At 35.8% G+C, this 60948-nt stretch overlaps 2 protein-coding genes across 3 annotated transcripts; one reads left to right on the forward strand and one right to left on the reverse strand.

The window, feature by feature from the left end:
- The first annotated feature begins 36938 nt into the window (after nucleotides 1-36938).
- On the forward strand, nucleotides 36939-43132 carry LOC129263187 (low-density lipoprotein receptor-related protein 4-like). The gene is made up of 7 exons (XM_054901106.2): nucleotides 36939-37155; nucleotides 38540-38827; nucleotides 39019-39276; nucleotides 40289-40399; nucleotides 40871-41062; nucleotides 41588-41681; nucleotides 42841-43132. Exons 1-7 carry the CDS (start codon nucleotides 36939-36941, stop codon nucleotides 43082-43084), a joined length of 1404 nt encoding a protein of 467 aa, XP_054757081.2. The 3' UTR covers nucleotides 43085-43132.
- Nucleotides 43133-47419: 4287 nt separating this feature from the next.
- LOC135154423 (tyrosine-protein phosphatase non-receptor type 5-like) lies at nucleotides 47420-60742 on the reverse strand. 2 transcript variants are annotated; one of them, XM_064100571.1, is made up of 7 exons: nucleotides 59344-60742; nucleotides 57918-57991; nucleotides 56266-56394; nucleotides 55280-55408; nucleotides 53873-54027; nucleotides 53352-53487; nucleotides 47420-49492 (listed from the first exon to the last, which is right to left on the reverse strand). In XM_064100571.1, exons 3-7 carry the CDS (start codon nucleotides 56362-56364, stop codon nucleotides 49280-49282), a joined length of 732 nt encoding a protein of 243 aa, XP_063956641.1. In that variant the 5' UTR covers nucleotides 56365-56394; nucleotides 57918-57991; nucleotides 59344-60742; the 3' UTR covers nucleotides 47420-49279. The 2 variants fall into 2 exon arrangements, with proteins under 2 accessions (XP_063956641.1, XP_063956640.1); XM_064100570.1 differs by lacking the exons at nucleotides 57918-57991; nucleotides 59344-60742 and having other exon boundaries at nucleotides 56266-56441.
- Nucleotides 60743-60948: the final 206 nt, after the last annotated feature.

Here is a 60948-nt window from a genome sequence, read left to right on the forward strand (position 1 = left end):
TTTTTTTAAACAACAAAAAATGTGCCAAATGCTTTGTATGTATGTGAAGAAAAAATCAAAACCAATCTACCATTTATTCAAACTCTGGGTCACATTCGTGATTCTTGGCAGCACTGCAGAGTAAATTATTTTGAAATTGTAGAGATAATTTTTAAAAATGGTCCATGAAATAATTCCAGTTTCTTGGCTTCATAAAATAACGCATCGGATCTGCAGTTAGATTGCAGATGATGAGAAAAATCAGCTCATACTCACAGCTAATTCATCACATGTTCATCCATTGTGACGTCAGCGTGCAGAGTGTAAAATAATTATATAACTGCGGAACGTCCTTAAATGTTTTTTTTTTCAGTTTTGGAGGCGGGCCGCTCGTCCACTCGTCAAGGGTATCAAAAACACTGATTTAAAAAAGGGAAGTTTTGAAAGACTGGTCAGTGGTCAATCGCGGGGTCAAACGTATTTAGGGTATGGTTTATTCCAACGCTTTTTTTAAGAGTAGCCAAAAGTGTTAAAGGTATGTTTTTCCCCAAGCTTTTTCCCCGGGGTCATAGTCTGGCGACAACGTGTTTAAGGGCAAAAATGTGTAAATAAAGCCCGCGAAACACTTGTTTAGGGGGTTATTTTGCATACAGAGAAAAACTCGTTTAGGGGGAGTACAGCAGTACATTTGACTGCCCCCCCCCCCGGTAGAGGGGAGGGAGCTTACCATTCCACAGTCTTGGAGCAGTAGAGGAGAAACCTGCATCGCCAGCTAATTTGTAGATACGTGGGTACTAGGGCCAGTGTACTTCGAACAGGGGGCCGTTTCATAAAGCTGTTCGCAAGTTAAGAGCGACTTTAAGAACGCCTCGTGATTCCTTTCTTACGCGCTAAACCATCGCCAATGAATATACCCTTTACCACAAGAAAGGATCACCAGTCGTTCTTAAAGTCGCTCTTAACTTACGAACATCTTTATGAAACGGCCCCAGGTTGGACGTTAATAGAAGGGATATACCTTCCCCCGGCTTCCCCCTATGTAGAGGGACAAATTCTCTAATAAACCCACATGGGCGGAAATCCCAGGGGGACAGGGGGACGTGTCCCCCCTACTCAAAATAGTAGGGGGGACACAATATCAAATGTCCCCCTACTATTTTTGGTCTTTTATGATGGTAAGAAATACATCATTCTAAATCGAAATAAAACATGCATTTTGGGACGAGATGACCTTACTTTTGCGATGATAACCTTTTTTTGCTAGTCGAATTTTCCCGTCCCTTCCCTTGTCCCCATAGGCGGATCCGAGGGGCCCGCCCCCCCCCCCCCCTCTTGGCGGAGCAAAAAAAGGGAAAGAAAGAAGGAAAAAGAAGGGAAAAGAGAGGAGAAAAAAAGAAGAGAAGGACGACGAGTGCATAAAATAAGATGAGGGGAAGACTTGGAAAATAAACAGAATCTTTCGTGCCACTATATAAAATTTTCGCTCACGCTTCGCGCTCGCATTACCTGTTAGGTGATTTGCATATCTTGTTCAATATGGAGTTCGAATATAATGTTTGGAAGTCAATAAACAAAACATATTTCACCTCGGAAATCGAACTTTCATTATTTTGTGTAATTTACAAATTGGTTTTTAAACAGTGCTCTGTAAAAATGTCAGTTATATGGTCTGAATGTTAACATTTGCTGCTTGCGCTGCGCGCTCGCAAATTTTGATTTATCAGGTACCTATTTTCGTGTATTCCATAAAGTTGTCAAAATATCCCTTTTCAGGTGTGATTGTCAAGACGTATCAGCTAGCGCGCTGCACGCTCGCATTTTGATTGGCGAGTTATATAAATGTTTCAATATTGATTATACAACAAACAACTTAAAATCCCCTTTTCATGACAGTTTATCAAAAAAATTTAGCTCGCGATTTGCGCTTGCATTAATGGTAAAAAAATATATTAACTGATGCATCCTATTCATAATCACAAAAGTGAAATGTCCAGTTTTTATGCCGTGATATCATCAGATATCGCGCCCTCATTAGGCATTGATAAATATGATATTAATCTAATAATTAAACTGTCCCTTTTGTTTCATCTCGCGCTTAGCAAGAGGAATAGGAAGATAGTCATCATTTTCTTATGATGACATGTCGTAAGGATGTCCTGGTCCGATGTCAAAACTCAAAGTAATAATAAAAATATTAGCTCTTTTTTAAGTGCGATCCATATCCACCTTACAATTTTTCTACAAAGTGCTTGAAATATAAAGCTGAAATTGACTCTTTTTTTCAGATCGGAATTTCAAAGTTTCATGATTTTCAAGATTAAAGTTGTGTTTAGAATGCCTAGATTCTAGGTCTAAATATGAAACACGCTCGCGCATGTTTATTCAGATACTCAACTTGTTCTCTAATTTAAATCACAATCCAATTATCACAATATCAAAAAATTTCTGCCCGCGCTTTGTGCTCGCATTATTAATGTAGGAAGACCCCATATTACTCATCCTTTTGATGATTTACAAAGCATGAACAGAGTGGCCCATTTTTAGGTCTAAATCTCGAATTTTTGTTCTGCTCGCGCTTCGCGCTCGCATCAATCGTTAAATTATATAGCTATCCTGTTTACGATTACAAAAACTGATAAAAATTTTCCATTCTTTCTTTAGAAAGTTAAAATATTTTCAGCTCGCGCTTCGCGCTCGCATTTTTTGATTGTTGAAATATGTAACGCCTTCATGGCTAAGTGCAAGCAGTCCTTAACAGGTACCTTTTCAAAAGGTACCAGTTCAAAACGTATATAAAAATTTCCTGCTCGAGCTTTGCGCTCGCATTATTAATACTCATCCTTTTCAGGATTTACAAAACATGAATAGTGTCTCGTTCAGTAAATATTATAAGACTAAATCTCGAAATTTTCTGCTCGCGCTTCGCGCTCACATTAATTGTTTACTCATATACCTATTATACATATATCTGCTTGAGTTACAAAAAGTGTTTAGAATTTCCATTCTTTAGGTGAAAATGTCAAAAAAATTCAGCTCGCGCTTTGCGCTCGCATTGTTTGATTGTTAAATGCTTCTTTAACAGGTATCTTTTCCATCAGTTCATTTCTGCTCGCGCTTTGCGTTCGTAGTCATTATTAAGTTGCATGCACATCTTTTTCAGGATAAAAAACATTGCCCAGAATCAGTTCAAATTTTAGGAAAAAATACATAAAATTTCCAAAAAAATTGCTCGCGCTTCGCGCTCGCATCATATAAATAAGGATTCTGATATTATATATTAATTCATGAGAATAAAGCTAAGAAATGTCTTATGAGGACTACCCCTTCAAAGAAACAAACACAAATCATCTTCGAGCTTCCGATCGGGGAAAATATGGCTGAAACAAATTCTCGCCCCCCCCCCCTATTGGTGAAGGCTGGATCCGCCCCTGTGTCCCCCTACCTTTTGGGAGAGATTTCCGCCCCTGCTAACCCAGTGCAAATCCTCAAAGCATATATACTTTAGCTTAGAGAAAGGTAGGTTCCATTCCCCAACGTCCAATATCGTCTAGGACCAACAGTGGCCATTATCTGATTTTATTTTTCAAGGAGTGAAAATATAAATAAATAAGGGAATAAAATTTATAATGGTAGTCTTTATTAACCCCGTCGTCAACTGAGAATAAATACGCCACCTTTAAGTCTGTTTGACCCCGTCCCCTGCACCACCCCTCAATTGCATATCTGCCAATAGCCATCTACTCGGGGGAGGGGGGCGTTTCATAAAGATATTCGTAAGTTAAGAGCGACCTTAAGAACGACTGGTGATCCTTTCTTACGCGCTTAACCATCGCCAATGAATATATCATTTACCACAAGAAAGGATCAGCAGTCGTTCTTAAAGTCGCTCACTTACGAACAGCTTTATGAAACACCCACCAGGTAATATTTGTCTCTTCCTTTTCATATCTTTTGTCTCAATCATTCTATGTATTCTAAGTTTTTATGATAATGTTTTTGCTTGCTCAATTGCTTTACCATTTTACACCACTTTGACAAACATTATCTATCTCAGACTGATACACTTTGTTGCTTGCAAGGGATATGCATGTATTAATATTCAATTCAATTCAATTTATTAATAATTCATAAAATGCAAAGCAGATATATACAATAAAATGTGTATGGGAATCACAACAAAAGCCTATGGCTTGCTAAACAGTGATCCCCTTTCATACAAAATATACATTATGACATTATGACATATGAGAAACAAGTACGCATGAGAAGGAATTTATAATGTAACATATTACTTCCGTATGCATTTCATTTGTCTCATTTTGTTTTGCAATAATTCTGCTATGCTTTGAATCACCACATCTCAAACTACGGTGATTTCATTTCCTCAGATTGGGGTGTGAACGAACCAAGATACGGTAGGCAACCTTCCAGATGTCTCAGTTATTCTTTCAAGGAGGGCAAGCCATCAGAATGGAAGGATCAAAATTGTGACCGCGAGTACCCAGCAGTTTGCCAAACCTTAGCTTTGGGAAGTCATTGAGAAATATCATAGAGGCAAATACTGTATGTAGTCCAGGATAGGCCCCATAGACAAGGGGTCGAACCTTGTTTTTTTAGATATACAATGTTTTTTGATGGTTTCTTGTCAATTCGAGGGTGCTGATTCCGAATCTGAATGATGCCACTCTTGTAACCTTGAGCATTTCCCGCAAATTGGCAAAATCCAATATGGCCGCCAAAATATGCAAATTACCCATGAAAATCATAAAATTGCCAACACATTAGCTATAAAATGCATGTAGTTGTTGTGCAGAAGTGAAGTACCAATTGGAAAAGCGATAATTGACAAAATATTTATTTTATTGATATTCAAAATGGCCGCCATAACCCCTGTATACTTTATTATGTAGAATATGAATGGGGAAAATATTTTTTCAAACAAGAGCACTATTATTGCATGTGATTGTGACCTGCGAGTGGACTACTGTCTGAAAACATGACTATTAACAAAACTATGTCATTTGTATATCTAATGTGATAAATGCTGTATTATGATATTCAAAATGGCTGTCATAGACCCCTTATACTGTGTACAATATATAAAAGGGGACAAATAATTTTCACAACCTTTGAATTTGTTTGACTTTAAAATGCCAATAACTGCGAAATATTGGTGTAACACTGTCTGACAACAAGGATTTCTAACGAAACATATCATTTCCCTTGCAATTTCGGTAATTATGCTGCATGTTGACATTCAAAATGGCTGCCATAGGCCCTATCTGTATTATGAACAAAGCGAATGAAGAAACTAATTTTCACAAGAGTAAAAACAATAAAATGAATGTAATTGTAATCTATACGAGTGAAATATTGTCTAAACACCTGATTTCTGGCGAAACATATCATTTCATTTTTCATGCATGAGATAAATGCTGTATTGTAAAATTCAAAATGGCCTCTATGGGCCCTTACAGTATTATCTACAATGTAAATGGGGACAAATACTTTTGAAAGAATTAGGATTTGCCTGACTATGAAATCCATATAATTCTGTTGTATAAGGAAAATATTGTTTGAAAACGTGATTTTTTTAATGAAATATAACATTTCCTCTCCCATAGGTGATAAATACTGTATTTTGACTTCCAAAACGGCCGCACAAGCCCCTACAAATTCTGTAACATGCGTATAGGGAAACTAATCATCACCAGAATGAGAACCAAAAACGCACGTAACTATGTGATGTATAGGTAAAATTTGGTCTTGAACATGATTTCTGACTAAATACATCACAAAATGGTTGAGAAGGTAATAAAGGCCTTACTTTGAAATTCAAAATTGCTGCCATAGCCCAAAGTAGTATGTACATTGTAACTGGGGACAGATAATTTTGACAAAATTTTTACTATGAAAATGGCTTAATTTTGATGTAAGTGTTAAGTATTGTCTAAACCCAATGATTTCTAACGAAATATATCATAGCTTGTGTCATAAAGGTGATGAATGCAGCCTTTTAAAAATGAAAAATGGCCGCCATAGTCCCTTATCTTAATATGTAAAATTTGAATGGGGAAAGATAATTTCCACAAAGAAACATATTGCAGCCATTTTGAAATTTAAATATAGCATTTATCACCTAAATAACATAAGAAATTATCTATTTGGTTACAAAATCATATTTTCAGACGATATTTCACTGATACATGCAACACCATTTAGTCAAGCAAAGGCAAATTCTGTTAAAATTATATGTTCCCATTCACAAAGTACATAATAGGCCTACCGTTAGGGCCTGTAGCGGCCATTTTGACTTTCAAAATACATTAATTATCACCTACCTGGCAGAATGAATGATATATCTTGTTAGGAATTATGTTTTCAGACAATATTTTACTCTTAAATCACAATTATATGCATGTTATGGTGCTGTTTCATGTGAAAATTTGTTTCCCAGATCGATTGTACATAATACAGTCAATGTCTTTTGGCGGCCATTTTGAAAGTCAAAATACAATATTTAACACAAATATGAAACCCGAATAATATATTTCGTTGCAAATTATATTTGTAGACAGTATTCCACTAATTTACCACAAAAGAATACGTTTTAGTGCTCACCTTGTGATTGTTTTTGTCCTCTCTCACATCGTAGATCATAATTTTAGGGCCTTTGGCGGTCATATTAAATATCAAAATACAGGGTTTATCACATACATGGCATGTTAAATAATAAATTTCGTTAACAATATTGTTTTTAGTCAGTATTCCACTCGTTTATCTCAACAAAATGCATTTTAGTGCTCACTCTTGTGATTTTTTTGTGTCACCATTCACATTGTACATAATAGTGTTAGGGCTTTTGAAGGCCATTTTGAATATCAAAATACAGGATTTATCACATAACTGACATAACAAATGATATATATCGTTAGCAATCATGTTTACAGACATTGCTTCACTCATAGATCATAATTACTTGCATTTCAGTGCTCAATTTTGTAAAAATTAATTTTTCCCATTCATATTGTACAGGGGTCTATGATGGCGGCCATTTTGATATCAAGAAAATAAATATTTTGACAAAAATCATTTTTTCAGATATTATTTCACTCCGGCAGCACAATTGCATGTACTTTAAAGCCAATGTGTGGACAATTTTATGATTTTCATGGGTAATTTGAATATTTTGGCGGCCATATTGGATTTTGCCAATTTGCAGAAAATGCTCAAGGTTACACGAGTGGCATCATTCAGATTCGGAATCAGCACCCTCGAATTGACAAGAAACCATCAAAAAACATTGTATATATAAAAAAACAAGGTTCGACCCCTTCTATCCTGGACTAATGCTTATGAAGGTAATAGTAAATATCATAGTCAAAGGTGATCTTGAGGCTACATGCCTACTATTTTCCTCGAGACCAAAGGTCGCGGGAAAAATAATAGGCCTATAATGATATCAAGATTAACGAGATGTAATAGTTTTACCTTAAACTGGATAAAGGAGTTTTACAATATTTGTTTCACATACCGATTTTAAGGGCATCAAATCACATCAGCAATGTTTTCCCGGGCTTTTCGCCGGTTCCCCCCGCTTTGCGGGGAACCCTCCTTCACCAGAGGGGTATCAAGCCTTGCTAAATAAGCCCTGATAATCAGAGGCCGATACTCCCGTTAGCGACATCACAATTCCTACCACGCTACTGCTCCTACTGCTCCAGGGCCGTAGCTAGAGTGGGGGGGGGGGGGGGGGACGCTCCCAACATTCATAGCAGTCGGCAAATTCATGTACCAGTTGGGAAAATGGAGGATAGAGGAGAAAAAAAAGAGAAATAAAGAGAGAGGAAAAAAAGAAAAAGAGAGAAAGAAATAAGGAAGGAAAAGAAAAAAAGGAGAAAAAAGAACATAATAGAAAGAAAGAAAGAAAGAAAGAAAGAAAGGGAGGTAGATAGAAAGAGCCTGATATTTAGTACTTATACCTTCGAAGAAGGCTAAAGAATGGAGACTTATAGAGTAAAGACTACCAGTTGGCAAATCCAAGTCCATGTAGGCAGGCTTAGGGCCCTACCCGTCAGGGATAAGAAAGATGGAGCTATAAAATACAAAGTAAGCAACAAAAAAAAACCACAATTATTGACGAATTGACTTTCACACTAGTTTTTCAAAATAAGGAGAGGCAGGATTAGATAACGAATATGGGGTTGGGTGAATCTCCAAAGTTGAAGTTAAATAATTAGAGCCATAGTATATTTGGAAAATTATATATGGAGTGGGCTAATTAAAGTGGCAAAACACTATATGCTCCACCAGTCTGTAAAGTGCTGTACAATTACTACCCAGTTGGCAAAATTCAGATCTGAAAAGAACAGAACGCAAGGCTTAAAGACTGGTAGCTCATGTTTAGCCATCTGCAGTTGGCGAATTCATGATGCCGAGTCAACAAGTTTGCAGTTGGCAAAAAAAAAAATGTCCTGAGTGAGTAGGCCTACATAAAATTATTATATTATATCACATACGAATTTCCATTCATAACTTTATGAAATATATTTTGCTTAGGGCCTATGGGCGCATCACTCCTGGTGCTCGCATATTTGTCTGTTTAATGAGATAAATAATCATTTTCAAAGGGATTAAATGGCACTAAAACATCCAGTTTTCAAGTCAATATACACCAAACATATTTCCTCGCACTTCGAGCTTTAATTACTTCATGTAGTAACATTATGCTTTTTTTTTCATGACTACTTAAAGTGATTGCCCCCTTTTAAGGTCTGAATATAAAACATTTCCAGTTCTTGGCATTTTATTTTATATATTCGCACTTTAAGAGAACATTGATGTATTATGTATGTAGATGATATTTTGATGGAGCGTACAGCGACCGAGCGAGATGTGGTGCAAATTGCATCAATACGACATTTTTCTCTTTTAATGTAAGCTTATGAAATGAAACTAATTTTAGGGGCTAGTTGCTCTCATACTAGCTTATATTCGCACTTTAAGATAACATTTGACATGTTTGGTGTATTCTGTATGTAGATGGCATTTTGAGGGAGCGTGTAGCGACCGAGCGAGATGTGGTGCAAATTGCATCAGTACGGCCTTTCTCTCTTTTAATGTAATTGTATGTAATGTAACTAATTTTAGGGGCTTATAGTTGCTCTCATACTAGCTTATATTCGCACTTTGTTAAGAGAACATTTGACATGTTTGGTGTATTCTGTATAGAGATGCCATTTTGAGGGAGCGTGTAGCGACCAAGCGAGATGTTGTGCAAATTGCATCAATACGGCCTTTCCCTCTTTTAATGTAATTGTATGTAATGTAACTAATTTTAAGGGCTAGTTGCCCTCATACTAGCTTATATTCACACTTTAAGGGAGCATTGGTGTATTCTGTATATAGATGCCATTTTGAGGGAGCGTGTAGCGACCGAGCGAGATGTGGTGCAAATTGCATTAATACGACCTTTTTCTCTTTTAATGTAATTGTATGTAATGTAACTAATTTTAGGGGCTAGTTGCCCTCATACTAGCTTATATTCACACTTTAAGGGATCATTGGTGTATTGTGTATATAGATGCCATTTTGAGGGAGCGTATAGCGACCGAGCGAGATGTGGTGCAAATCGCATCAATACGCCCTTTTTCTTATTTAATGTAAGCTTATGAAATGAAACTAATTTTAGGGGCTAGTCGCCCCTCATACTAGCTTATATTCGCACTTTGTTAAGAGAACATTTGACATGTTTGGTGTATTCTGTATGTAGATGGCATTTTGAGGGAGCGTGTAGCGACCGAGCGAGATGTTGTGCAAATTGCATCAATATGACCTTTTTCTCTTTTAATGTAATTTTATGTAATGTAACTAATTTTAGGGGCTAGTTGCCCTCATACTAGCTTATATTCACACTTTAAGGGAGCATTGATTTATTCTGTATATAGATGCCATTTTGAGGGAGCGTGTAGCCACCGAGCGAGATGTGGTGCAAATTGCACCAATACGACCTTTCTCTATAATGAAAATAATTTCATGCTAGCTTTGCTTTTTTTTAGCAAGCCCCTAAGCCCCACCAATAAAATACATGCAAAGATAAACTGAGTAATTCCATTTTCGATTTGTGTTCCTTAAATCTATATGATACTATTGTCTTGTAAATAATATTTTACCTGTTACGCTCTGTAATCATGTGAGGTAAAAGGGTAAAACGGAAATCATTAAATCAATTATGTGTTAGGTCCTATCATTAATCAATCATATATTTGTTTTAACATGCTAGATTAGTTGGAAACATCACGTTTCCTTGATATTTTACATTTTCATGTTCACGTAATATTCATTTTACTTTTTTGCACTGTTTTGTAATAATAATAATAATAATAACAATAACGTCATATTTTACCCAGGAAAGCCACTTCAGTTCTAAAAACTGTTCTACCAGCGGGCCCTGCTTAACATGAAAATGTTACTATCACCCCGGCTTTAGACCGTTAATTGTCGAAGTTTGGTTTTAAATAGCCACAAGCAAAAGACAACATATCTTGATTGTTTTTGTCCTCTTTATATATCTTTAGTTTTATATGCAATGCAATATTTCCCTCTGTTCCGTAATCTTTCACTAACTGTTCTGTTAAAATTTGACCTTGTGATATGTGATAGATACATAATCATTCTTCTTCTTCTTCTTTTCCTCATCCTCTTCCCTCTTCTCCTCCTACGCTCCCTCTTACTCCTCCTCCTCCTCTTCTTCTTCTTCTTTTCTCCTGCTTTTCCTCCCCCGCTTCTACTTCTTCTTTTCCGCCTTCTCCTCCTCCGCCTCCTCCTCATCTTCCTATGATCACTTTGTAATATTTTATTGATGATTCTTTTCATGTTAACATAATTATTAATTTTATATTTTTTTGCTGAGCACTGTCTTTAATCAGTCTTGGGATTGTATGGGCATTGTAACCTTGTCTAAATCAAATCAATCTTTTCTTATCTTAATCATATGTTAATCAAATAAAAAAATCAATTGTGAATTCAGTGACACTTGTTCTTCTTCCTAGTATTCTTATTAGCCCATATTTGCTTTAAAGCTCAAGGGGATCTACAACGATTGTCATTACAAGAAACGGATTATTCTGAATGCAATGTCTAATTAAATAATTTGAAGAAAAAAAATGAGTATATATGAGGATGTGTGTATGGCAGTAGTTTTGGTAGTGGCGGTCGATTAGTGACGGTTAATTTGCCCGGGTGTGGGTGATTATGTTTATGTGAGTGTGTGTGTCTGAAAGAGAGAGAGAGAAGGAGAGAGAGAGAGAGAGAGAGAGAGAGAGGGGGGGGGGCAAATTACACATGAAACATTCGGTAGTGCCTGGCAAGATAAATCAAATGCAACTTGGTTTTGAGCCAATTATACACGAGTATGCCTTTAAATTAAATAGTGAGTGTGTAGTATGTGTGCGACTGTATGTCTGTTTCTTTTCGAGTGTGAGAAATCCCTTGTGGCATCGAGTTCTGACGTAAAAAAATTGACATTATTAGAGCAAACGTGACACAAGCATTGCCCAGGGCCCCCAAGAGTTCAAATATTTAATTTCCAAAAAGGGGTTAGAATCCAAAATCATGAAAATAGAATATAAAAAGTGAAGACCCTCTGTTTTTTTTCTCCAAATGTGAGGGTGTGTGTGAGGGTGAGGAAAAGGCCAGAGGAGAGAGAGAGAGAGAAAAAAAAAAGGGAAAGAGAATGAGAATACAGTGCGTATTAAAAAAAACGGGACAGATTTGAAAAGGCTATACATTTTTCGTTTCAATTTATGATGTCAATATTTTGGTGTTAATAGGACTGGTGCTCTGAAGTCTTATCTTTCAAATGCCATTGAAAAATAGTTTCGTTCATGCTTGAGCGAACGTGGAATGTTTTTGTGTGGGGGTTTAAAAGGAGGCTTGCGCAAAAATGGCATAAAATGATAAATATGATGATCGGACTTCTTGCTAATCAGCAGACTTCCTCTTAACCTTGTCATTATCTTTGCCATAATTTTCGAATTATGCGGGCAAAATTCATTTTCAAATCTGTTTATTTACTTGAAATGTTCTATTTTTTATAAATATGTTCTCTTTTATTAAACCTTGAATATTCCTTCTTTAAGCAAAAACAATTTTTTTTCAACCGAAGTATGGGAGAGCGTGTATTTTTTTTCCAAATCCTTATTGTGTGCCACAGGGGCTATGGTGCCTTTAAACAGTGGCATACAGATGGGCGGAGGCTCGGGGGTGTCCCCCCCCCAATAAAAAAATCATGACCAAGAAAAAAAGTGGAGAGGAAGTAAAAAGAAATATAGAAAGTGAAATGTGATTTATATTCTGAATATTATGTCAAAATCTATCACAAATTTGATATTTTAATAAAAAAAGTGAAAATTTCGCTCGCTCACAACCTTTTAATACATTTTATCCGATCTGCCATATCTTGCTCCTTCAAAATTGACTCAATACACCATACATTGCCATTGAAAGACATGAATCCCTTCCTGTTTGTCCTGTCAAGCATATAATTAAACTTGGTCAAGGAATCAATAAACCCTTGAAAATGGGATTAATGTTTTTTAAAGGTACCATAACATAATTTGTTTCACATAATAAAAGGTTTTGAATAATTACAAGTTCTCCCAATTGACAATGCAAATCTTTTTGCTTTGGTTGACAAAAAAGTCTTTTCTTCTTACTTATGAAGGAAAATTCAAAGGTTAAAGAAGCTTTAATGAAAAAAAAACAAAATAATTCAAGTAAATAAATAAATTTGTACATGAAATTTGACAGCATAATTCGAAAATCATGGCAAAGATAATGAAAAGGTTAATAGGAAGTCTGCTGATTAGCAAGAAGTCTGTTCATCAAATTTCTCATTTCTGCCATTTTGGCGCAAGCCTCTTTTTGAACCCCAACAAAAACTTCCGTTTTCGCTCAAGCATGAACAAAATTAAATTTTTTAAATGGCATTTCAAAGATAAGATTCCAGAGCATCTATTAACATCAAAATATACATATCATAATTAAAAAAAAAATTATAGACTTTTCAAATCTGTCTCGTTTTTTTTTATACGCACTGTATTGTATGGGTGCGAGCACGGGTGCGTGAAATATTTTTCATTTGCCATTGACACGCCAGACTTGTTTTTCATTTACCTACTGAACACTGATGTGTCTAGACAACATCGAAGCCTGTATCGGTAAGTTAATTAGGACGTGTAATATTTTTCACACCGCGTTGATTTTAATACAATGTATGTAGAAAAAATAGGTATCTAGTACATGAAATTACCTTTTCGCCATTTATGCTGGGTGTGATTAAAAAGGCTGATTTGAATGAGTGGATAAATAATGACAATAATGTTGATGATGATAATAATCGTACAAAAGGAGGGGAGGAGGAATAAAAATAAGAAGATTATGAAGAAGAAAAAGAAGATGGAGAAGAAGAAGGAGAAGAAGAAGAAGATGGAGAAGAAGAATAAGATGAAGAAAACGAAGAAAACGAAGAAAACGAAGAAGAGAATAGCAATGAGCAAGAAATAAAGACGGGAAAGGGAATGATGGGAATGATAAATCAATTCTTGTATCACACAGCATAACTGTCCATGTTAGAGAGAGAGAGAGAGAGAGAGAGATGGAGATTTCTGTTTTAAGTGAGCATCATTTCCATGTCAAGTAAGCGACACCCCTTTTCAAGTGAGAGGCAGAGGGTGCTGATTGAGCGACCAAAGTGCTAAATGAGCATCAAAATTCCCAAGTGAGCAACATGACTGCAGAGTGAGATGGAGAGAAAGATAAAGAAAAGCATTCACTATGATTATCAGTCTTGAGTGAAAAATAAATAGTGTATGCACGACAACATTGGCCTACTATATTACAAAAAGTAGGTTTCTAAAATACTTCAAAATAAAGGGGTACATAGGGGTGAAAATAATTATCTAAATAAAATGAAATTCACCGAGCAAAATGCTGACATTTCATCAACATCTGATAACAAATTTCAAAGTTATTGAATTTAAAGTTTAGCAATAGTTTGTGAGATTGATTAATATGCACACCGTCATGAACCAGAAGCGGAACGGGCCAAATATTTTGAGGGGGTCAAGCATGGCGTCAAGATTTCTTAGAAGATTGGAGCGAACGAAGCGACCGCGCGAAAAGTTTAACATGTTGGGGGAATCAACATCAAAATCTTAACCTAAGGTTAAGTTATTTAAATGTCTTCATAACTTAAAAAATATATGGACCTAGTTCACGAAACTAGGTCATAAGGGTAATCAAATATTACTGAACATCTTGCCTGAGTTTCAAGTCACATTGACCAAGATTAAAGGTAAATTAACTTTGGCCATTTTGGAGGTAATTATTAGATTGATTTCATAACTTTAAAAGTTTATAAATCTGATTCATGGAACTTGGACATAAGAGTAATGAAGTATCACTAAACATCCTGTGCGAGTTTCAGGTCACATGACTAAGGTCAAAGGCCATTCAATGTCAATGAACTTTGGCCAAGTTGGGGGTATTTGTTGAATTACCATCATAACTTTGAAAGTCTATTGGTTTAGTTCATAAAACCTGGACATGAGAGTAATCAAGTATTACTGAACATCCTGTGCGAGTTTCAGGTCACATGACCAAGGTCTAAGGTCAATGAACTTTGGCCATGTTAGGGATATTTGTTGAATTACCATCATAACTTTGAAAGTTTATTGGTTTAGTTAATAAAACTTGGACATAAGAGTAATCAAGTATCACTGAACATCTTGTGCGAATTTTAGGTCACATGACTGAGGTCAAAGGTCATTTAAGGTCAATGAACTTTGGCCATCTTGGGGGTATTTGTTGAATTACCATCATAACTTTGAAAGTTTATGGATCTGATTCATACAACTTGGACATAAGAGTTATCAGGTATCACTGAACATCCTGTGATAGTTTCGGGTCTTATGATCAAGGTCAAAGATCAATGAACTTTGTCCATGTTTGGGGTATTTGTTTAATAACCATCATAACTCTGAAAGTGTATAGATCTAGTTCATAAAACTTGGACATAAGAGTCATCAAGTACCACTGAAGATCTCATGCGAGTTTCAGGTCACATGATCAAAGTCAAATGTCATTTAAGGCGAATAAACTTTGGCGATTTTGTAGGTAATTATTCAACTTTCAATGTTTATAGATATAGTTTATAAAATGTGGATATAGGGGTAATCAAGTCAAATGCCATTTATTGCTAATGAACATAGTATTGTATCATTATACGAATGGTGGTTTTTGTGAATAATTATTTTATAATAGTTTTCAAAGTCTGCACTGCTGCTATATTGAACCGCGTGATGAAGGTGAGACTGCCAAAGGCGCTCCACTTGTTATTGATTTAAAACGAAAGAGGGACCCCACTTTCAGAAAACGATTGCATGAGATATGTTGATTGAAAAGTCAAAACAGCCATTAAATTGAAGAACCCAAATTTAAATGTTTGATAGTCTGTAGACATAATAAATACATTATCTGCAAGAATAGAACAAAGAAAAAAGTATGATATGAAATATCATTAATGAGATAGTTCTTATTGTATATCTGCTTTTGATTATAAAATATAGAGTTCGATGTTTTAACTAGTCTTAAATTTAATATCATGAGCATTAAAAAGAATGTGTATTTGCTTAATTCTTAAATGTATAATGAGTGGGATTTGAAAATTTGTTTAGGTTAAACCCCAAATAACTTCTATTCTATTTCCTGCTTTATTCAAACATAGAATTGAGTAAAACTATACTGAAAGGGAATTTTTGAGGTAAATTCCTTGAGGTAAAATTAATTTGTGGTTACAATACCTAAGTCACAGTCATATAGATAAAAATGTGACGCTAAAATATCTTAGCACCCTCTCTAAGAGCCTATAGGAATACACGTAAACGGAGTATAGATGTATCAGCTGCAAATCACCAACGCATGCAAGGCAATGACTATTACCTCTAAGATGGCGGCACCCTGACGTCAATATAAATATCTATAGTCGAAGAAACGCTTCTACTCGAATTGTAATATGAGGTGCAAACTAATTCCTTCAAAAAAAATGAAAAAATAAAGAATAAAGATAAAACACCAGGAAAATAACAATTTGAACTGTCCTGCCCTAGCTTGCTTTTCCAGCGAATTAGCACAGACGGGCAGTGAAAAAAGTTACAAAGTTACATTATGTTTATAGTCAGCAGACGCATTCGTCATGTTTGTATGTGTTTGTCTTTGTGTGTACCTTTACTCACTGTGCATGTCTATTGTCTCATTTACAAAATGAATTACAAACATTACATAATCTATGACATGTAAAAGAGTGAGTATTTATAGACATTGTACTACATGATTTGAGATCTTTTCATTTTTATCAACATGTCAAGAATTTTTTTTTTTCATATACCGAAATTACGGTAATCTTGTATTGCAATTACCAAAGAACAATTGCTGTGAGTAGACATTCTCTTATCGTGGATCGAAAATTTATAATGATCTCCCGCTTAATCTTCGTAGACCCAGCACACTCACTTAATTAATACTGACATTGATGAATAGTTGATATTGAAGGTTTGGTCGACGGAAAATGAGGATCGACTGGGGGTATCCTTCAGGATTATAGCGAAATGTGGCCTGATATTGTATGCTCCCTTCTTTGTGAGATAATCATGCTTCTTTTATCACTCATTAATGGTATTATTTTGTCTCAAATTCATAAATCATTCCAATACTTGTTATAAATGGATTCATATGTCAGGTGCGTGCTTTATTATTTCTTATGTTACTTTGATCGGACCTCTAGGAAGAAGAATATTATGCCAAAATTTCCATGTCAAACATTTGCATGTGCATTGATATCTTTCCGTTTTATCATTAACATCAACAACTTATGCAAAATATTAGCATTTGACACAAAAGAGGATATATTGAGAATATGGATGTGCTTCATGACAGTATTCCTGTCTTAATTTGCGTGCCATCTGTCACATGTGCTGTCTTGAATCAAATTGGGCATGTATAGGAGGATCTGAGGTTTTGAAAATAAGGATCATTTGTTAAAGGGGAAGTTCACCCTGACAAAAAAGTTTATTGTAAAAATATGAGCAGAAAAAATCATAAAAAATATTGCCGAAGTTTTAAGAAAAATCCACCAAAGAATTTAAAAGTTATAAGAATTGTGATTACTCGATTTGTGACGTCATAATGCGAGCAGCATTCCTACAAAGCGAATAATAAAAAATCAATGAAATGTCATTTTCTCAGAAAATTGAAAATGGATTTTACTGTACCTTTTGTATACTAATAGACAAATCATTTTACACCCTATCATGAGGAGAAAATAAAAATAAGTCATCAAGAACCATAACAAAATGAAATTTATGCATTTTATATTACATAACATATAGGGCAGCTGCTCGTTTATGACGTCACAAATCCAAAACTTAAAATTCTAATAACCTTTTTAATATTTGACGGACTTTTCTCAAGCCTTCAATATATTTTTATTATTTTGTCTGCTATTTCTACAACAAACTTTTCTTTAGCATGTTTAGTGTGAACTTCACCTTTAACAATAACTGTGATTAATTTAACTGAGGCATCGATCATTCTCATTCTGACATGCACCGTATAGTAAAGAATTAGGAGGAATCTTTTCAATATTTGATATATATATATATATATGAATTATTGAATAAATAAATAATTAAATTAAATGATTGATTAAAAATCGAATAATATTTCAATATCTTCCGCATAATTGTCAGATTTATCATTATTTCTTTTAATTTGATGATGCCACCCGGCTATCTCCCTATGATCATGATGTACCACGTAAACTGCAATCAAAAGTGAAGTAATGTGAAAACACCCCCAGAATTTGGTGGTTGTACGGTTTCTTAATGTACAGAACATCATGCTGTCGTATACATGTAGATATTGTCAATAGGCATATACGTTACCTATTTCTTGGGGGGGACATTACATTTCCTGCTTGATGTACACACTCAAAAGGTTATTTCAGGCTGAATCATACAGAATTTATGAAAGGTCTGATTTAATGCTTTTCAAGTGTATTTTCCTGCAACTCATATCTACTTAGAGTCAAGTGGTATAAGTATGGTCTATAGAATTTAGGGCATTTTAAAGGTTGATTAAACCGCAATTAGGATTTGTCAATAGGCATATTCAACATTATCTAATTAATTGAAATTACATTTCCTCGTTAAAGTACACACTCAAAAGGTCATGACTCATTTACAATTTTTAATACTTTTCAAGTGTATTTTCCGCAACTCCTATTTCAAAGCAAGTGGTATAACTATGGGCTATAGTATAGTGCATTTTAAAGGTTGAATAAACACGTTAACACATGGATCCTGTACAATATTTATAGAGAGTAAATAAATAGGATCATCGTCAGTTTGGTTATCAATAACCAAATACCATTATTTTTAGGTGTTTTTAGCAAACAATCAATTAAATCGGTGAAGGTTACTAGAAAATTATCTCTTCCGATATTGATTGGTGGTGATTTTTTTACCTGATTGCTAAGAAAGCATGAATGCTTGTAAGCAAGCAACCAGAGGACCGACGGCTTAAGGTCCCCTCCGAAGGACCTGGTACTGAGGATTAATTCCTTACCAAAGGGCACTAGCGCACCAAGTGGGAATCGAACCCGGGTCACCGGAATACGAGTCCCCCGCTCTACCGACTGAGCTATCATGTCGCTTCATGAGGTAAAGCCGGATTGGCTAGGTCTTATATCATGTATAGGGAAGGGAAATATTTTGTAGCACATTAGACATATGGCTACGCACGTCCCTACGCACTTACACGTAATAAAGAAATGATATTGGAGATTAGATAAAGAGCGTTTGGTCAACGAGTTCATTACACGCACTCTGAAAAGAATGAGTAAAAATTTTACGCAATATTTGATTTGATTTATTTATTTTTTCTTCTGCATTCATAACAATGGTATACAATACAATTTTCATTACGTAACAAACATAATATATCAGTAATTGATATTGGTATTAATCATAAAGAACAAAAATACAAAATAAAAAAGTCATTTTAAGCAAATATGATCTACTACCAACAAAGAAAATTTAACATTTACAGTTTGCAGGAGAAGGATTGTCATTAAAAGCAGATTGCTTGAAAAAAATGACAATCCCGGAATAAAACTCGTTAAATTAATACATACATTCATAAGCAGAATGGAAATGTTATCTTGTTCATAATTTCATAATGATAAAGATGGAGATGAATGGGGATGATGGTGATGATGATAGTTATGGAAGAGTGTTTGGTGATGATTAAATCACAGGAAAAGTGATTCAATGATTAACTGAAATACTGACACAGAAAACTTACCTTATATATTCTGATAATAACATGGATTTAACATTTGCCTTGAATGAGTAAAGAGATGAACATTCTTTGATAAACTCTGGTAGAGAGTTCCATAAATAGGGACCGTGGTGTCTTATGGATCTCTGTGCAATGAGCAAGTTTGGGTCAATTAAGTGAAAATGTGAAGAGTTCCGTGTAGGGTATGAATGAATAGATGTGTTCATTGTATACAAATTGTGAAATTAAGATGGAATCATGTTATTTATGTACTTGAACATCAGCAGTAAACTTTGAAGTGAATTTATATCAAATAATGTTAGAGTCTTTAGTTTAAATGGAATAATGGGTTTGTGTGTGCTAAATAGTGTGAATCAGTACAAATTCGAATATTCTGTAATAAATATATTGTATTAATTTTAGTTTTTGCACAGGTTGCCCAAACTATATTGCAATACGATATATAGGGTAAAATCAATGAATTATATAGTGTAACGAGGGTAGTTTGTGGAATAATGATTTTCATTTTGTAAAGTACACCGAAGTTTCTCGAGATACTAGTGGATATGCAACGTATGTGTTCGTTCCAATTTAAATTTTCATCTACTGTAACACCTAAAAATTTTGTATCCTTTTTTCTTTTCAGAAAAGTATTGTCTATGATTGTATTGTAAGGAAATTCAGCAATATGTGAATTTGTATGTTTGAAATATATAAAGTTTGTTTTATCTATATTAAGTGAAAGCTTATTACACTTAAACCATATAGATAGTTTTGGCAATTCACGATTAATTGTATCTACTTAAGTTTCTAAACTATTATGTGAGCAAAAAATGTTTGTATCATCTGAAAATAATACAAATGATAACAAAGGTGTTACATAAGTCAAATCATATATACTAAGAAAAGCAAGGGGCCCAATATTGACCCTTGTGGACCTCCACACTTTATTGATTGAAGGTTAGAAGAAATATTATTGTGAATTACAAATTGTTTTCTATCTGATAAATAACTCTCAAACTATGATAATGCAATTCCTCTAACTCCGTAATTTTCAAGTTTTTAAAGTAAAATTTGGTGGTCGAGAGTATCAAAGGCTTTGCTTAGGTCCATAAATACTCCTGTTATATGTTCTTTTTTTTTGCCATTGCATTTGTAATTTTATCGTATATATGTACTAAAGCCTGGTCTATTGAATGTCCTTTCCTGAATCCATATTGGTTTGAATTTAGAAAATGAAATGCTTCTAGGAACGTGTAAAGTCTGCTGTAAATGTTTTTTTATAACATTTTGGATATGCTGGGAAGAATAGATATTGGCCTGTAATTACTTATTTCATGTGGATTGTCTTTTTTGTGCAAAAAGTGAACATTCATGTTTGTTGGGTAAGATTTCGTCCCATATTATACAAGACTCCTGTTTTATGGGTAAATTTCAACGAAACATTGGGAAAACCTTTCACAATATTTGGTTTAAATTTGCCCCATAACATGCATGTTCCGTGTTCACCCGTCTCATATTATACAAAATTCTAAAAACTGTTCTGATATTTATTTATATATATTTAAATTATGTTTACCGAATGGGCATTAGCTCAGAGAGTGGGAATCGAAGCCGGGTCTCTGGAATCCGGAACCCCCGATCTATCGACTGCGCAACTCCATGACCCCGATATAAAATCGTCAATACTTCAATTGCTAAAATATTCTATCATCAAGTGGTTTTGCGATCGTAACTTTCATTCTTTGCAGGTGTATCTAGATGATGGCGCACTACTTGAAAACGTATCGAATTGTTATCTTCATCCTGTACTTCAAGTACACCCAGAGTCGTAAGTTATTATTTTTTTCTTTATTATTTATTTCTTCTTTTAAATTATCGCTTTCCCACTTTCATTCTCATTTTTTGAAAATCACGATAAAAGTAGTAAAAATGTTTTGGATGCATTAGGCATACAGGTACAATTTTGTTACTGTTTGAGATAATGGAGCATAACTACTTTAGCCTTTGCAAGGGAGATGACATCATCGTCAACAGCATCATTATTCCCATCACAATCACCACTACCACCACCATCATCCTCCTCCTCATCATCATCTTCATCATCATTATCATCATCATCACCATCATTATCATCATCACCATCATCACCATCATCATCGCCATCATCATCATCATCACCACCATCATCATTGTCATCATCAACGTCACTATCATCATCATCATCATCATCATCATCATCATCCTGCTCCTCATCCTCCTCCTCCTCATCATCATCGCCATCATCATCATCATCACCACCATCATTATCATCATCACCATCATCACCATCATCATCGCCATCATCATCATCATCACCACCATCATCATTGTCATCATCAACGTCACTATCATCATCATCATCATCATCATCATCATCATCCTGCTCCTCATCCTCCTCCTCCTCATCATCATCGCCATCATCATCATCATCACCACCATCATCATTGTCATCATTAACGTTACTACCATCACCATCATCATTATCAGCAGCATGGAACATCACCACCATCAGAAATTCAGAATCATCAACATCATGATCATGACCTCCCCTTCATCATCGCAACCATTACTGTCACCATCGGAGTTATTACCATCATCCCCATTATCATAATCGAAACCATCACTCTCGCATATATTCATTAAACGACAGCATCATGATAAATAAGAGACATTTCACTTACAATGTTAGGCTTATAATGGATGGTTTGTCTCGCCTGCGTTTCCCGACGGCGGCGGCGGCGTCAAAATTGAAATCTTAATACGAAGGTTAAGTTTTTGAAATCACATAAAAACTTGGAAAGTAGCTCATGGAACTTGTATATAAAAGTAATCAGTTATTACTAAATATCCTGCCTGGGTTTCAGGTCACATGACCAAGGTCAAAGGTCATTTAGGGTCAATGAACTTTTGCCATTTTGGGGTATTTGGTGAATTTCCATTGTACATTTGAAAAGTCTATGGAGCCAGTCAATAAAACGTAGACACAAAGGGAAACAAGTATCACTGAAGATCCTGTTCGAGTTTCAGGTCACATGACTGAGGTCAAAGGTCATTAAGGATCAATGAACTTTCGTCATGTTGGGGGTATTCGTTAATTTACCATCGTAACTTTCAAAGTTTATGGGTATAAAATGCGTCCCAGAAAAAACGAAACCGAGTTTAAGCGATAATTTATCATAACTTAATCACAAATACAATAGACAAATGACCTACCAATGTAAAGCTTAGAATCTCCTCTTTCGTCAGATGTTACCTAGATTATTCCCTATTCACGCATGAGTGAGCAAAAACAATTTGAAGAAAGGATACCAAAAACTCATTTGGCGGGGGTATCTGAATTTCAAAAAGAAAATCACATGCCTAAAAAGTTCAATATCTGCTCTTTTTTTTATACCTTAATCACAAAAAATTGTCAAGAAGTAAAAAAGTCATGTTCCCTCGAAACAATACTTGTATTTCTATAATTTCATGAAATAAACGTGTTTTCACCGGTTACCAACATAAGCTATCGCATGGTTAACAAAAGATTTAATGCATGGCTGATCGTCAACAAAACGGAGTGTCAAGTGAGTTTGAACGCTAGCCTGTAGAACCTCTTAATTTTATGAAATTATTGAAATTTAAGCCTTATTTAAAATAACAAGAACTAGTGTTATTTCTTGACCATTTTCTGTAATTGAGGTATCAAATTAAAGAGCAGATATTGAACTTAAAAAAAATGTGATTTCCTTTTTGAAACCCAGATACAGCCCGTCAAATGACTTTTTGGTATCCCCTCTTCAATAGCTTTTGCTCACTCATGCGTGAATGACAAATAATCTGAGTATTTTCAGATGAAAGAGGAGATTCTAAGCTTTACAATGGTAGGTCATTTGTCTATCGTATTTGTGTTTAAGTTATAATAAATCATCGATAAATCTCGGTTTCGTTTTTTGTGGGACGCACTGTATAATTAATAAAACGTGGACATAGGCGTAATTAAGTATCATAAGCTCACCTTCCACAATTCTTAAGTCCGACTTGATCAAAGATTCAAATGTCATTTAGGGTCAATTAACGTAGTAAAATATTATCATATGAATGGTGTTATTTGTGAATAATTATTATTTTCTAGTCATTTTCAAAGTCACCACTGCTGCTTTATTGAATCGCGTAATGCAGGCGAGACTGCCACTTGAACATGTTGAATGCAGTATTGACAATTCATCGAAGCGAAAAGACACGTCATTTAAAAATAATGTCACGCATATTTGAATTTTATCGGATAGAGAGAGATAGAGAAAAAAAAACCAAGTCCAAAGCATAATATTATCATGAAGGGGAATTCATTTTTCAATCGTTAGTTACAACTCGAAGAGTTGGCATTTATTTTTTTATGAATGGGGGGGGGGGGGGAGGGCGTGCCATGAATAGTTTTCATTTCAAAATGACACGCGTGAAATGAACTGTGAAAAAGATAAGTAGCCTACCACCCTCATCCGATGATCATACTTTTTTTCTTTCCTTTTAACAATACTCAACTTCTTCCTCTTTCTCATTTGTTCTTTTTCTAGTTTCCTTTTATTTCTGTCATAACTTATGTTTCACGGAAACAAGTGATTCCGATTCGAATTCTTTCAGATTTAGCTCAATATTTGCCTATTGGTATATAAATGAAGCTTGTTTCGTTGGCATTACTTATAAAGTTAAGTACACAAAGCATGAAAAACATGGTCTCCATATACCAGAATGGGGAGCTGCTCCACCCCTGCGCCTACCCACGGAGTAGAACTAAGGTTTTTGTTTTTCATCAAATTGGCTGACTTTAAGTACCTTCGATAACAAACTATGTTCCCGTATTTTTCTTTTAACCTTTCAATAATTATTGCATATGAATCAAGATGAACAGTTGCAGAATGATTACAGATAAAACTAACAAGAACTAAGGTTTTTGTTTTTCATCAAATTGGCTGACTTTAAGTACCTTCGATAACAAACTATGTTCCCGTATTTTTCTTTTAACCTTTCAATAATTATTGCATATGAATCAAGATGAACAGTTGCAGAATGATTACAGATAAAACTAACAAATCATGAAAAAGGGAAAAAAAGAGACAAATGTATGTAATACACAAAAAACAGGAAGTGAAACCTTATTAGAAAAATGGGGTACTCAAATCGAATCTCCACGAATTGGAGAGCAAGTTTTTATTTTTCTTTGCAGGATATTATTCTAAGTCCTTGTTACATTTTAACAGAGCCTTAAAGGGATGGTCCGGGCTGAAAATATTTATAACTTAATAAATAGAGTAGAATTCACTGAGCAAAATGCCGAAAATTTCATCAAAATCGGATAACAAATAACAAAGTTATTGAAGTTTAAAGTTTAGCAATACTTTGTGGAAACAGTCGTCATGAATATTCATTAGTTGGGCTGATGATGTCACATCCCCATTTGTTCTTTTGTATTTCATTATATGAAATTAGGTTTATTCAAATTTTTTCCGCCAAGAACTAGAAAAATTGGATTGACAACTGATTTAGTGCATTATATATTTATTCCTGTAACTTATTTCGTTATAAGGGAGACATATTATTCACACAAGTATGAAATAATTAAAAAAATATGATTTTATGTAATAACATAAGAAAACGGAAAGTGGGGATGTGACATCATCAGCCCACCTAATGAATATTCATGACGACTGTTTTCACAAACTATTGCTAAATTTTAAACTTCAATAACTTTATTATTTGTTATCCGATTTTGATGACATTTTCGGCATTTTGCTCAGTGAATTTTACTCTATGTATTAAGATATAAATATTTTCAGCCCGGACCATCCCTTTAAAACAATTCATTTTTTTTTTATTTACAGACATATGTCCCTGTAAATCTTAGTGACTACCTTTTTTGTTGTTGCTAATTATACGGTCTTGGTACTGTTCATTGATATAGGAATTGGCAAGATATTTAGGCACATGAATATACAATAATTTGCAAATATTAAATATTGTGTTTCATTTTTCTTATTTAGTTGAGTGTATAGATCGTTGTGATAATGGAGGAATTTGCAGTTCATTTAACAATGTCAATGGATCAGTCTGCACATGCGCAGACGAGTACAGTGGTGCAAGTTGTGAATTTCGTAAGTTTATTAAGATTTATAAATAATTTTAGTTTTGACGTAAGAATTTATCAAGATCCATTTAAGAACTTCCTTATAAACATGATGAATAAAAACTATTACAAACAGTTATATAATTAGATATTTATTTTAATACAGGCAAATTTGCCTTATGATTTAAGATTGAACAAAAGTGTATGTGTGGGGGAGGGGGAGGGGTGCTGAGCCGAAAATGTCTGTGTGTGTGTGTGTGGGTTTGTGTGTGGGGTGGCTAACCATGTAAAAATCCCTATCAGACGGTAATTTTACAATTCACTACACGGTTTGAAAAAAGAAAAACTTTGGGGACTGCAGGCCCCCTCCTGTTTCGCCTTCCTTTAGAATGGACAGGTAATTTGAACATATTAATATTATGCAGGGCCCACTTGCAGATCAAATTATTATTATTATCATTATTATTATCATTAATGTTATTATTATTATTAGCATTAATTGGAGAAGATTCCGTATTTGTGACAGAATCATCACTTCGTTTTCTTAAATCAAGGTTCGCGGTATGCAGCTCTCATGTTTCTGTGCGACTCCGGAGCTAATCTGATTTTCGAAGCCAGTGCTGACGAGCTCGAGTTCCGTTCGCTTCCCTTGCCCAACCTCCGACAGCCGGTGGCCGTCGGCTACGACTACGAAGACGACGTCGTTTTCTGGGTCAACGCTGAGGATGGCTCACTTAATCGAGCGAGACGAAATGGATCTGGATATGAACAATTGAATGTCGGTCATGGTATGTATACATGTACTACGTAGTAGTAGGCAATGAGGTCATCAAGGCCGGCCGCGATTTTGTTTTCGTCAATTCCTGTGTACCAAACGCGAGAGGGCTGCTGGAATGACGTTAAATTAGTTAAGTTCAAGCGTTTTAATTACTCATGTGTCAAATGAACAATTAAAGAATGCAATGTAAAAACATAACAAGCAATAGTACATAAACATTTGAGATGAATTGGCAAAAAATCTTAGATACCTTTACATAATCAATAGCTTGATTACTCATGAGAAAACATAAGAAATGAGACGCTAAAAAAGAAGCAGAGCGTGTAGACGTTCTAGTACCTCTGAGATTAAATACAATGTGTAAGTCATATTGTAAAAATAGGATTGTATAATTATATAAAATAAAAAAATAAAAACATCAATAAAAAAGGTTTTATTTAGTCAGACTACGCCTCATGAACATTCAAGAGACGCGAAACGTTAGGATATATCTTCTCGAAATCCAGGAAAATCCGGAAAGTTTTGCTATTTTCCAAGATCATTTCGGGAAGTGAGAAATTCCGGGAAGTTATCATTTCCAAGAATGATATTATTTTTTAAATATTAGGTCAAAATCTATCCTAAAATTTGATCTTTGTAATGAAAATGTCAACATTTTTGCTTGCTCGCTTCGCTCGCTCGCAATTCTTTTGCCCGATATATACGTCTTTGGTTATATTTCGCCCCATTACGGCACTGGGCCCTATATTTCATCTTTTTTGTGTAAAGAAGAGAAGTATAACATCTTATGAAAGACTGGAGACCATTTGTAAAATTCCTAGATATTTTGTAAAATTCCAGTAACTTTCAGAGTAAATTCCGGGAGGTTTCGTTTTGAAAATTGGAAGCACTGGCACAATCAGTAAGCCAATCCTATGTCGACTTATTTCATAGACGCAGATTCGATTTTTGCAGAGAACGGTTTTTATGTAAATTAAAAATTGAGGCAAGGCTCTAAGAATCCCCAAAACAGCCTATTATATCGTCATTCACACTGCCCTCTCGCGTCGGGTGCACAAGTACTGACAAAAATAAATTGGGGGCCGGCCTCGATGCCAGATGATACAAGTCGAAGAAGTGTAGCCTTATTCCGAATCTCCCAAACTGGAAGCGTGTATAAATATTCATTGCATGCGGTCAAGTCAGGATTCGATGTATTAAGCTCTATGTGAAAATAATCAGAACTATTATCGTAATTATCAAAATGCTATATTTTTATTGTTTGTTTGACAGGCATTATTGATCTTGCAATCCATGTCCCAACAAGACGCATCGCGTGGATCAACGCTGAAAGAACTTTATCAGGTCTTTATCATTACGCTTCTGGACTCCAAGAAAGGACCTTCACTGGCAACAACTTTTCAACTGTTGCTTCTCATCCAAATGGGTAATTTATGATCATAAAATCTAATTTCCTATTTGATTCGCTATTGTATTCATTTATTTCTACTACATTTATGTCGTATAATGAGTCAATATAAACATTTCCCCCCAAATATTCATTAATCAAGTTCAAGTTCAAGTTCAAATTTATTCAAACCAATCAAGAACAAGAGACATATCACATAGTTTAACAAAAATGAGAATACATGATAGGTTTGGGACCCCATAGAAGCAGAGCTTGTGAGAGGGGCCCCTTATAAAGTACATTACAACAATAATGAGATGAAAAAAAAATATTTACAATGATAATCTAAAGAGTAAAAAAAGAAAATACATACAAACACAACACGCACACACACACACACACACACACAACACACATGGTTTATCAAGAATCAATTTAAGATATTTTGTAATCTTTCAAATAAATATTTTCGACATGAATTTTTAAATATGGGCAGTGTTGGACTGGATCTAAAGTTTTGGGGTAACTTATTCCATTCTTTTGTACAAACTATCACAAAAGAATTCAAAGCAGTATTTGTTCTTGCAAGTGGCTGGTGGATAAGATTTTTCTGCCGTGTATTGTACAAATGGACATTTGAGTTAACAACAAATGCATCTTTTAGAAATGAACAGTTTTGAGAGGATTGTGATTTGTACATAAATATCAAGCAATTGAGGGAGACTAAATCATCAAGAGGCAAAATCTTCAATTGCAGAAATAAAGGAATACTTGGACATCTGTAATTCGAATATGTCATGAGCCTCATAACTTTCTTCTGAAGAACTAGCAGTTTGTTTAAATGGTTCCTATATGTATTTCCCCATGCAACATTACAATAATTTAAGTGTGGCATAATAATAGCATTGTAAAGAGTTACTAAGGTCTGCTGAGGGAGAGAGAAACGTAATTTATAAATGACACCAACGCTCCTTGATACCTTAGTACAAACATAACTGAGGTGATTTTTCCATGATAAGTGATCATCAACTACAACTCCCAAAAACCTTACATCTTGACTTCGACTGATCTGATGGCCTCCTATTGATAATGGATTAGTATCTTCAGGGACTCGTTTACCCCTTGTTCTAAAGACAATATATTGAGTTTTACTAGCATTTAATAAAAGCTTGTTACAGCAAAACCATTTAAATATATTTTCAATTTCATTGTTAGTTGAGAGTATGAGAGTTTCCATATCTTTGTGATGGGAAAGTAAGCAAGTGTCATCTGCGAATAGTGAATAAGTAAACAATTTTGATGAATTTATAATGTCATTAACATAAATCAGGAACAATAAGGGACCCAGAACCGAGCCTTGGGGTACACCACATTTAACCTCCTTAGATTGTGATTTAACTCCATTAATCGTTACATACTGACATCTATTCGTTAAGTAATTTTTGAACCAACTTAAGGCTACCCCACGAACACCATAATGCTCAAGCTTGTACAATAATATATCATGATCGATAGTATCAAATGCTTTCGATAAATCAAGAAACACACCAATACAAAATTTTCCACTATCAATTGCACTTATAATGGTATTTACTAAATTCAAGACGCCCATACTTGTGGAGTAATTCTTTCGAAATCCAAATTGTTGTGGTATCATTATGTTATGAAGTTGAAGGAAATCATCCATTCTTTTGTACACTATTTTCTCAAGAATTTTTGAGAATATGGGTAACAACGCAATAGGTCTGTAATTTTCAATGCATTTACGATCATTCTTTTTAAATACTGGGACAACTCTAGCTATTTTCAGTTTGTCAGGGACTATACCCTGAAACAAGGACTTATTAAAAATATCGCATAAGGGATCAACAATGCATTGAATACAATTTTTTATGACCTTGGGAGAAACATCATCTGACCCGCATGCCTTCGATGGTTTTAAAGTCGAAACCAAATTAGAAATTTCACAAACAGATGTTGGTCGAAAATACAAGGATGAGGAGTGATTTTGGACCGACATAAAATCTCTGTATAAGGATTGGACATAAGGAATTTTCTTGCTTATTTTAGAAGGTAGATCAATAAAATATTTATTAAAATACTCAGCTTTATGTAGATCTGAATTTAACAACAATTCGTTATGATACATGTCATTTGGGAGTGGCGTTTTCTTCCCCCTCCCCAGCAATTCATTGATATGGGACCAAGTCTTCCTCACATCATTTTGATTTGTTCGAAAAACATTATCATAATATTTCTTCTTACTTTGACGAACAAGATTTGTCAATGTATTTTTGTAATCAATATACTTTTTCCGATTAATTTCGTTTTTATTTTTTGTATATGCATAGTAAAGCTTCTGCTTTTTATGAATGGATTTTAGAAGAACTGGAGTAATCCATGGTTTCCTGCATTTATTCTTACCACTGCATTCAATTAAAGGGAAATGTTCATTGTATAACTGAGAAAAAATGTCACTAAAATAGTTAAACGACACATTAGCGTCAAACAAATCATATAAAATAGACCAATCTGTGTTAAGTAAATCTTGTCTAAAGTAATTCATTCTTACTTCAGTAATTAGACGTCTGAACACTTTTCTTTTTGTTTCACTAGAAGTAATGGCATTGCCTTTGTTAATGCTACAAATCGGCATATGATCAGAAAAATCAGAACAAAATATTCCAGAGCAGAATTGATATTGAACACAATTGGTAAATATATTATCAATTAAGGTTGCTGAAGATGATGTTATGCGTGTAGGTTTAGTGATTAGGGAAAACAAGCCAAATGAACACATGAAATTATTAAAATCTCTAACCTTTTCATCTGTATCAGCATTTAACAAGTTAATGTTAAAATCACCCATAATATAAATGTCCTTATTTTCTTTACTCAATATTTGCATTTCTTGGTCAAAGTCATCAGTAAATGATCGAATATCATTGCCAGGGGCTCTATACACACAACCAACAATTGACTTTTTGTTTGCATTATTCAATTCAATAAATACAGACTCATAATAAGTATTTGCCGTTGATAAATCATTGCGTAATTTGTAATCAAGCCCCTCTCTGACATAACATGCTACACCATCACCTTTTTTATTTGATCGACATACTTGAACAAGTGAATATCCAGGAATATCAAACATAGCTACTTCTGTGGATGGAGTAAACCAGGTTTCTGAAACACCAATCACTGAAAAATTATGATTTATACATGATAACAAGACCGCCAAATCTTCAAAATTTTTAAAGAGACTTCTCGAATTAATATGCATAACGGAAAAGTTTTCACCATTACATTGGAAATCTTCACAGTTTATGTATTTACACTCATTAATAACCGGTTCTGGAATATTAAATCCGTCATCCATGAGGAGAGATTTCAACAAGCAAACAATAAACCAAAACAACATTTATTTAACCATATCCGTCACAGACCAAACAAATATAAAATATCAACAAGGGTGGATGAAACATGGAAATCTGAGGACAACCATTATACATATTCACAGACACCCTCACACACACAGACACATTAACAACTATATGATGAATATATACAGGTATGTACATAGTATATAGAAGAAAAGCAAATACAAGAGCAAATGACATTATAAATATACAACGAGACACAAGTTAGAAAAAAAAGCGGGAAGAAAAGAATGATAAAAGAAACTAAGAAAATAAGTGGAAATCAGAAAAAGGGTGAAGTAATTTTCAAGTTACAGTTAAAAGGTAAACCCCTGAGAGAGGTAACAGTGGAAATAAAGTTAAACACAAAAGTTGGAAGTTATAAAGAAGAGACTTGTTGCAGTGATGAGAAGGACCTCTTAACTTGGATTCCCTCTTGGTTGGTCTTGAGGGCAGCCATGACTCTCCCATCAGTTGACCAAGCCGCTTCGACTTTTGGATGGGAGGACAATTTCATGAGAATTTGATGATTTAACTTTGTTAGGTCCTCCTGGATGGAGATACCTGACCCCTTCAATTTACGGCGATCCTTCATCAGTGCAGCCTTCACTCGATGGGAGCAGAGCTTGACCAGGATAGGCCGAGGCTTTCTGTCAGAGCGGGGCTTTCCCGATCGATGTGATCTCTCGATGTCAGCCTTGCTTATTGGGCAGCCAAGGCGATCTGTCGCTACCTTCATCACCAGGTTGTCCGTAGACTCTGTTGATGACTCTGGCACACCAAACACCCGAACAGAGTTCCTCCTACTATACTGCTCTAGCTCGTTGCTCTTACCCTCGTAAGCCTCTACTCTGCTTTCCAGCTTCTTCATGGAAGTGGTGATTGAGTGGATCTCAGCCTCCTTTTTATTCAATGCTACTTGTAGATCATGGATTTCACCTTCCTGCCTCTCTATCCTCTCCTCAAACTCTCGCTGGCGCTTTGAGAGAACTTTCTCAATGCTCCTCTCCAACGCGGACACAAAATCATCTTCACAAAATATTTTTTTAATGATATCGTGGACATCAGAAAAGTCTGAAGCAAGACTACTTCCAGCAGAAGAACCTTGACGTGTTGACGGCATGATGTTGCTGAAGACCACAGTGAAGGAGAGAGAAGGGAAGAATGTAAGCTCCGTGGATGAAGACAAAGAGGTGGAATAATTGAAAGTGAAAGTACACTTTGTCACATGTTACTCACAGATAGTAGTATATGTGGGACCACAATTTCCACACATACAGGTCAAAGACAATCTGCTCATTCAAGAGAAGGTGAAGATTCAATGATTTGGCGAGATCCTTCACATAAAATTAAATCCACATGTCTCCCAGAGGTTTATATGTAATGTTCAACTCAACTACATGGCATTCAGAGTATCAGATCAAGTCCAATTAAGACAAAAGTTAACACACTCGCATGGACCTTTCCTCTCCTCTTTTCCTCAATTACAATCATCATTTCTTTCCTAGTGTCTGTTCCATAAAGATCGTTATTGATAGGACCCCCCCCCCCAAGAAATCTTAGACAAGTTAGCCAATGTGACCCCAAAATGCCCCAATATTAAATAAATATGACTCTTAGAACTTAACGTAATCACAAGGAGGATACCACTTAAATGCCATGAGGTAAACATAAAATGATAGAAACTTGCAATATAATCATACTGTTGTCCGTATGTTTTATCGTCACATTTGTCGTTTAAGGACAGTGGTATAAGATTTCCTCGTCTTTTGATTACACACACATGCAGGCATGCTCACGTGGATTGGACGAGATTAATCTTATTTGTTTATTCATCTATGTTTACAAATCTAAGTGTAATCATATAATGTTATTTTGCCACAGGAGTTTCGTTATCGTAGACCGCACTTCAACCATAGATATCCACACCCTTGACCATTCTTTTAACATAATAACGACTAGGGAAGCGTCTACGCTTGCCTCGGCCAGGAGTGTTGCATTGGACAGGAAAGGTGATCAAGTTTGGAATATTCAATATTTCTACCTCTTTCATCTACACTGTCTCCCAGTGCTTCCACTCTTCCTGGAATCCAGGAAATTTCAGGAAGTTTTGCTATTTTCCAGGATCATTCCAGGAAGTGAGAAATTCCAGGAAGTATATCATTTTTTAGAATTATCTGAATATTATGTCAAAATATATCACAAAATTGAATCATTTTAATTAAAATGTCTAAATTTTTGCTCGCTCGCTCGCAACTCTTTATAAACTTTGCCCGTTACGTCATGTTTCGCCCCCTCAAAATTTTTGGTTTAATTACGGCACTGGGCCCTACATTTCATTTTTTGTGTGTGTGCAGAAGAGAATTATAACTTATGGAAGACTAAAGAACCGTTCAGAAAATTCCAAGAACTTTCAGAGTAAATTCTAGGAAGTTCCGTTTTGAAAAGTGGAAGCACTGCTGTCTCCCCTCTTTTTCTTTTATTCTCTCTCCCCCTCTCTCTCTGGTTTATGTGTATTCATATGTGTGTATGTGTGTGTTTTGTTACATATGTATTTTTAATATATAATATGTATTATAATGTTAACTTGAAATGTATTGTGTGTGTTGGGACTCTGCTTACAAGCACTTTGCCTTTTAAGGGTATCCCTCCATTTTTAAACAACATGTATTTGTATTTCATGTCAGATTTTATATGCTTATTTTTAAAGATGGTGAATAAATTGAAATTAAATTAAAAATTATAAATGCAATTAACTGAACAGAACTATATTGTTGAAACTCTAAACGAAATGGAAAAAAATGAATGTTTCAATTCCAATTGATTACACTCGCTTTACATGCACAGAATGGGCTTCACATTAGGGTATGCTGTAAAAAAATGTCTGCAGCTTTCTGGCAACCTATCACCAACTTTGTAAAATGATTGGAACATATGCCCTTTTAAAGGATAATACATTACAGAAAGAGGGCGCTAGATATCGTCTTAAATCTCCGAATGTGATATCATTTAAAATATAATTGAAAAAAAATAATGAGGAGATGCCATTGCCGAGTGGTCCAATTGGCGTCAGACAACACTCATGAAAGTCCTGGGTTCGACTCCCAGCACTCCATATCCCAGAGCAAGGCATCATATCTAAATGGCTCTTTATATCTTGAATAAAACAAATGAAAATGCTCTGTTCTCGTAAGAATGTGTGCTGAACAAAATCGACGGAGTATATATAACAGACTACGCATTCGTAAAATTTGAATGTTAGATAATACTCGATTGTATAAAATGCATAAAATTGTTCTCTTTAAAGCTTTAGGCGGCATTAATATCTTATTCATTATTTTACTGAAATCGACACCGACAGGAACGCGCCTTTATCTAATCGATGACCAAAAGCAAACGATTGAATCCTTCGGTCCAGAAGGAGAAGACCACGTGACCGTCTTTAGAACAGAAGGGACATCCCCTATTGATATCACATGGTACAGGGGGACTCCCTTATGGACAGAGGCGACACAAACAAGGGGTCTTATTCTTCTCGATGGAAACAGAGATGTATCACCTGCGTCAACCAACCTCATTCATTTTCAAGTTCCCGCAGGAATTCATACTTATCATGGTAAGATATGACAAGCATTATTATGGATTATGCAACTCCTTCTTAGGCTGCCCCCCACCTGAGCACCCTGAGCCACGCAATGTAAAAGATCTGGAGTCTTTCAACACCAAAGCCAGATATTGTACCCTTCGCTGGACAGGACTTGTGTGTGTGTGTATGTGTGGTAACCCGATAGAAAATAATGTGTTTCGAATTTGGCATGTATATTACATGTTAGATGTTTAAAGCCTCTTCCATCCAATGTTTGTACAACCTTTCATTAATGCTTCTAATAACTCATCTTAGGCATACTGAGTAAATGGGATAATATTTTCGTTTATTAATTAATTCATTTATTTCTACCTTTCTTGAGTTGTTTATAAGTTCATAGACTTATTTTTCAATTCAATCGTTATATAATCCATACAATTATTTTGTAAGGTTTATTCAAATTCCCTATAATCTCTTTAGGTTTGTGTGTCAGTAAGTATCATTTTAATTTTTGTCTTTGTCCGTTGAAAATTGAAGTTAACGGAAAGTACAGTGCTGATTTATAACAGTTCATGTAGTGAATAGGCGACTTCTTTAAACATTTTCTTACCTCCTCTGCTCCTTCCTTGCTGAAAAATATTCGTGATGATTATGAATGTTTCAGGTCAGTCGTATTCGAAAGCACTGTATGGAAGATGTCTAGAAGACGAGTATTCCTGCGAAGATCTTTGTCTTCCTCTATCGTGGCAGTGTGATGGCCTTTCTGACTGCCCAGATCAGAGCGATGAACTCAACTGCGAACCAACAGAAGATGCAGGTATGTTCTTAGAAAGGACGAAGCGACTACTGTATACAATCAGAGGGCACAATCCTTTCTGTTTTTTTTCCAGGTTCGATTAAAAAGGGAAAAAGTGTTCTCACTTGATGACGCACTTTTAAAATAATGACGAGTCGGTAAAAGGTTACCACTTAAAAAGGGCATAATAAATGAATATACATAAATAAAGAGGCTTTCGGTTCATGTGACTCAATAATAAGCCTGAAATGCCTCGATCGCTATTACACCCTCTTGTGTCTATGGCGGAAGTACTGACGAACTCCCCCCCCCCCCCACACACACACACATGCGCCTCGGTCAAGTTTACTGTCCTGTGAAGTCTACAGTCTGTGTGGACCACGCCAACAACCCACAACCAATGTAAAGCATTTAAAGACACGTTCAGTGCCCCGTCTTACAAAGAGATTTGATTGATCCGATTAACCAAAACTATGGAAAGCCAGCAACGCCAACATCTGAAATAGATGTTTGTTCAAGTTTTTTTTCTCGAGGTCTCACGCGCGTAAAACATTCCCCATAGACTTGTGTGTTAAAATGGCACTTAAGAAAAATTCATAAAAAATAAATGTGAAATTAGAGGGTCGAATGTTTACTACCTTTGGATAGGATATATATCTGACATTCCATATCTGACCAGAGAAGGGTATCGTAGCCAGCTCATTTTTAAAAATAAATCGCCATTTATGAAGATAACTATGATGGGATCAAATTCATCAACTGAAACAGTAAAATAGCCCCAATTCTTCCGCCAGTCAAAAAATAGTTCCAAATCATTGATATATCTTCCCAATTTGGGCAAAGGAAGTTCAGTAGTTACCATTTCTAGAATCAGTGTTAGATTTTGAATCATATTCATACACTTTTGTCAATCAGCAATATCAAATTTAAAAAATTCGAATGGGTTGGGTCGAACGAATATCTTTAGCCCTCCTGATGTAATTAGGCTCATGGCACCTAGACATGTTTATTTATACATATACAATGTCTTGACAACTCGATGTGCTCCTGTTTGTCAGTTACGAAAAGACATTGTGTAGTTTCCTGTAGGATAAAAATTATGACAACGATGGATTTCCATATAATCGAAGTTGATTGGGTCAATCACAACTCTTTGTAAGACGGGACCATGAAATCAACCACAACTATGGATAGCCAGCAACGCCAACATGTAAAATACATGTGTGTTCAAAATGCGTTCTAAATTTTATGCATTAATCACCGTACTCCTCTTTGTCAGTTACGAAAAGATATCCCGTAGGAAAGATTATGACAATGATGGATTTCCATATAGTTGAGGTTGATTGGATCAATCACATAACATTTGTAAGACGGGATCCTGAAGTATCAAGGACATGTATATTGATAAATGAAAAATATCATTGTAATTGTTATCTCCTCTGCAGGTCCTCTGATGTTTCTAACAAGTCTTAGCGGAGGATCCATCTATGTTTCACACGCAAATACCCTCGACTTCAGAAAGCTGCCTTTGCTCTTTGTAGAAAGTCCAGTTGCAGTGGGTTATGACGTAATTGGCCAGGACGTTTATTGGACAGATGTGGAGCGGAAGGTTTTGAGTGCAGCCCAAATGGACGGGTCTAATCAAAGAATAGTCGCACAAGGACTAGGAGGTTCGTTGTCCAGCTCTAAAGGGTTGTCATACCTGGGCCCCATTCACAACAAATACTGTTAAAGTAACTTTGCCATCCAAAGGTAGTTGCCTTGAAATCATTGATGCTGATTGGCTGTTGAGCAATGTAACCATGACAGTTACCATTGAATGGTAAGTTACTATATAATTGATATGCAATGGGGCCCAGGTATGCCGACGTACATAAGGGCAAGCCGTTTGGCCATACGCTCAAATCTGTTGATATCAATTGTATTCGTGATGTATCAACAATCCGATGTCTTGTTGTGACGCAATGGAGACGGACACTTTCCCTGCTCCTTCCCATCTTACTCCTATAGTGAGCGGACCCCCACCCCCGGTCCTGTACTATTCAACGAATGAACGCCACTGGTCTTAATAACCAAAATACAAGGAGAGAATCAATCTTATCAGAAAAAATAAAATTAGAGGAGCACTTTAAACCTTGTTTCATCAAAATCGGTTATAGAATAAGAAAGTTATGGAAGTTTTAAAAGTCTTGTTGTACTTTCTATGGGGATCCTCAAATTGGCAAACATGCTCCAAAATGGCTGATTTTGTAGACAACTCTCCATTTGCTTTGTACACCAATTTTCAGAGTTTCCCCTTTATTTTACATATTTCACATTATCGCTTCCTGACCTAGACATATGTGGTGCGAATTATAATTTCCCATGACATATGTTACGCTCAGAAGGAGGCAAGATGCAATTTGAAAGATAGTGGGGAAAATTTGAAAATTTGTGTACAAAACATATGAAGAGTTGTCCACAAATCTGTCATTATGAAGCATGTTGGCCGATTTGGGATCTCCATAGAAAGTACCACAAAACTTTTTTAATGTCCATAACTTGTTTATTTCATAACCGATTTTGATGAAACTTGTTTTAAATTGTTCCTCTCGTTTCAATCTTTTCAATAATTTAATAAACCTGCTTAGCTTCTTGGGATTTGGTTTCCCTTAATATTCAACTTGCATATTGTGTAAAATTCTTTCGAATCAATCGCGAGAGTGGTTTACGGTACACTATGTGTGAAGTCGTAAAAAGGATTAAGAGAAGTGGATAGAGGTAGGAGTGAAATGGGGAGGCAAGACAGTAGAGGTTAGACAGTAAAGTATCTTTCGGTAATGAGTGTAGTTTATAAAAGGACTGTAAACCAGAAAAAAAGGGGGGGGGGAGCTTAAGCTGTAGGCAGAGCCTGAGGCAGGATGAGAGATCTGAGTAGAAGGCCGGTTTGAGTTGGAGAGGAGAGAAAAGCTTGTCGAGTAGGCGGGTGGGGTTGTAGAGCAGGAGTAGGAGAAAAGACTCGACGTATCGGGCAGGTTGACTCTCTGTCTTCATTCGAATCCTGTATTTTTTCAGTTCCTGATGGCTTATTTGTCGACAGCGAAAACAGGTTGATTTTCTGGACGGATGCGGAATTGAAGACCATCGAAACGATCGAGTTTGACGGATCCAACCAGAGAGTATTGATCAACGATCTGGACATGCCGAGGGCTATCATAGTTGTTCCGACCAATGACAAGCTTTATTGGACCGACTGGGGTACCACACCCGATATCGAGATGTCCAATCGGGACGGGTCGGATCGTCAGGTGATCATTGATACGGAGCTCGGATGGCCTAATGGCATCACGTATGACAGTAAAGGTATATATCCAGTAACCATTTCAATGTATGTTTTTGATAAACTGCCACTGATTTAATTTCCTTTAACAATCCCACTGATCTCTAGCTCAGTGAACTTCATTATACATTCAGTCTTCACTTTGGGCCACTTAAGGCTTACTGTTAAAAAACATTCCGATTCACGCCCTTCTTTTCATTTCCTACCCAACCAGGAAATCGTTTGATTTGGTGTGACGCTCTTCTCGACAAGATTGAAACGAGCGCCCTCGACGGCAGTCTGAGGAAGACCCTCCTTGATGTCACACACGGTGTCCTACATCCATTTGGTGTTGTGGTCTATGAGGGGACATTGGTGTGGAGTGACTGGATCCTGCAAGGTGTCGGGGTAATGGAGGGTCAGAACCATACCTGGCCATCTCTTTACACGAGAATTGGCATTATCGAACAACCAAGTGGCTTCTGCATCGTAGGTGAGTAACATCACGGTAAATCAATGAGCATATCTGTAGATCGAAGGGGGGGGGGGGGAGGAGAGGTGGTCCAATAACTTTAGCAAAATAAAGTCTCTATTTGAGTTCAGTTATAGGTTACGTCATTCCTCTTCTCATTCCTTCATTCATTCTTCTTCTACTTATTCTTTTTTCTTCTTCACATTGTTCTTCTCCTCCACTTCTTCTTCTTTTTTTTTCCACTTCTTTTATTTTTCATTAATTTCTTCTTCTTTTCCTTCATCACCTTCTTCTTCTTCTTCAGCTTCTTTTGCTTCTTTTTCATTCTTCTTCTTCCTCTTTTTCTCCTTATAAAGACCATTTCGGAGTTAGCTCATGGGCAATTTTGGTCGAATGACCATTCGTTTCTTTCATTATGACAGGCAGATTTCAAAGCAAGGTATTATGCAAGACCAGGTGACTAAAATAGCAACAATGAACACTCTATGAAGATATTTGTTGCATTTCTACTATGAATGCATTAGCATGTAGCATGTTGTTATATTAATGTACTTGGCTATTTGTAAAATACCGGTCGCTAATGGACGCATTGCTGTTTTTTGTGGATCTATTGAAAAACCAAATTCCAAAGAATTTATGAATAATCAAGACATCAAAGTTGGTGCTTATCTCATTAAATATTAATCCGCAATGTCACTTTTCTGCGCATGATCAGAAGGTCATTTGTACTAAATTAGTACAAATGACCTTCTGATCATGCGCAGAATGGAACTAATTCTAATTCTTCCACTGTGAGTGTTACCTAAACTTGTTAACTAGCTAGTATCTCTATGCCTCTTTGTGTAAACGCACTGTTTTTCTGTGTGCATGATATTATGTGGAAAATGTTTACAGCATGGTTAAATCGAAAAAGATAAATAGAATATAATGAAGGAAATTGACATTTAACAGCATTAAACAATACTATACTAAATAAAGGAATATTATACATACCAAATAGTAACATTATTGTGTGAATTGTTGTATCCTTTAGTTGACGCCTGCTCTGCCGGGCCTTGCAAATTTGGAACTTGTCACCCGTTTAAGGTGTCTAATTATGAATGCCATTGTATGACTGGCTATATTGGCAAAAACTGTGATACAAGTATTTTCGATTGCATATAAAAGTTTTAAAATACAGTCACCAAACAAGAAGGAAATAAGACAATAGGGTGAAAATAATAAAAGTGATGAATATAATATAAATAGTAATAATGATAATAATAATGCAAAATAGTAATGATAACTAAAATAATGATGACGATAATATTAATAATGATGATAATCATAATAACAATACTGATAACAACAACAATAGTAATAATGATAATGATCATAATAATGATAATAATAATAATATAATAATAATCAGAATGAAAATAAGAAGAAGTAGACAAGAAGAAGAAAAAAACAGCAGCAGACGAATGAAAATAAAACATGTAAAAGCGGAAGAAACGGAAGAAGTGGAGAAGCAAAAGAAAGTATACTTATGAGAAGGAAGAGGAGAAGGCAGCGAGAAGAAGGTGAAAAGAGAAAAGGAAATGACATACAGACGTCAACTTGTCTCATTTTACAGAAGTGACATGCGACTCACCGACTGGACTCTCATCAGACACTTATATTGCTGATCCAAAAGATAGCTACAGTCCCGGTGAGAATGTCGTCATCGTATGCAATAGCAGCACGACCAACGAGACTGTACAAACAACTTGGACGTGCAATGGGACAACTGGAGAATGGGATATCAGCGAAGATCTTAAGTGTCCAGGTAAAAAAAAAGGGTTACGGTTGTGCACCGACTCGTCCCGTTCACAGAAAAAACGTTATGTTGTAGAAATAAAGTGGTGAAAAACATACATAATAGTGAACAAAAAGAAGAAGACGACGAAGAAGAAATAGAAGGAGGAGGAGGGGAAGGAGGAGGGGAAGGAGAAGGTGAAGAAGAAGAAGAAGGAGAAGAAGAAGGAGAAGAAAAAGATGATGAAGAAGAAGAATAAGAAGGGGAATAGGAATAAGACGAAGAAAAAGAAAAAAGAAGAAAGGGAAGAATGATTGTGTATCTATCACAAGAAGAAAAAGAAGAAATAGAAGGAGGAGGAGGAGTGGGAAAAGAAGAAGACAAAGAAAAGGCCAAAGAAATGGATATTGTTAAATAACGCGATTAAAATGCATATCAATATTAACAATACATCAGTTATATCATTCATTTGATCACGTTTCCTCCGACAATACCATGCGCAAACAATGAAAGCTGCGTAAACATTAATCATTTATCTTAATTTTTTTTAAAAAGAATTATCAACGAGTTCAATAGCTTTGACTCTCGAGATATTTGCCGCATTGGCCGCCCTGGTATTGGTGGCTGTCGTCATTTTCGGGATTTGCACGTAAGAAATTTTTAAGAATTACTCTAGTTTAGTCATGGTTTACTTGTGATCCTGAGAAGGGGGCGGGGGTAGAGTAGCCCCAACGTCATCATGATATTTGTCTCGCCTGCATAGCAGAGCGAGACTATAGGCGCCGCTTTTCCGACGGCGACGGCGTCAACATCAAATCTTAACCTACGGTTAAGTTTTTGAAAAGACAGCATAACTTAGAAAGAATACGGACCTAGCTGTTCATGAAACTTTTAGGTAAAATTAATCAAGTATTACTGTACCCCCTGCTTTGTTTTTAGGTCACATGACCAAGACCAAATGTAATTTAGGGTCAATTAACTTACACCATGTTGGGGGAATCAATATCGAAAACTTATCTAAGGTTAAGCTTTTGAAATATCATCACAACTTAGAAAGTATATAAGCCTACTTCACGAAACTTACACATAAGGGTAATGAAGTATTACTAAGTATTCAACCCGAGTTTCAGATCATATGACTTGGATCAAAGGTCATTTAGGGTTAATGAACAATTTTGAATGTAACTTTGAAAGTTTATGGATGTAGTTAAAAAAAAACTTCGACATATTATAAAGAGTAATCAAGTATCACAGAACATCCTGTGCGAATTTTAGGTCACATGACCAAGGTCAATTATGGTCAATAATTTTTGGTCATGGTGGGGGTATTTGTTGAATTGTAATCATAACTTAGAAAGTTTACGGATCTGGTCCATGAAACATAGGCATAAAGGTAATCAAGTATGAATGATTGTTTGTTTTGCACACATCTTAGATCACATAATCATGGTCAAAGGTAATTTTGGGTCAATGGACAGTATTTTATTATGATATAAATGTTTTCTCTTGTGTATAATTATTCAGTAGCTATTTCAAAGTCAGCACTGCTTGCTTTATCGAATCGCGTAATGCAGGCGAGACTGCCAGAGGCGTCCCACTTTTTGTATTTGAGAATTTGATCCCCCTTTTGTCAAGAAAATTTTGTCCCTCCTGACATGGTTGAATCATTCAAGAAAGCAGTACGTCACCTCTTTACCATGAAATATTATTATTATTATTACTATTATCTTATTTTTATTTTCATTGTTTTCAATACGATTATGATGATGATTATCATCATTATTATTATTACTATTCATTTTCTGCAGATGTATGACACAAAGGGATCAATCTCCAGTCAATAATAGAACTACACCGAAGCAAGTAGATGATCGCGGTCCTCTCCCTTGTGTTCCATCGGATATAAACGAAGATTATCACTATTACAGTGGATTAACTAATCCTACCAGTGATCATGGGCACATATACATGACCAGTCTTGCAGATTACAATACACAACAGGACACCTTCGATTCACGATATAGCTACCTAAGACCAAATTCTACTGCATGAATCAGATGATTTTTGTTTATGTAGTGTCGTTTCCTATAAAATATAATTATACCTAATAAGCTTAAAATTTGGAGAATGGAGATTTGGTGGAGATTGCTTTACTTGATTGCTAAGAAAGCATGCATGAAAGCTTGTAAGCAAGCTAGAAACCACAGGATCGACGGCTTGAGGTCCTCTACGAGGGACCTGGTAATGAGGATTTATGCCTTGCCAAAGGGTACTAGCCCACCAAGTGGAAATCGAACACGGGTCACAGGAATCCGAAACCCCTGCTCTACCGAACGAGCTACCGCGCCTTATAAAACAATGATTCATGCACTGTAACAAAGATTATATGGCTTGTAACGAAAGTCAACCGTCTGCCCTCGACTACAAACAAAGGCAGCTTGTGATGTGCAGGATCATTACTTGGGATTTTTGTCACATCAGTATGGATTCTGGATATGGGCGTGTGTGGGTGCGAGGGTGTGTGTGCATGTGTGTACAGGGATTTTATAAAAAGGTAAACGAAGTTCAAAGATCAGCCATATAAGAATACAGCATTTATTCTGATGATTTCTATTTTATATAACTGAGTAACTCATCAAGTCTGATTTGACACATTGCTTGCGTCTTAATTGCCACGGGTCAGAGAGCTACGGTCTTTCGTAGGCGGAGGGTACAAAGCCTATACCTTATCCATGCCTTGGGATTTTAATTTACATGCACTACTTGGGTTTTGGTTTCATGAAAGTGTTTTTTCTTCAAATATCATAAAAATATTCTCCCTTCTGCAATTTTTTTTTCGAATGAATGTCACATAACTGTTATTTTGTTTGAATTTGGTTGAGCACATCTTGGTGACTTGCAGGTACATGTTTGGCACGAGATAGATGTTCTTCATCACAATCCTGTAATGGTTACAAAATCAATGCAAGACATAGAATGTCGACAAAATCGTTAAAGGTGCTGGTGCAAAAGGTATGGATTAATGCTTTCAACAGAGATTGAAGCAAAACGGTTGATACATGTATGTAAATGCGAGTCACTCACAAAAATTTAACACAGGGAATAGCATTTCAATTAAATTTGAAGGGAAAACTCTGATGAAACCCAAGCCTTGCATATTTCGTGCATGAACATTAAGACCCCAAAACCTGGAAAAGGTAGGTTTTGTACCATTCGCCTTCGAACGACCATAACTCTATGACCAGTGACAATTGTGACGCAAGCAAGGTGTCAAATTAAATTTGACGAGCTATTTAGTTATATAAAATAAAAATCATAAGAATAAATTATGTATTCTTGATATGTCTGACCTTTGAACTTTGGTTACCTTTTTTTTAAGAAACACCCTGTATATATATTCAACAAGATCTATGTGTTTGATGGTGTGTGTGTGGGCGTGTGTGTATATATATATATTTAAATATGAATTTATTTTACAATCGGTAATTGTTTTCTGTACTTTACTTTCGTATCAGTTTGATTCATTGAAATCTGTACCATCGATGCAGTGCTTATTTAACATTTTGTTTGGGTCCTTTTTGTCTCACCTGAACGAGGTTCGGTAGAAACCTAGTAATCGCTTTTCCTATTGGTTTGTTAGTTTTCGATATTTTTTGTTCAACTTGCCCTCATTTCTTTACTGCTGCATCAATTATATTGACATTTCGTGCACATCATCCTAGGTTAATACCACATGTGTGTCTTTGAGCGTGATGGGGTCAAAGGTCATCTAGGGGTAAAAAGGTCAAGTATTTTTTTATTATTCTCATTTCATTATTCCTACATTTTGTGATACCACATGTGTGTTCTTGAGGGTGACGGAGTTAAAGGTCGTCTAGGGGTCAAAAGGCATTTTTTTTGTTCAAATTGCTCCAATTTCTTTATTTTTGCATCAATTACGTTTACACTTGGTACAACTAACAATTGGGTAATACTACACGTTTGTCAATGAGGATGGTAAGATCAAAAGATCATATTGCATGTTTTATCGATCGCGATATCAGGCGAGACTCGTGGTTCGTGAACCACCTTGTTTTCGGATCTGACAGCTTTGATTTTGATTGGCTGAGTAGCACCGTAAATAAGGTAACTGTCTGATAAAACAGGACTTGTTGGATATAACATGTATACCGTCCGACAAGTCTTTCATGAAATGCTCCCATTTAACAAAGACATAAACATGATTGGGCAATTTTATAACAAATTTACTATCAGCCAATCGGATTGAAGTAATTCAGTAGCGTTTAACTGCTATTGCAAATTTGTTATTATGATAAGTTTTATGAAACGGGCCTCGTCTTTCTTTTTCACAATCGGAGCATTACCCAATTTTGAGCACTTCATTTCTTTGTATTGTATTTATTGTAGTGTGTATGTGTTTTCAGGCGTATCCCGCCTCAAACTTTTGCTTTTAGGGACTTACGCATTCGTTTTAATAAACATAACTTTTATATTATCCATATTCTTAATAGCAAATTAATTTTGTATGAATTTGGGTTTGCACAAGTGAAGAATCATGTGCAACTGAATAAAAGGAAATTAATGTGTATATGAGTGAATTTAGTAATTCACGGAGATTCAACTGAAGGCAGGTAGCAGGCGGAGAACGAGTTCAAGTCGCTGCTGCTGATGGTAATGTTTGTGAGTGTATGATTTTGAGAGTTGTTTGAATCAAATGTTTATTTAGTGTGTGCATTGTTTGAAAATGTTTGAAAACAACTGGAAGGTCTTTGTAGAAAATTGGTGAACCGGAGCATCCATTTTGGCCCTACGTTTCTGAGCAGACGAATAATTGAAAATATGTCGATTACGAAATAGTTGTTTCGATTCACCAATCTTCGACAAAGACCATTTATCATGAAGGGCATTTGCTACAACTCCCTATTGTTCCTCCATCCACTCACAACCCATTTACACATGGGCCGGTTTCATCGAGACGGCCTCACGCCGGCGTCAAGCCTTCTAATTTTTTTTTAAAGTGTGGTTACCATCATGGAGCTAATAGTTCTTTGGTCAGATCTCCTTATGTTAATAGCTCTATGTTACCATGGCGTCACAACCATGGCGTCACCACCACCCATACGGCGGCCTGCGCTTCCTGGCTACTTACAAGCGCAATTCAAAAGCTAGGTCGATGACTCAAAGGCGACCTCAAACCATCTCAAGAGGAGGACAGAAATCGGGGCGGCTTCAATGCGGCGTCAGTTCACATGTGTGTTTACACATACGTTTAGGGCGGCGTGAGGCCGGTCTCACGCCGCCTTCACTCGTATGTGTAAATGGGGTCTAAAACCGGGGAGAAAGATTGTTTTGCCATAGTAATGTAAAAAAATGAAAAATCAAACACAGCTTTCAAAAAATGATGGAAGCTTATTAATGAAATCTTTTTTTTTGGGAGAATATTTTAACATTCTAAATATAATTGGCACACCAAACACAAATCTTGTTTAATATGATTGTGAATGTGTTCTTCAATTTTTCAGAATGAAAGCATAAGACCTCAATATTTGTATTTGCTGGATTGTTTGCTGGTATTTATTCTCAGGAGTTTCTTTTTATTTATTTAATCTGATTGCTAAATCTGCGATTCGAGCATTGAAAACGAGATGAGTTCTCTTTTCATCAACATTATACGTTTCTCATTTCGTTAGCTTTGTTTTGCTTTTATTACTGCGCTCAAAATAATACAAAACATTATCTTAATTTTGTTTACATTATGCAATATACAAAATAGTCCATAATATAAAAAATATAGTCATAATACATAATGAATACAAAATAGCAATATGAGCATAAATTTCACTATAACAAAAACATTAATTAACGAGCTAGACATAGCTATATCCCTGATGGAAAGAACACTGTGTCACGCAGTGTGTTCACAATGTGGACTGTGTGGAAATATCATTCACTGTTAAAATGTACACAGTGTGAAAAATATGTTCCCATTGTTGACATAGACAGTGTGACTGTTCACAGTGTGTTCACATGGTCAAATAAGTAAATCTATGATTCACAATGTTAAATACCAAAATCTAGCAGTGTGAAAGTGTGAAGGTGATTGAATTCATCTTTATTCCACTTCCATTCAAAACATAATACAAAGTAATATAAAGTTACAAATCAAATACAATTCTGTTTGTTTATTTATTTTCCATAATCATATAAAAACAGTTCATTGCAATACAAATTAAATACATGCAATAATATACATTCATAAAAGTAAAATACATATTAACAGTTTACAGAATGCCTTTCAACGAGAACAAGAAAGGGTAATACATGCTAAATTATTTGAAAATGAAAAAAGTGAAACTAAAATAAGGACATGTGGCCCTGTAAAATAAGTTCCCTTATATCTACATGTATATCTACTACAATAAAATATATTATGTGTTACTGAAAGACACGTTTTCCAAAAAAGAAACAAAAATGAAATGACGAGCATTCTTACTTCGTAAAACAACAAAAAAGTATACTATTGAGCATAAATGGAAATGAGGGGGGTCCACTAAAAAGCAAGGCTTGTAAAGTGTGGATCCACTTGGAAATGAAGAAAATATAATCGACTTATTCATATATGCGTTCATATACAGGAAATAAAAAAGAGAAGTGATTACACACTATGTTCCACAATATGAACACACTGTACAAACACTAAGGGGCGCTGTGTTCTTTACAGAAGGGAAAGAGGATTACTTTGAGTGATGAGAATTAGGCTTGTGGAGACTCAGAATCGAACATACAAAAATTAAGATTTCAACATTTTCTTTTCATAAATCACTAAATGTAATCAATACGGACATGAATATATACATGTATATTACCCTTGAGGCCAAAAATAACCTAAATTGAAATTCTACAAAAAAATCATTTACTAGTTCGACAAGTGTTAGAAAACAATATAAACTTAGCAAGCTACTGTTAACTATGTGATTGGTTCGATATGATTTGTTTTATTATTTTCTTCTATATTTATAACATTCGTATATAATGCATTTTCCATTAACATAACAAACAAAATATTTTGGTTGCTGTTTTTTTTTGCATCAATCATAGAGAAAAAAGTGGACTAAATAAAATGTCATTCTAAACAAATATGAAGAAATGAAGAAATAGAGAATGCAAAAATATTGCTGACAAAAAATACAATATCGATATAGTCAACGGGTAACTTGAAAAAAATAAAATAAATTTAAAATATCCACCAAAGAGTAAAAAACAGCCTTATTTACAAGCTCTGCTTTCCGTTTGTTCCTCACAAATGAATTTTAGCGATTTGGGATTTTATCTTTATATACATTATGTATGTTTGAAAATTAGAAAAATAATATCATTTTGAATTGAATTGACTATCCGTTGGCAAGGTAACCTGTTCATCAAACTGGGACCATTGTAAATAATCTTCAAAATAGCCAATGTGATGGTGAATGCATGCAGTGGCGTACCGTGGTTCACGGCATTGGGGGGGGGGCACCAGAAAAAAATGAGTCACTTAGTGTGCGCGCGAAGCGCGCTCCATTGCCAGATATACTGACCTAGTAGAGACAATTTAAGGACTGTGCCATTAAACGGAAGAGTATCTCACTGATCAAATAATACGAGGACTAATTCTACATGTAAGTAATTTAAGAAGACCAGTATAAATGTTCAGTGAATGCAAGTGCGTCTTTTAATTTTTCCCTTTAAAAATCGTCCCCTTGTACTTGGTTTCTCCAGCTGGAAGAGTCATTGTCTCCACGGGAATATCTGACTTCAGGTGTCACGCGCGTAAAACATTCCCCATAGACTTGTGTGTCAATTGTGTGGCATTTTAAAAAATCCTTCAAAAATAAACGTGAAATTAGAAGGTCGAATTTTTACTACCAATGGAGAGGATGTATATCTCACATTCCATATCTGACCAGAAAGGAGTATTGTAGCCAGCTCATTTTAAAAATAAATCGCCATTTATGAAGATATCTGTATGATGGGATTAAATTTATCAACTGACACAAGTCCTAATTCTTCCGCCAGTCAAAAAATAGTTCCAAAGTCATTGATATATCTTCTCAATTTGGGCAAATGAGGTTCAGTAGTTAAAATTTATAGAATCAGTGTTAGATTTTCAATCAAATTCTTATACTTTTGTCAATCAGCAATATCAAATCGAAAAAAATGAATGGGTTGGGTCGACGAATATCTTTAGCCTTCCTGTTGTAATTAGGCTCATGGAACCTTCAGTGGGGTATATAATTTATTGGGAGTGCCCTCTTGCAGTTGTGCGTAGACATGCTCGCTCTGAACGGATCCCGGAGCCGTAGGGGATTCAGCACACGTGTAAGTGTGATCGCTAGGCGAGACCTCGGGACCTATCGGTTGCTCGTACTCATTTCCTCGAAGATATTCTTTGATCAGGTCGTAGATGAACGAATATTCTTCCTGCATTATAAGAAGTAAATAGAATGCGCATAAATCAGCAACCCTCACAAATAATACAAAAGCCGGTCAATGTCGCACAAACACTCACATGGACCCAAACTCACTCACGTGAAACCCCATCACACGCTGGGTATATGATCATATACGCTGACCCCCAAAAATGGTTGCCTATATATGCCTATGTTTTCACACTTACAGCTTATCCATGCTTTCGTTCTGACACAGTCCTAAATACTGTTACGATGTAATATATATATATATAATAGAGCAACTAAAGATCAGGTTCTGAATGTCTTTATTATGAATACAAAACAAATTATCCCACAAATACATCAGTGGGTTAAAGAGACGTCGCACACTGAGTGGGCCGGGGTGAAACAAAATTGCGCCAAAAGTCATTTTGGGCAATTTCAGATTTTCAATGCCCAGCTGAAAGATAAAACTTTGAAGAATATTTCAGCAAAATATTTCATTCAGGAATTTTCAAAAAGGTTGTTAATTTCAATTCGTAAAATGTGACATTTTGCGAAATGTCGCGTTTATGACAACCTAGTTGAAAAACAGGCCATTTCACAAAAGGTTTTTATTTAGGAATCTGAAAAAGCTCCAACATAATCCTGATATTTTCTTTTTTTCGTGTGAAAGGGTTTAAAGTAGATAAAAGACACATTTCAGGAGGTTTATACGATGATTATTCCTCGAAACAGGCTGAAAATCCATGTTTTTGCATTTACATTAGAAACGTTAAGATTTCCGTGGATTTCCGTCTAAATTCTATAAGCACCATTTTTTCCGATGTCTAAGCTTTAAGTCGATACCAAATATAGCTGCCCGTTTTTGCCCGTTTTCATGTTAGAGCCGATTTAACTTGACACAACACCCCAAAAACCTGTTAAAAACGGTCATTTTTATACCGCGCAGTCATCGTAGCGCACCGTAAGGGTGTAGATTTCCGTTCGCTTTTGCACGGCGAGGACGATTCCCCTTCCATTCCACGAAAATGACATGATTTCCGGGCATAATGTAAACAAAATAAAGGTTGCTTATGCAAATAAGGGCTATACCAACAACTCTTCCAGAGATATATATAGGTCATATTATTTCTCATGTTACCTTGACTGGACCTCTAGGAAGAACAGAGCCATTATATCAATGGCTCTGAATAGAGTGATACATCCGTATATTTTTATGTGCATGTTTATATATTCATATTTAATCTAATATCTTTTGAAATGTATTTTGTGATTTTTATACGGTAAATAAAACCAAACCAAACCAAACCAAAGATAAAACTTACTTGTAGAATAATTTTGACAAAAACCCTCCTCATAGATTCGTGTTGTTATATACGTTTTACACAAGTCAAGTGCACAGCCGTTGATAAAAAACGGTTTATATTTTTCATATTTTGAAGTTCTTTTTAATAAATCTAATTAATGATCATTTTGATGCAATAAAATTATTTTTGGTATCACATACACACTTTTTAGGCATGTGAGAATAAAACGAACATTCACTCTGGTCAATCTTTAAGTAGCACATACCACAAAGTTTACATGCTAATTTAAATAATTTGTCTTTTCACTGAGGTTTTAAGTAGCCAATCAAAATTTGGTATCAAGGTGACGTCATTAAAGGTGACGGCTTTAAATTACATGTATGTTCAGTCGATTCTCCGCCCGAAATTACCCATGATCAACATTTTAAAGTAAAAATCTAGCACGGAATATAATTTTGACGCACTTTCAACTCATCCTGGCCCACGCGTCGGTTAGGTTATATTCCGTTTACATTGTACATGTATATCCAAATGGTGGCGATGATGAAATTGATGTTGAGTTGCGATCGGCGATCACATTCACTTACTTAAGGCCTGGTCACACCGCCCGAGACTTGTTGGAGCGGTCGTGGAGAGAAAAAATAATCACCGCTCGCTACCGTTCACCACCGTTTAACCAAAGTTGGCCTCCGTTAAGGCAACGCCGAATACGCTCGGCCACCGCTGATGGTCCCTCCTACCGCTCCGAAAATTTTGAGCTGCTCAAAATATTGCGAGCGGTGAGGAGCGGACAATTTCCCGCTCCAGCTAAGTTGGCTACCGCTCTAACAACGCCCAGTCAAAGTTTGGCACCGCTAGATGAAAGTTCGTGAACGCTAGGCCAACGCAGAAATCTTGAACGCTGGACAACCGCTGCTTCGCCAGCGTTGCCCGGCCGGTTATATAACGGTTCATTAACTTTGGTGGAGCGGTGTAAGCGTTTTCCAAGCGGACACGGGATTGCTGGAACGGTGCATTCATCCATTCATTGTTAAATAATAGCAATGAAGGGATGTATTTTTGTCTACCAGAGTAATTGTGGCGAGTACAATAAGTAGCTGCATAAAAATTACACTCTCTTTGTCATCATGATCATAGTGTTTTCGATGTTTTCTATTTTTCCCCAATTTTGACGGTGACGAGCGTTGTCGAAATTCGACCCTCTCTCCCTTTCGCTCCAGGACCGCTCCAACAACGCGCGGGCGGTGTGACCAGGCCTTTAGCTAAAAAAGTCCGTGAAGACAAAGTAGATAATGAAAAACAGTCGATATCACAATCAATGGGTTAAATTTCCCTAGAACGGATTAATGATCTTGATGAGAATAGAGAATTCCTCTCTAAAAATAGTTGCAAACATTCCATCGATGACTTGCGAATAATTCCACAGAGGTTAATGTTGTATTCCACATTAAGGTGAACTATCCACGAACATAAAGTCTGAGCTCTGAAAGTCTAAATCCCAAGTTCTGATATCCTTGACTTCCAAGCCTTTATGCTAACTGCCCACTAGCGTACCTACGGGGGGCCGTCTGCCCCCCCCCCCCCTGACGAACCACAACCCATGCAAAGGACGAGCTTAAAAAAAACTTTTTTGCCCCCCCCCCCCTGACGAGCTTGAAGACCTTTTTTTGTCAAATTGTTTGGTAGACAGTTCCCCCCTGTGAAAAAACCTAGATAAGCCACTACAACTGTCGATCTTCTAGAGCATTCTAAATTAATCTCTAATAAGGACATTTGATTCAGTCTTGAACAGTCTAATTCTACATGTTCTATTGAAGAGTCTTGAATGACGCCAGTGAAATTAACAATGTAAACAACATACCTAACTCCGTCGCCCTTTTTCCTTGCCTGCAATTCCTATTGGCTGCTAGGATTACCAGTTCCTTGTAAATTTTAACATAGTGAGCATTCCACTGCCTGAGTAAATAATGACCGCTATCATTTTTTTCCCGACAATTTGCGAAAAGGGTCCCCTAAATTTCTAAAAATGGTCGGGTCCAATAATTTACCAGTTGTTTTGTGAAAATTATAAAAAAAAATATCGAATGTTCGGGTATACTGGACTTGACGTTTCGTGAATCTAGGGGGTCCTTTTCCCGAATGGTCAGGTATACGCGATTCCCCGAACCGATGCGATAACCCAATGTAATGGCACAAACCTTTTCACGGTGATGTTCACAGAATCATAGACTAAAATTAAAAGAATATTATTCGGATGCAATGCGAGTCACCAGTTATTGAATCCATTATCTAACCGACGAATGTCCATCTTTTCATAGGTCCATGTTATCACATAACATTGAGTCTAGTGTTGTAATATAATTTCATTGAGACGTTCAAGAATATTCTTGTCTACTTTTATAGGACATAGCAAAACAAATCGCGTCTGCAATCCGTCTCTGGAGTTTCTAGAAACAGCCAAATGAATACAACTTATTATCATACAATTCTTCTTTTATGTAATAATAAACGCTCAACCAAACCGAAACACACACGCACACATCCACCCTTATGCATACGTACAGTACTGCTATATGTTACCTTGGTTTGTACAAATTGCATCCTTTCATTTCTGAGCATCTTCACCACGTGAAAGACATCAACAGCGTCTTCTTCGTCTACTTGTGCGATGCACTCAAGCGTGCTACAGAATACACCAGTTCGGCCAACTCCATTCCTATAAATATGTGAAAGTGTTAACAAAGTTATACCAAACCTGCATATGTTAAGAAATACAGGCATTAATCGCATTGTATTAAATTTGTTCTATTAAAAATTATGAAAATTAATTTGGTGTTTTACAAACTTATTTATGTGTATCCGTAGAAAAAAAGGATGATTTCATCCACTGACGTAGATAGCGCAGACAGATAAGATAACAAAAATCTCGGATCGACTCAATTGATATTAAGGGGAAAATCGTCATACCCCAATAGTGTAAGGTACAGGAAAAGCAGATGAAGCCGTGAAACACTTTTCAGGAACCAGGAATAAAATCGTATTAGAACGATGCCAAGGCACGATTGATTTCTTTAATCTTCCCTTACCAAGCTTATACTTACATGCAATGAACAAGCACTGGGGACCCTTCTGGTGATCTTCTTAAAGTTTCTTGAACTTTTGTCATCAGATTGATTAGTTGAGGAGCTCGATTCTCTTGCTGCTCGGCCTCTTTTGGCCAGTCTAAGAACTGGTACTGCTTCACGACATGTCGAGACTGGAATGAGTAAACAAATTACACCCAAGAGCATCCACGGAAAGTCCCCCCTCATACATCGCGAGCATGATCAACACCTACCAACCCTCCCGATCACTTCGGCCATCCAACAAGAACCTTTTAGTTGTTCCCAATGCAACCTCCCACACCCAGGGCGACAGAGCCTTTTCAGTTGTGGCTCTTACACTCTGGAACTCAATCCCTCTTAGCTTAAGATCCCATTCCTCTCTAAGTTCCTTTAAAGTAGCACTTAAGACATATCTCTTCCGTAAATAGTATGATTTTTTACAGTTAATATGTCCATAGTTAAGTTAGTATTTTAGATATGTAAGGTAGTTACGTTGGATGTTTAGTTATGTAAGGTAGTTAAGTTAATAAGTGAGTTTAGTTTATAAAGTTAAGTAGTTAGGTTTTGCGATGTAGAGCGCTTAGAGAAATTTTGTTAGGCGCTATATAAATATTGAATTATTGTTATTATTAATTCATGATATCTGTAATTTTGCAAGGTACCAGCTCTCCGCAATATGTGATTTATCAGGATATTTCCACGTCCACAAAAAAATCCACACGTCTCAATTTGCAGGATGCCATTTGTCAATGACATTCATCAAGTCGTACAGTACAATGTTGGATCTGTTTTTACTTACGACTACCAGTCCCTAAATTCTGATTATTTGTATTTACTTATATAAATATATTATCTGTTTTTATTAAGTAAATGCCACTTTAGTACTTTGATCATTTATTTTGTTTGTTCTTTAAAATAATTAACTTGTAGTTTTGAAACTGCTTCTAAAAGGATACATAACCTATTCATCTAATCCAGATGATATTTAAGGTATATGTTTTTCCAAAAGTCCCGGTACATATTCCAAAAAATAAAACCTTTGAACCTGATTCACACCATACCGCTTTATGTACATCATGTAAGCCATTTGTACAGTTTCTTTCGTTCATCACACACCCCCACTAGTGGACGACATATTTCAACTCCCCCTTTTCTAATATCATGCAAGTGTCCATAATCTTCCCCTAATTTCATTAAAAATTATAATTAATTTGCAATAACAATTTAAAGCTAATGAAATACCGAAAGCTAACTTGTAATAAAAATAGATTATTTCCCAACACAAGAAAACTTTATGAAACGGTATCTGAAAATGCATTAACATTTGCAGATGGGCTGTGGGTAAACACATATTTCATTTTTTAAATGAGATTTTATAAAAATGAGATGTAGAAGAAGGGGTACCTGTGATTTATTTCTTGTGACTCGCATCTCCCTCTCAATCAGTCCTTCGTTCTCAGAGACAGACACCGTAGTGATAGAAAAGGATCCGAAAGTTGCAACAGCATTGTCCAACCAGTATTGGACACAATTCTAAAGGATCAGAATAATCATTATGTGATTTAAGTAATAAGGCATATCGGCCCACTTTAATTATTTATCGAAACAGTCATCACATTACTTCTTTACCGTTAACTGGGGAATAACCAATCTCAATCATCATAATGAATGGGAAAACTGAAAATATTAAAACTGACACCAGCTGATATGCCCCTTGAGGAACAAACCCTAACGCAATAAGATAATGAGTTAGATAAAACAAAACCACAAGTGTTGTACATCTGTGAAAGATTGGTACAAAGAGTGTTCACAGTAAGTTCATATAGTCGACATACATTGGTGATCGAAAGTTAGTGAACCCAACCGGAAAAGGAACACATTTAAAGCGTCCAAGTTCTGCAATGTTTTAGATATTTGATGGTAAAGTCAGGTGATAAATAAAGGTTGTTTCTGCGGGCTCGCCCAACATTGTAGTGTCATTGTCTACATTCAACGCTTAATATGAAGTGGTGCACTGTGTGGTGGGGCTCGTTGACAATTGAGCACAACTGTATATCATGTGGGAAAGCGAGTCACATTGTTAAAAGACTCACTTTGGGCTCCCTGAGAACACACCGTGCACACACTTTGAACACACTGTGGACACTATGTTCTTTGTTCTTGATTCAACACCAGCCCGGAATCCATATACGTCCACACCAGATAAGTATTGAAACAACACCAGTTTGGATTAAAACCGATGCTGTTTTAATACTAATTGATGTTGTACAAACACATATCTGGTGTTAAACAAAAACGAAACTGGTGTTGTTTAACATTTTTCTAGTGTGGACATATATAGATTCCGGGCTGGTGTTAAATCAACACCAGAGTTTTGGCAGGATTCTCACCTTGTTACGTCTGTCATCATCGTTCAGCATAATGATAACAGATGGTTTATTGTAAAATACCATGTCCCAGAAATCAGTTGCTGTGTTAGGCATAGGCATCTGCGTTGTTATAAACCTGTATCGAATACCCTGCATTTTGTGTATACACGAGATGACACAATTTACACTGCAAAGTCAAATGTTAAATAAATACACAAGAAAGTTTCACGAAGCATTTGGCTCACACGCACCTGAAGAACAACTCGACACACATCCACGTAAACATGCGAGTAAATTTTCTTTCAAAATTGGCCCGGTTTTTAGCTCCTTTACCTAAATTCATGTATATATATATACATATATATATATATATATATATATATATATATATATATATATATATGTGTGTGTGTGTGTGTGTGTGTGTGTGTGTGTGTGTGTGAGTGAGGGTGATGGTGTGTGTGTGTGTGTATAAATATACAAAGACGTTTAGGACAATGTTATGACCCTTAAAGGGGAATTCAGCCTTGGCCATTAAATGTTGTATTGGCAAGAAGAAAAATAAATAAAAAAAGAATGGTAGAAGTTTGAAAGAAATCGGACAAGCAATAAGAAAGTTATAGCAGCTTTAAAATTGAGATCACTAATACTATGTAGATTTAGTAATTTATGTAGTAATTTATGACAAGGGGCAAGTGCACTGGACAAGGGCAACTTTCCCATAGGCCATGTATTTTATTATCAGGGATTTGTGATTTTCTATTAAGTACCCATTCCCCTGGGGCGGTAATCTAAATATAACCCAGGTAGTATATTGTTTTATGTCCTCATGAAAGAAAAATATAATTTGAAATAAATTTGTTTTTGGAAATATGACATTTTAGCCATAATATGTATTGGAGTACATGGAAGAGTAGTCCTTGCCTTAAATCACTATGACTTTACATATGTGGCCAATTTGAAGTCTCCATGGGTATAGTGATTACCAATATTTGCAACTTTTAAAAATTCATAATTTTCTTGTTGTTTGTCCAATATTGTTCAAACTTTCACCGATCAACCTCTCTGATTTTTCTTTTCCTTGTAAAATCAAGTTTTTATTGGGGTTGGATTCACCTTTAAACAGCAAAACCGCATGGATTGTATTCCTGGAGTTTTCAATTTGACTGGTATATGTTTGTTTGTTTTTTGTTCGATGTCAATCATGTAAATATTTCGCTTTATGTTATTAAATATATTACCTTTAGAAGATTATTAGACGAATTTTATTTTCATTACTGGTTCAATATCTACATTAATTTTAACCATAAATTTTGGATTTTATTATCTACATCTATAACGCCCTCATCGTTGTCGCACATTGGGTATGATGGCTGCATGTCGACTGTATTCCATTCATATATTTGGTAGGCGTCTTTAGATTTTTAATGCTACCTCCGTGACGCAGTCCTTTGCCGAATTATTGCTTTTTGCACAACAGTTAATTTGGAAAAATAAACGTGGTGCAGAAATTGAGTCGTATAATTTAATGGTTCCTAATTATGTGCTAGTGAAACCACGACTGGGTGTAATAGATTGACGGTAGAAATAAGACATTGTATAAAACATCACAAATTTCCATCGGCTAACCTTACCCTTAACTACGTTCCTTCTTTCGAAAACTCCAAACTCACCTTAACGTAGCTCGCATCAATGAAATCTGAAACTAGGGAGCCTGGAGACTCGAGAAAGACTCGGTTCCTATCCACTGGAAGATTGTCAATATGTGGGACATAAAATTGTTATCAAGGTGAAATGACTTTGTCATGGAATATCGCAATTCAAAAACAAAACATTTGATTTAAAGAGAAATTCCAGTATTTGCAGTAAACATTGATTTCATGAGAAAGTCTGTAAAACAAGGCTTAATTTTCAGTATATCATCGAGGATCTAGATCTGGTACAGTTACATAAACTGAACTTTGTGAAATCTTGAAATCTACGCTGAAAAATGTTCACACTGAAGATCACCAACACAGATAGGCACACGTGGGACAGTGTAATATTATTGCTAAAATGAAGACCCGACGGAAGTGACCGAATCCGCGCTTATTTTGCTTATTTCTCAGCAATTACACAATTTCTTCCAGGTTCCTATGGCACATATTTTTTATTCATACAAACAGACACTTGGGTGGTCATTATATTAGATTCTGTAAAAAGTCATTTTTAGATCGTTACCAAAACTGGAATTTATCTTTAAATGTTTAAAGTAAGTAGACTTCTTTTATTTTGGTAAATTGGCAAATCGCTCTTTTCTTGTTCTTAATGGAAAGTGACATTCTGTCCAGAACCTCCAGCGAAAAGCCAAAATAAGAGAAAAAATATTGTAATATATACACATATACAAATATATTTGTATACACCTTCCTGACAGGCTGACGCGTTAGTTTTGAAGGATTCATTGAAAATCATCATTGTAACGATGACTGCAATTCGTAGTTGGAATCACCGGACTTTTCACACGGAAAATTCGTACCGTAATTTGAGCAAAACTTAACTGGAACTCACCTCCGGAGTAAAATTTAAATTCTTGATTGTGATTAGCGTTCGCAATTCTAGTTTGGTTTCAATTCGTCATTAGCCTTAATTTTGATTGGAATCATCATTCAAATTAGGATTTTGTTTACCGTTTGAAACGGCAGAATATCATAACCAGGGAAATTTGAGTGAGGCTCACAATTCCCTGTTACATAACGATTGTCATAAAATATATTCACATCCAAATTAAACCAAAGCAATTATATTGTAAACCCGTTCATTTAACACATGGAACGATTGTAAAGTTTTTAAGGGTTTACAGCAGTTTGTTTTAATAGAATTCTGCTACATGTAGTCTGAACTCAAAATATCGTTAGCATATACTCTGTACTAAAGATAGAAGTAGGCAGGCATTTATGGCGAAATGTATGGTTAGAGTGCTTTTAAACAGAGGCATATGTTTGCTCATTTGTTGTTGTTTTAGCTTATACGGTGTGTATTATTCAGTAGTGAGTATTTGCGCCATTTGTATAAAACACTCTTTTCAAGAACATCAATATTAATATGAAATTTAATTACGTGGGTGGTTGTTAGCGTTCCGACTCTTTGACTGGTTTTCTTTCTTCAAAGCGATTCTTATCAAGGATGCTGGCGGGTCAGGACATATCCTTGCCAAGGTCTATAATGGGAAAGATCATAGAATGGTACATCAACCTAGTTTGAGATAACCCCTTCCCCTGGGGGGGGGGCAGTCAAATATATTGCTGTACACACGAGTGACCAAGGAATTTCCAAACACCCCCTCAACGAGTTTTTCTCTGTGTGCAATAATAACCCCCTAAACAAGTTTTTCGCGGGCTTTATTTACACCTTATGGCCCCTAAACAAGTTGTCGCCAAAATATGACATCGGGGAAAAAGCTTGGGGGAAAAATACCATACCGGAAACACATTTCGCTAGTCTTTAAAAAAGGTTTTAGGGAAAAAACATACCCTAAATACGTCTGACCCCGCGATTGACCATTGACCAGTTTTTTAAAACCAACCTTTAAAAAAAAAATGTTTTTGATACCCTTTACGAGTCCATGCGCCGACCGCGTCCAAAACTGAGAAACATCCCTTTCAACGGATTTTTTGAGGTCACGCGTGTGTACAGCAATATATTTGACTGTTTTAATTCTCCCCCGGGCCCTCTCCCTAACTTCTACATTAAATTACATAAATTATATAACGATTGAAAGTAATAATGGAGATAGGCTTGGACAACGTTTACAAATTTAATATGTTTGTTTTGCGACATAAAAAATGCACCAACATTTTTTATATTTGGTTGTTTTTTTCAATAAGACGAACTTTTAATTTCACGATTTATTTACACCCTAGAACTTTTGTTTGCCCCACATTGACCATCATTAAACTACCAAAAAAACTTGTATACATGATATATATGGAATTTTTTTAGTATTCCATTAGGATATTTAATTCATGTTAATCAACGGCCGTCTTGACTTTTGTTTTATTGCATTGATTCATTGGCTTTATCTGTCATGAAAAAGGCCAACGGACAAGTAGGGAGTATGCAAGTACGTCTACAGCCCATGAAAACCGAGATAACTTAATCCATTGAGGTCCTTACCCAATCACCTGATGACGAAAGTACAATGGTATAGCTACATTCTCTTCATGATCTTTGAAGAGGTATGCAACATAGATTCTCAGGCAGGGAAGTGAGATGATCTAACCTCCAACTTTCTTGGCGGGTGTTTCATACAGCTGTTCGTAAGTTCAGAGCGACTTTAAGAACGACTGGTGATCCTTCCTTGTGGTAAATGGTATATTCATTGGCGATGGTTTAGCGCGTAAGGATAACCAGTCGTTCTTAAAGTCTCTCTTAACTTACGAACAGCTTTATGAAACGGCCCGCTGGTCGGATATTAAGGAGCTTTCTATTTGCACGTCGACTAGTGGACTGCGACGAAAGTACGTCATAATAGTCTGCTTTGTGTTGATGGTATACAAAGTCAGTCGAGCACATGATTGGAAGACACTGAGCATGTGCAAGCCATTCCTGACACGTCAACTTCATGATGACGAACGTGGATTTCGCTCAGATCACGCTCGTTCGAAACGTAGTAAACGAGCAATCAAATCCTTGCCCATTGATTGAAGCCCCGTGGTGATATAC

Source organism: Lytechinus pictus, chromosome 6 (genome assembly GCF_037042905.1).
Source record: "Lytechinus pictus isolate F3 Inbred chromosome 6, Lp3.0, whole genome shotgun sequence".
In the NCBI taxonomy this organism is placed as follows: Eukaryota; Metazoa; Echinodermata; class Echinoidea; order Temnopleuroida; family Toxopneustidae; genus Lytechinus; species Lytechinus pictus.

What these genes read in the sequence shown, in the direction of transcription:
- LOC135154423 (XM_064100570.1), bottom strand. Translation starts at nt 56,400, where the DNA reads ATGCAGGGTATTCGATACAGGTTTATAACAACGCAGATGCCTATGCCT. An exon ending in ATGATGACAGACGTAACAAG is followed by an intron (nt 55,409 to 56,265) that starts GTGAGAATCCTG and finishes CTGATCCTTTAG; the next exon opens with AATTGTGTCCAATACTGGTT. An exon ending in TGCAATTTGTACAAACCAAG is followed by an intron (nt 49,493 to 53,351) that starts GTAACATATAGC and finishes CTTATAATGCAG; the next exon opens with GAAGAATATTCGTTCATCTA.
- LOC129263187 (XM_054901106.2), top strand. Translation starts at nt 36,939, where the DNA reads ATGTTTCTAACAAGTCTTAGCGGAGGATCCATCTATGTTTCACACGCA. An exon ending in AGTCGCACAAGGACTAGGAG is followed by an intron (nt 37,156 to 38,539) that starts GTTCGTTGTCCA and finishes GTATTTTTTCAG; the next exon opens with TTCCTGATGGCTTATTTGTC. An exon ending in AAGTGGCTTCTGCATCGTAG is followed by an intron (nt 39,277 to 40,288) that starts GTGAGTAACATC and finishes TGTATCCTTTAG; the next exon opens with TTGACGCCTGCTCTGCCGGG.